Below are 72,089 nucleotides of genomic sequence, written 5' to 3' on the forward strand. Positions count from 1 at the left end.
ATGGGGGAGGGTGGTGGAAAGGGGAGAGGAGATCCAAGGAAGATACCTGACCTGGGGCATGGTAGAAAAGTAGCCAGGGGAGAAATTGCTTATTCTAAGTGGAATTCTCTCCTTAAATGGACATTTTGGAGTCCATGGCTCCACCTTCTAATCAGAGGGACTCATGGGGATGAGCTGGAATCCTAAGAATTGCCTTTGATTGATTTCCTATTTCGGCTTTCTTTTTGAGAGTTCAAAGAGGGAGAAAGGGGGAAAGGGGCACTGATATCCTTGTTCTCTTTCTGCTTGGCATCTTTAAGATTTTCTTGTGTCCCCAGACCATCAACTTATCTGGAACTTCCCAACAATCAAAACAGCTGAAGTTACTTTGGCTAGGATTTCCTTGGAGAAAGCTTGGGTCCGGTCACTTATGATGAAGTCCTTCATAAGCTACATTGAATTCAATCAAGGCTTTCATTAAAATGAATTTTGTAGGATCTCACATCATATGATCAAATATTTACTTTGTTTTCTTTGTTGACCCCTTGAACTTCAATTTCCTCATTTGCAAAATAAATTCTTTAATCTCATGACCTTACAATCTTCTCTTTTGATGAGTGTCAAAGGTAAGGAATAACAAAATTTCCCTCGGTAAGTATGACCAAGAAGAGGGAATCTCTTTTTTTTTCTTTTTTAAACTCTTTAAATCTTGGCTCTTTCTGTTTATTTTTTTTTCTTGGTTAATTTACTCAGTTAAGTTCCAGGACACTCTCTGGGTACCTTGTCTAGCCAAAGCCTGCTGGGAGATATTAAGTTAGCCCTTTGGAAAACATAGCAGATACCTTAAGCTGATTTTGCTGATCTCCCAGAGTGAGGGATCAAGGCTTCTCCCCTGCACATTCCTTTCCAATGTGGTACATGTCTTGTCTGGCCAGACTTCTAGACTATCTCTTCCTGAAACTTCACTCAGTTGTTCTCAATGTTCTCCTGAGAAGACAAGGACATTTATTATTCTTGGAAGAGGAGTAGACATGATTGACCATTTTCCTTTCTTCTTTTTATTTCTAAAATTATTGCCAGAATTCCTCCACTGATTGGCTTCTCAGGCCCAAAGATAGGTTCAGTCTCTAAGGCTGAACAGTAATAGCGTGGAGTTGGTTGGCAAGTCTACACATATATAGGGGAAAGGGAATTGAATTAAAAATGGAAATTAGTGAGTTCTAGTTCAGGCTATGGGCATGACAAGGGATTGGTGGGACAGGCACACATGTTAAGTGCCTCCACTGCCACATTTATGTTACTAGAACCTATCCAGCTTTACCATCCATTTTTCTTTTGTTTGTTGGTCTTCCAGCAACCCCCAAATTTTGTACTGCATGGATTTTCTTTTTCCTGTCTCTGGAATCTGGGCAAGATCACAAGTAATGAAGTTTCATTTTGCTATCCTCCCGACCCTGATTAAAACAAGTAATGCTTCATCTATTGTGGGGAATTCTACAGCATGCATGGCTCATGGATGTACTGCTGTGTGATGTATACAGCTGTATACAGCTGAATACACAGGTATTCTGTGTTTGCAGGGGTAGCTGGCCCCAAACACATGCTTTTTATTACTTTTCAGAAGGGTAACATAACTAATTCCTCACCATTCATTCCTGTGGCTGGGAAACCCCTCTCGTCAGGATAAGCCTGCTCATTGGGACGAATACAGCCAAGTGGGAATGAGCTGGAGGTCTGGGGGACTTAGAAATGTCCCATTTGAAGTTCGGCACTGCTCATTAAATTAGAATCAATAATGGGCCACTGGAACTTTGTTTTCTTTTGATAGAAGACAGCAGATAAGAGAGTGAGAGGTGAGACATTTTGTGAGGGGGAGCCAAAACCAGGAGTGGTTCTGGCTCCTGGTGTCCTTTTGGGCAGCTGGTTATACTGGGCATTTGGCCTTTGCTTAGATGATCAAATAATAGAGACTTAGAATTGTGTTCTTTTGAGGTATGTCTGCAGTCATTAATAAAGTGTGCCAGGGGACATGCCACTTGTGTTCGTTGGCATTCTGTTGATGCCTTTGCGATTGTGAATGGGACAGATGTTACACATTTAAAAGCTGAGTTCAACATACACATTGTCCTTTGTCTTGGGGGAGGACATGCTGCTGTTGGTGAAAGGACAGAAGCAATGAGGCTTTCTTTCTGAGGAGTGAGTGGGTTGATTTTAAAAATGTTTATTGATACCTTTCATTTTTACATTATCTTCCTTTCCAAATACATCTCTCCTCTATCTAGAGAGCATACCTTGGATTAAAATTTTTTTAAAAAAGAGGAAAAACAAACAGGATCACAAAACTGTAACATTCCCTCTGGGCTTTCCCTTTGAGCTTCCTCAGCTCATACTGGCCTTGGTAGGCTTTGTTCCCAGAGAGGTGGGTACTACTATTTAATTTTAGGGATAATGTTAAGGGTAGCTATCCTTGTAACACTATCTCATAAGCCCCTACTGGTTTACTTTCCCCTATCAGGTACTAGACTCAGTTTTTTTTAGCAATCTTTTACTCAAATGGCATAACAAGAACATTAGTTACAAAGCATTTTCCCTAGTACCAGGGCATACTCTCCCACAAATACACACAGAGTCCATAGGAGAAGAATGGACACAAATCTAAAGTGCAGCGGCAATGAGGCACATATTTAGGGAGCACCAATGGCAAATCACAAATCCAGAACTGTAGGATCTCAACATCCTTTATTTCCCTAGAGGCTTCTTAAGAAGTTTACTTTGGTGTGGGTCTTCAATGAGAGGTTGTGCTATTGTATAGACCTCTTTGCTGGTCACGTGGCTCAGCTATGCTTGCTCATCATTGGATATGATGTCTCAGTTAGATAGGCTAAGACAGGTCCTGCTACTGGGCTGGGTCAAGGAGGTCATTCAATGACTATTCTTATCTCCTTGGTTGGCTTGGTTGCTCTTAGACTCTGCTGGGCTAGTCTTTCTGCTGTTAAACTGTTGCTGCTAGGCTGGGCCAGTGTAAGTCACAGAGCACATGTAAAACCAATTTACCATCACAAATGTGTATTGGGGCAGGTGGTACATCAATTCATGCAATTAAACTTTATTGATTATTTAATAACACAAACATCAAACCCTCTAAGAACAAACTAGCACCCTGATTCCTAGAGGTCCTGGTAAGGGTATCTCATACTGGTGCTCATGAGAAGGTTCCCTCTCTAACTCAACTCTTTTCATGACAGCATTCTGGTGGGTCCCTGTCAATCAGCACTGCTTGGGAGCAAACAGAATGCTCACATTTCCAAGTGCTGGGAGGACAGGTGTCTGCACTGGTTGCAATCCAGAAATAAATTGATGCCTGGGATCTCCAATGGGATTTTTTTGGTTCTGGCTAAGGGTATTTACATATGACAACTAAGTTCTGATTTGGCAATAAGTTACCTAAGCTTATGATGAAAGGAAGCCATCTATCAAAGCTGACATCATTAGCAAGTATTTATCAGTCATTTATCAGATTTGGAAGACACACTCCACTGCCAAACTCTACCAATCAAGCGCTTATCTTATTATGGAAAAACAGGTTGTGTGACATTGACAGAGTAGCAAAATGAAGGCTCAAAACAAAATGATGCTGCTCATGCTAAGTTGCCATATTTATTTCCACTCCAGCCAGGCAGACCATTCAGCCTCTGAACCCTTCTGAGGATGCAGAGTCTTGGCTAGCTAGGTCCATTTGCTGGACTTCCGAGGCTTGCCCTTGAATGAACAGCTGAGGTCACTTCTTTCAGGCATTGCTCAGCTGAGTGTACTCTCTCAGTGCTTTCTCAACTAGGGCCATGATCCTTTCCTTTGAAGCCCTGAGAGACTGGCTCTGAGCTTATTTGTTATTTCCAGGCAGGAGATGGGAGAAATCTAGCCTCTTTGGTTCCAACAAACCTTCCTGGATCAAAAGTCCACTCCCTTAGTAAAACACTTTATCTTGCCTTAGGGTGATTAATCTCAATTCGGTTGGTTCTGTTTCCCTTACTTCTCTGGGGATTTTAGGGACAAAAGTGTGAATGCCCAGGAGACAATTATGTTCCTAGTCCCACTGGCCTCTTCATAAGCTATTGAGCTCCTCAAACATCATATCCCACCAGGGGGGGAATGTCTATTTTGCATCCCAAAGGCTTCCTTTTTACATTTCAGTGTCTGTCTTTTAGCCTATCTAGATATACAGATTTTGGTGAAGTCTCTCTGGGGCACCCCCACTTACATAAGCTACGTATCAGTCAAAGTCGATGGTATATGCAGTGTTCTACCCTCATAATCCCTTACCTCAACAAATGAAGGATGAGGTTTTCTTTGTGGCAGCCTGACTCTCTGATGTTCACTAGCTTAGGGAGTGAGGAGGCAACCAGTTCCCTTTCTGTGGAAGGGAGCAGAGGGGATAAAGGAGGGAAGACTGAGCTCGCTTACAAGATTTCCAGACAGGTAGATTTCTTCAACCAGCTCCTGCTACAGGGGCCGCTTCCTCCAGGACAGCTTCTATCAAAACCTATTCATCCTTCTGTTTGAGTCAAACCAGAAGGAAAAAAGTTGAATATTGGTCAAAGTAAAGCTAAAAGGAAGCATCTTTTGCCATAGTTTATGGCTTTATCCACATTTGTAGAGGGCAGAGAAGTGATACAGTGAATAGAGTTCTGGGAGCCTAGAGTAAGGAAGACTCATCTGTCTGAGTTAAATCTGTTCTCAGACACTTACTAGCTATGTGATCCAGGGCAAGCCCTATTTGCCTCAGTTTCCCCTTCTGTAAAATGACCTAGAGAAGGAAATGGCAAACTACTGCAGTATCTTTGCCAAGAAAACCCCCAGATGGGGTCACAAAGAGTCAGACACGACTGAAACAACTCAATTACATGTCTCTATCATTTAGCTCACTTCCAGGCATCTACTCCTTACAGAGTCCCATTCTATGCCCCCACTTTGACTCAATTCCACTGAAAACCTTATTTCTTATTCCTTAAAACGTTGAGAAACAGAGTGAAATTAAGGCCTACTCCTCTTACGGGCAAGACACAGCACCTCTGCTAAAGTCTACAATTGATTCCCGGTAGGTAGCAGTTATAAAAACAATCAGAGGGAGTATTGTGGGGAGCTGGACAGACATGGCACCCAAGCTGGGCAGGGATTAGCAGAGAACGATGCAATGCACTCATCAGAAGACATTGGTAACCTTGTACCATTAGAAGCATGAGTTGCCTCCTTCCCACAAATGCCCTGTATACCTGTGTTCCCTGTATGTATGCCTCTGTATATGATCCCTATGCATGTCTACTCTTTCTACTGATTTTTGTGTTTGTGGGAGAGTGTACTCCAGATTTATGAGGGAAATATTTTATTTATACTCTTCTAACTAGGCTATTTTATTAAATGCCTTTGCTTTGAATTATGTTCTATGGCAGACTAATACAAGTAAAATATACAATATTTTAAAATATTTGTAAACATTTAAATGATATTTTTATTTTAGTATTTAAATAAAAATAAACATTCTATTTTTATTTTAATAATATTCATATTTTAAAGATTTACTCTGGAAGTATAACCTCCAAAATTTATTTACTCTCTAGATAATACTGTTAAAAATTATCAAGAGAATTTATTTTTTTAAACATATGGCAAAATGATTGATTAGAAATATATTTATTCAAGGAAATGAAGATGGCAAAGAAAATATTTGAAATAATTTCCAACACATTATAGGTAATTAGTATCCACATCACCATAGATATCTTATGTTTGGCTTCATAATTTAAAAAAAATGAATATTCGACAAATTCTGACGATGTTAGTCGATGTACCTAGTTACTTTGATTTCCCTTAATGCAGCAAATGAAAAATACATGTGAATAATTTTAAAGTTTGCAATACTATCTCTAATTATTCCAAATGTATATTCATGTCCAAGAGCCGAGTCTTCTCTGAGATGTCTGAGATTCTCTTCGTGAAAAGTCCCAATAACACTGAACCAGAATTATTTATGTATATATGTATGGGAATATATATGTGTGTGAATTGAGATGGACCTATAGAAAAATTGAGGCTGAGGTAGCCTTCTAGGGCTTCATAGATGAAGGGGTCCTAAGTACTACAACAGATTTTAGAGTTGGAAGTGACTCTAGAGAACTTTTAGTCATTGTCTCATTTTACAAATGAGGAAACTGAGGCCTACAGCGATTAATTGGCTTGCCCCACATCATATAGTTAGTAAGAAATAGAGTGCTATTTGAACCAAGCTCTCCTGCTACCAGGGGTATCAGGCTTGGACCGATTAACAATTGTAGGGAAAGTTGACTATAAGGATATAATTAAATCCATGTGGCCCATGTAATATGGATTTCCAACCATAAAAATCTTTAATGTCTTTGCCTTAGAACCACATGTCTCATCAGCAACTCAGTATATCAATTATCATCTTGCCTTTACCATTGGTTGTGTGCGTGTGTGTATGTGTGAGTGTGTGTGTGTTCTAGAGTTTTGTTTTCTTGGTCTTGAAACAGAGAAGATAATTTTTGTCCATAACAAGGTCCTGTGCTTTGGTTAGACTACTTTATGCTGACCCAGAGTTTCTAGACAATCCACCGCTGTCATTGTGAGCATCAGTATTAAATTTGGATTGCATTCATTAAACAGGTGATCTATAGTGTGATGGGAAATAGGAAAAGCTAGATAGAGATAGTGGCAAGATTAAAATGCTGGGTGGAGATATTAGGAATTTTTGTTCATGCAAGTGGGAAATGATCAGATCCACCTCCCAAGGCTCTGAAAGTCACTTTTTAAGAGCACAGATTCATCTCTCTTATTTTACAGATGGGGAAACTGAGGACCAGGGAGTTGGAGTGATTTATCGAATTGCACAGATAACAAGTGTAAGAAGTGGGATTTGAGTCCAAGTCTTCTGACTGCAGTGTGTTCTTTCTCTGACCTAGACTTCTTCCTCTTTAAAGTCTACAAAGTGCTCTCTTCATGTAAAGATGAACCAGTGCATCTCTTACTTCAGAGATTAGCTACCCACTAGCTATTAGCTCAGCTCCACAAAGCTCTTAGAAAGATAAGGTATGGTCCAATGTTTATGTTGGCAGTGAGGATATTATGTGATGTTGTGTACAGGAAGGAGTGGCACCCCAGCTATAGGAAAGACCTTGTATGTGTTAAACCAAGGCCAGTGAGGCAACAAAGATTTGAGGATCTTCCCCCCTCCCTCATGGGGATAGGGCATTTGCTAATCATGCACAATGCACAAGGATGGACACATGGAGATGCTACCCCCATGACAATGACATTCTAGTTAGGGGAGATAGATACTATGCACACTAAAATTTAAACCTAAGCCATTCCTTTTACTCTAAAAATGGACCATTGCTTCTGTCAACTGAAGATTCGGTACAAAGAAAACCAGAGGAGTCAGGAGTAAAAAAACAAAACAAAACAACACGAAACAAAAAACAATCACCCAGAAATGTGTCTTTAATAGGGAAAGGACCAGGGATGCACACAGGAGGACACCATAAACACAGAAGCACAGAAAAGCCCATTGATATAGGATTGCAGAGCAGCATTTGAAGACAAAAGCCTTAAGAGGAGGAATGAGGGGCAATTTGAGGAAGAGGAGTTCTTGCAATGGATGGAACCAGGAAGCAGGACTTTGGTGCAAGTCAGCATTCCCAGGATCAGTTTAGGCTGGTTTAGGATGGTCAGAGTACTCCAGGCACAGGGTTCAATCAGAGGACAAACCCAGAGGCATCTGGGTAAGAGCAAGATTTTGGCTTATGGTTCTTTTTGGTCATTGGTCAGCTCAGGTCTTCCTCTAGAAATGGGAGCTCTATTATAGCAAAATCAAAGTCATTTTTCACATTTTAATATAAGATCTGAAGGTTTAATTGCATTCTCTGTGGGGGAGATCAGGATTTAGACGTCATATGAACTGCTTTAAACATGTTAATTTTTTTTTTTAAGATTAACCTATTTAGATTTGCAAAAGATACATTGTCTTACCTTGTTTGTGCTTTCTTTGATCCAATAGGAAAGGCAGAATGCTTGGTAGGGGAGGTATAGTGTGCTCAGATGCTGTGTGTGTGTGTGTGTGTGTGTGTGTGTGTGTGTGTGTGCTCACGCACGTGCGCGTCCGTGTGAGTTTTCTAAAAGATTCCAGTTTGGGAAGGAAAAAAATAGAAGGGTTTAAACCAAAAGAATTTTGATTTTAAATTTTATAGGTTCATAGAGTTTAGTGCTGGAAAGGACCTAGAGCCCCCATAGCTAGGAATTTTTATACCGATAGTACAAACCATACCTTGAGGCAAACAGTTCAAATGGCTCTCAAATCAACTTTCAAGTCGGGACAAACAACTCTTCGGGCAGAGACCTTAGCACACGGTGGCCAAGGTTGTGCAAGGAACAGTTTGGCTATAAGAGGAAAGACATGCCCACAACCTCATTCAGTGGATAGAGTGCTGGGCTTGGAATCAGGAGGACCTGAATTGAATCCCACCTTAGATACTTTCTAGCTACGTGACCCGGAGTAAGTCACTAATCCTCTCTCAGACTCAGTTTCCTCGTCTATAAAATGAGGGAGTTGAACCAGACGGCCTTTAAGATCCCTTCCACCTCTAAGTCCTTGACTCTATGATAATTTCCTATTATAATGAATTATTGTTGTTCGGTCATGTGCAACTCTTTGTGATGCCATTTGGAGTTTTCTTGGCAAAGATACTGGAATGGTTTGCTGTTTCTTTCTCCAGCTCATTTTATAGAACAGGCAAACAGAATTAAGTGATTTGCCCAGAGTCACACAGCTAGTAAGTGTCTGAGGCCATCTTTGAATTCAGGAAGATGAGTCTTCCTCACTCCAGGCCTGGCACTCTATCTACTGTGCCACCTGGCTGCTATCCTCTAGCCTTGCTCAATATGGGCCAACCTTTGCTGTTTCTCCGTAAACCACAGGCTTTCATGGCAGTCTGAATCTGGATTACTTGGGAAAAGACCCAGCCAAGCGAAAAGAGCTCTGGATTTAGAGCCATTAGACCTTTGTTTGAATCTGTTGATTATTGCATCGATCCCTGCAGGACACATATTGATTTAGAAAACCATGGAAAATATCATCTACATTGCATTTAATTTTTATTTATTTTTTAAAATATTTCCAATGACATTTTAATCTGGTTCATGTTAATTAGTCAATGAATGAATGAGTCAATTAACTAGCTAATTAATTGATTAATTAAATCTGGCCATACTGGGGAAATTTGCCTGTGAGTTCTATATTTCTGGAATAGATGACCTTTAAGATCCCTTTCACATGCAAACCTTACGAACTGTGAGATTACTTAATCAGCTCTCTCATTGTCTGTGGCTAATGCTTGTTGATTCTGTACAATATCCCCTCACTCTTTCCATTTAGACACCATCCTTCTCATCTGACCCTCATTACCGCTCCCCCCTCCTCAGCCCCAGAGTATTTCAGTAGCCTCTTTTCCACTTGCCTCAAGTCTATCTTTCCTCTACACATTGTGGAAAGATTCTGAGCCCCCAAAGGGGCTACCCCCTTCCACAGGGTAGCAATAGGGTGGTGAAAAGGGGACTTGAGTCATCGATGTAGTGCCTGTTAATGGACTTTTAATTTCCTTTAGAATATAGGATAAATAGAATAATAGCAGAGCGATATTCCTAAAGCCTGGGTCTGACCACATCACTCCTATGCTCAAAAAGCTCTGGTGGCTCCTTTTTGTCTCAAGGATTAGATATAAATCCCTCTGGTTGGCATTCAAAGCTCCTCATAATCTGGCTTCAGTCAGGCTTGTTACACATGTACCCTATATACACACTTTGCATTCAATCCAAATTGGTTCACTTGCTGCTTCTGACATGTGAATGTTCCTTTTCTCACCTCTGTATCTTTGTATAAGCTGTCTCCTGTACCTGGAATGGAGGGAAGGGAATAAGCATTTATTAAGCACTTGCTCTATGCTAGATGCTGTGCTAAGCACTTTTTACAAATATTATCTCATTTGATTCTTCTGAGGCTTATTACCCCCATTTTACAGATGAGGGAACTGAGGCAAACACAGTTAAGTGACTTGTTGAAGGTCACACAACTAATAAATATCTGAGTCCAAATTTGAACTTAGATCTTCCTGACCTAATGACCTTTGTCCACTGCTCCACCAGCCATGTATTAATCCCTCTTCACTTTTGTTCTCTTCAAAGATCAGCTCAAAAGCTACCAACTACCTACTACCCAGCTGCTAGAGACCCTCCTCCCAAATTACTTGGTATATATTTTGTATTTACTTATATATGTAGATGTTGTTTTCCCCAACACAATGTAAGCTCCTTGGGAGGAAGGGTTGTTTTATTTTTATCTGGATCACCAGTGCCTAGTTCATTGCTCAATCCATAGCATTCATCAATAAATGTTTGTTGACTGATTGATCAGTGAAGAAACTGAGTCCTGGAGATTTGAAGGGACGAATTTCACATGCCTAATAAAGGATAGGGTCAAAATTCAAAGTCCTCAAGTCCTCTGACTCCAAGTCCCATGTTCTTTTCCTAGTCTGTCCTTGTCCTACCTTTCTCTTCCCTTTCTTAGTCATCTAACATCGGAATTTTTGTGTTATGGGTCTGGGGACGAGGATTGTGTATGGGGGGCATGGAGTTAAGAATGTGGAGAAGAAAAGATGAAAAGATATGTAAGGGGAGGGAAGTACATAAGAAGGAATGGAGGTAAGAATGATGTGTTTCCACATCCGCTATGACAGGTAGGCATGCAGCTGTCCTGATAGTGTGGAGGCCACTGGAAGACCCATTTAGCCAGGGATCTACTTTGGGTTAATTTGTTAGTTTACTTTCTTCCCCTTCCCCTCTACTACATAAGCTTGTTTATTTTCTTGGCTGGGGCTCTCTGAGGTTTCCCAGTGACATGGTTCTTTTTTAGTACTTTGTTGCTTTTTGCATTTCCTTGGAAGGACTTTTTATTATAATTATGCTCCACATTTCTCCCTAGTGGAAGTCTTTATCCTAGAAATGTCTGAGCTTATCACATGGAACAATGAATCTTGGGAGCCTCACAAGGGTGATAAGCTTCAGCATCTAAGCTGGGGCTTCTTAAAATCTTGACAGATGGAAACTGGAGGGGCCTCATGATAGTAGTAGCCTCGAGTTCATAAGAAAGTCAGCCCTGGTGATATCCTGGATACCATCATAGGCCACCTGGGACAGTGAGTAATCAGATATGTTCATCCTGTGATACATGTAAAGACTCTGAGCCACCACATCCCTTTCCACAGGGCAGCAGTGGGACATGAAAGAGAGCGGGACATGATGGATTATTGATGTGGTTCTTGTTAATGGAATTCCAGTTTCCTTTAGATGGTAGGAAGTGGTTGAAGCCCTGTACGTTAATTTCTCCATGTCACTAGTTTTGTAAGTTAAAATCATTGCATTGCTTTGGTCCATGATAAAAGGTCAGCAGGCACTTTAATCTGCCTTCATGATGTTAGCTCTGGGGCATTTGCCCCAAAGTCCATTTGGTGATTTATGTTGCTTTCCGCATTCCCCATGTAAAGCTTTGTCTGAGAATGCAGAAACATGAAGAGCCTGAACGACTGAGGCAGTGAGGTATAGTGGAAGGGGTACTGAGCCCAGGGAGACGTGGGTTCAAATCCTATGTTGGCTATGTACTAACTATGGAGCCATGGTCAAGTCGCATAAAGTCACATCTCTTCTGAGACTTGGTTTCAGGGATGTGCTGAGCCAGCAAGGATGCATGAATTTTCAGTGTGAGCATTACACCTTGGAAATCAGCAAATGCTACAAACCAGGACTTGAGATATCGTTTTATTGATTGTCTAGACTTAAGAAAGTAAAGGAGAAAATGTTAATAACAGATTAAATTTAAAAGTGTGTCCTGCATATATTTCTCTTGTTTCCTTCCTTCCTTCCTTCCTTCCTTCCTTCCTTCCTTCCTTCCTTCCTTCCTTCCTTCCTTCCCTCCTTCCTTGCTTCCTTTTTTTCTTTCTTTCTTTCCTTCCTTCCTTCCTTCCTTCTTTCCTTTCTTCTTTCTTCCTTCCTTCCTTCCTTCCTTCCTTCCTTCCTTCCTTCCTTCGTCTCTCTCTCTCTCTCTCTCTCTCTCAGAGCTGGAGAAGATTGTTAAATATTTACCAGCTTTTCTTTTTGCCACTGACCTCCTTAATATGAGTGCCTGGTGGTGGCATCTCTGTTTCAAAGGGGATAGAACTTTTTGTCACTTTATTTGGTAAGTTCCAAATTGTTGCCCAGAATGGTCATATCATTTCACAGATCCAGCAATGTATTAGTATGCCTGCCTGTCCACAACTCCTCCAGCATTGGCTAGTCTCATCTTTTGTCATATTTGCAATTTGCTGGGGCTGAGATAAAACCACAGAGTTGCTTTGATTTGCTCATTTCTCTTATTATTTGTGATTTGGAGCATTTTTTCACATGGTTGTGAATAGTTTGCTGTGCTAACTTTTAAAAATGTTTTTTGGTGTCCCTTGACCATTTTTTTTTCTGTTGAGGAATGACTTTTACTCCTAAATATTTCTGTTATTTGTCTATATATTTTGGATATCAAATTCTTAGAGTTATTTGATACAAAGATTTTTACTCCCAGGTAACCACTTCTATCTTCCTGTTTGTCGCCCCTTGTAAGGTTAATGGGAATAAGATCTTCCTCACCCATCAATAGGCTTCATGTGGAGCCCACTAGTGGAAGCTTGCTTGCTTGTAAGAAGGCTTACACACCTTTTGCTAATTTTTAATTAGGCACTGAGCCTAAAGAATATATATTGTGAGAGGTGAGCTTTGACTTTTGGGGTTCGCTTATGAGAAAGATGTTGAGATTCCCTGGTTGAGACTCTGAGGGTCCGTATGTTCAGAGCTCCCTAACTCCTCAGAGGTAAAGGCTCTCTCAATTCAATGGTAGATGTAAAGCTTTGATTCAGGCAGTAGAGCCCTGTCTGTTGGTCTTTATTTCTCTTTGTAATTTTTTCTATGTAATTAAAGAAGATCATTGACCCCTTTTAAGTTGCTTGCCTTAGTAAAGCCGATCTAAGAAGCTGCACCAGCAGCCATCCTGGGTATGCCGATGTGGTTGTCCTTATACCCCTTTCCCCAGTTTTGCAGTTCAACTTAACTTCTTTTTCTTTTTTCCTTTTATTTACCTATTACTTCCCATTTCTTTTTCTTCTTGGTGTTTCAGTTAGTCCAAAATCCTCCCTCTTCTGCTCTCTTTTTGTTTGTTAGTTTTTAAAATTTTTCTGTACTTCAAAAAAATTGTTCTTTTATTTTATTACACAGTCTCTGTCTTAGTAATGAAGTGATTAAAAAAATACAAATACTTCCTAGCAGGCAGTGTATTTAACATATTCTTTCCCCCAATAAATACCCTGTATTTATTCCCAATAACCATCCTTCCCCATGCAAGCAGTGTATTGAAGTACTTTTTTATTTAGTAGCAAGAGGATGCAGTGAATTTTTACTATTCCTCTTTGGTAGTGTGGCTCAATGCCTGAGTTTTAATTCTGAACACCACTTTACAACAATAAGTTATTTTGAAATAAATGTGGCATATCATGACTTAAATATGCTTCACTCCCTTTTAGTTTGTCCTTTCCCCTTTAGCAAATTAAAAAATTTAATAACTTATTGCATAATTACATAATCTGGCAAAACAACTTCCTACATTGGCCATGTTTGAAAATATATTTCTCCTTCTAAATTTTAAGTTCATAATCTTTCTGTTGGAAGGTAAGTGTCAAGTTTTGTTTTCATTCTTCTGAACTCCTTTATTATCATATGAAAGTCTTTCAAAGTTATTTTTCTCTATGATGTTTCATTGTATAGGTAGTTCTCATTCTGCTTTCTTTACCCTGCACCAGTTCATAAAGATATTCCCAGTTTCTTCTGATATAGTCCTGGTAGTGCTATATCTAGGTTAATGCATAACATGGTAATTTTCTGGGTAGAGTTCCAAATTACTATCCAGAATGACTGGACCAATTCACAGCTCCACCAACAATGTACTAGTATAGCTTTAGTGCCATAGCCTCACCAACATTTGTCATTTTCCTCTTTTGTTAGCTTTTCCAATCTGATATGTATGAGATGAAGCCTCAAAGTTACTTTAATTTCCATTTCTCTCAGTGATTTAGAGCATTTTGTTCATATGATTGTTGATAGGTTTGATTTTTTTCCTTTGAAAACTTCCTATTCAGATCGTTAATAATATAAATTTGAATCAATACCTTCCTCAATTAGCTTCTGGGGGGACTGAGCTGGCTCCAGATGTATTTCAGTTCTTTTTCCTGCCTGTCCAGTGTCGCTATGCATACAGGCCTTCTGTCCCAGTCTCTACCATTCTTTAGTTATATATCTAGGCTGAATCAATCCCTGCCAATTATTCCAGTCTCACAGAGGGTGGAAAGGGTGTTTTGGGTTGAGTCTCTGCAGCTTTTGGCTTTCCTAACCAAGGGGCTGCTCCAGGCAAAAAGAAGCCCAGTCCTCCCCTCCTTTCAAGTCTGGGCAGAGTCAAGGTCACCTGGTTATTGCCACCTGGTGGGATCAAGACAGGGATGAGGTGTGCTAGCAGAATCTCTGTAGCAGGAGAGAAATGTGAGTTGCTCTTGCAGCATGGGCCTAGGGGTCAGTTTGTACACCGTACAGGAGCATGGAAGCTGGTGAGGGAGAGGTGCTGAGCTAGCATATTAAGAATTCGCATTCTTCAGTGTCAATTCATAAAGTGTACTTTGTTGACCTTCCTGCTTTATTATTTTGTGGCTTCACCTATAATTGCTGTATTTCTGGTGAAAAAGTCCATTTTTTTTTGAGTTAGTGGGAACTAAAAAAATATCTCCTCCCACCTCCTTTAAATCCTCTTTCTTTTTCCACATTTAGTTTTCTCTATCGCTTTCAGATTTTTCTTTCTAAAGGGAACATTTTGCCTTTGGTCGATGTTAACTCAGTTCTTCCATCTCTGATTCAAAATTGACTGTGTGGTCACCGATGTTTCATTTCAGATCCCGTATCTGACTGAATGTGGTTTTTGTAGGGAGCTTCTTGGTAATCTAACACAGCATTACCTAGTGATTATGTCTGGTTCTAGCGATGCTCCTAAATTCTGTTACTAATATGGAGACTCATAACCCTTGGGGAAAGCATTTCATCCGTGAAATGCCACACTTTGAAGGTTGCCCTACTAGCTTCTCAGAAGTATCCCCTTGTTCTCGAAAGTAGTTTAACCGAATTCTCCAAAGAAAATCAGTTTTACTTGGTTCAAATAATGCCAAAGAAGGCATTTGACTGCTCCTTCCATTTTCCAAGCGGCTGGGTGTTGGGCAGACATAATCTCTGTTAGCATATAATCAATAGTTCCAGGGACAGGGCTCTGTTATTTAGATTTAACTGCATCTGAGTTGTAAAATGATTCAGATTTGGAATGGATGTAGGAAGTCAGTCAGTTCAAGGAGAATAGCTCATATTTATTACGGATGACTTAAGCCTTAAAAAATGAAAATTGTATTTTGGACAGCTCTCTTCACATTTAAAAAGGAAATCTCTGAATACCCACTTATCTTAATGCATGTTCTCTGGGCTGATGGATACCTACCCATGGTTTGCAGAATTTATCAACATGTGGAAATAGTCTCGGAAACCTCAATCATTTAAGAAAGGTGTCAGTTGTAAACTTTCTTTTTGGAGGGGGGGAACTATGAGTGACTACCAGTAAAGAATACTCTTCAAACCCTGAGCTCTCTGGTGATCATATGCACTATAGATTCCAGAAGAATTCTCTAAGTGCCAATAATGGTGATGAAAACAGGCAAAATTTTTATTAAAGTTACCCAAACCCCATCTTGCTGCCTATATGACTGTGGGTACACATGTACCAGTAGGTACTCAGGGATAGGTACTAGTAGCAGGGGAGGGAGTTAGTGGAAAAATAAAGGGGGGGGGCAGGAAAGGCTTCCCATCGAAGTTGACTCTTGAACTGAGACTTGAAGGAAAGCAGGAATTCCAAGAGTTGGAGGTAAGAAGAGAGTATTCCAGGTATGGGGAAATGGGAAATAGAACATTCATTGTGTACTAGAAATGGCAAGTTATCCATTATAGTTGGACCACAGAGTACATGGAAGAGAATACTATGCATGAAGATGGAGAACATAGGAAGGAACTTTAAATGACAGAGCTTTATGAAGAACTTTAAATGACAAAGAGAATTTGTATTTGATCTTGGAGGGAATAGGGAACCATTACAGTTTATTGAGAGGTGTGTTTGTGTGTGTGTGTGTGTGTGTGTGTGTGTGTGTGTGTGTGTGTGTGTGTGTGTGTATGAGAGAGAGAGAGAGAGAGAGAGAGAGAGAGAGAGAGAGAGAGAGAGTGAGAGAGATATGGTTAGACTTATGTTTAAAAAGACCATTTTGGCAACTATGTGGAGGGTAGATTGGGGTGGAGAGAGACTAGAGGGCAGGCATCCTTTTAGAAAGCTATTGATCCAGGTGAGAGGTGATAAGGGATTGAACTAAGATGGCGGCCTTGTGAGTTTAGAGGGATTTATTTGAGAGATGTAGAGATAGGAATAAGATATGACAATGGATTGGATACATGTTACATGTGAGAGTGAGGATTTAAGCATTACACTGAGGTTGAGAACCTGGGAGACTGGAAGGATGGTGGTGCACTCAACAGTAATAGGAAGCTCAGAAGAAGGGTTGGCTTGTGGGAGAAGATGAGCTCTGTTTTGGTCATGATGAATTGGAAATATCCACAGGACATATAGATTCAACTGACTATAAAACAGCTCTATCTGGGAGTCCCAATAGCACCTCAAATTCGATATGTCTAAAACCGAACAATACCTATATCCCTAATCTTGTTCTTTCTAATTTCACTATTTCTGGGATTGTTAATGTTTAGTCTCCTACAGTATTTGAAACCGTGTTGCTCTCTTTGTCTCTTCCCTTCCCTTCACCTCTTATGCTCAGTCAGTTGCCAACTCCCACTCCCACAGTCTTTCTCCTTTAGTTTAGGCCTCCATTACTACTATCCCAGACTTTGCCACAGCCTTTTATAAAGACCTTTTATAAGGTCTTTCCACCTCTATTTTCTTCCTTCTCCAATCTATTCTTCATACTGTTGCCAAAATAATCATCCCTGTGCTAGGATTAAGTGCTGTCTCTCCTCTTCTCTGCAAAAAGATTGTCTGTGTCTCACTATTGACTATTGAGTAAAACTCAGGATCCTTTGCCTGGCATTAAAGGCCATTCCCAAGCTGATGCTATCTTACCTTTCCAACAATGTCTCATATTATTCTTGCCTATAACTCTGCTCTCCAGCCTAGCTGGATTACGGTGCTTTTCTCCTTTTGTGCTTTTATTTATATTGTCCTCCATGCCTAGAATGTCTTTTCTATCCCTTTTTATTTTCTGAAATTTCTACCTGTCCTTTAAAGGGTACCTCCTTTACACAGACTTCTATTGATCTCTCCAGTCACTAATAAACTTTCCCTTCATATAGCATTTCTCCTTGGATTTCTTGTCTTGTGGCCTGGCATTCTTTTCTTCTTCTTCTTTTTAATCCTTCCTGGTGTAGTTGTGGAAAAGTTGAACTATTCTTCTTCCATCGTCTCTATGAGTTCATATAACATTTTGGTTTGCATGTTGTTAATGTATGCATTTTTTTCTGTATTATAATTAATTGCATATGTGTAATTAAAAAATGTTAAGCTCCAATAGGGCAGGGCCATCTCATCTAATCTTTTTATCTTTCCACCCAGCACAGTGTTTTGTATACAAGAGGTACTTAATAGATGTTTGTTGACTAAATATGTTGAACTGAAGTTGGAGTGCCAATGAATTACCTCTGAAGGGATAATTGTTTCTATTGATGACTAAGGGTCACTAAAAATGCAAATTATTTTTAATAGACTGTTTTCCAAAAAAGAAGATCTCTGGTCTTAGTTGTTTATACCACCCTTATGGTATTTATCATATATTGTTTTCTCTTGTAGTGATTTGTGCAAAGTGATTTGTGTAGTATCTTTGATAGCAAACTCCGGGAGGGTAGAAAATATATCAAATTTTCTTTTAATCTCATACAGTGTCTTGTATCTAATTTTGTTTAGTTGTTTCAGTCATGTCTGACTCTTCATGACCCTATTTGGGGTTTTCTTGGCAGAGATACTGGAATGGTTTGCCATTTCCTTCTCCAGCTCATTTTATAAATGAGGAAACTGAGGCAAAAGGGGTTAAATGACTTACCCAGTAAGTTTCTGAGGCTAGATTTGAACTCCGGTCTTCCTGACTCCAAGCCCAGTGTTTTACCTGATTAGGTCAGGGAACGGGTGCTTGTGACCTCAAAATACTGACAGGCCAGGTCCTGCTTGAATGAATTCGACTGAGGCCTTCTCAGCTAAAGCAAAACAAAGTTTATTAAAGATTCTCCATATTGCATAGAGTCTTAAGAAATCTCACCATTTGTGACACTTGTTTTCACAAGAGGGCCAGATTCAGATACTGACCTAGATTGAATCTGAGCACCTTGGCACAGGCAAGATGAGACTTATATATAGAAAGGTTGTGGGAGGGATCTAAGGTGGTCCTGGGGTGATGGGATAAGGAGTTAAAGGAGTGTCTTGAGGAAGAGTCATGGAGGAGCTTGATGGGGCTTGAGTGAGGTCAGACCCCAAGAACCAAGAGAATGGGATTAAGGGTGGGAAGTAGCTGAAGGCTACCTGGAGATAACAGACAATGTAGGGCTAGGCTAGTTTAAGGGTATAGGGACTTTGATAGGATGGAGGGTGGGAAGTAGCTGGACAATAGAGAACTAGGCTAGGTTAAGAGTAACCTAGCCTAGAGGTTTGGGCCTAGCAATAATGAAAGCCTTATGGCCTTAGGCAAATGCCTCATCAAGTGGGAAGAATCAAGGACAGTTCAAAGGGGCTCCCAGAGCCTGAACCCCATCATACCCACTGCACCACCTAGCTGCCTTAATAGGCACATAATAAATGCTAGCTGAATGAACAAATAAAGAAAGGAAGCATATAATCCATTTTAGAAAAAATCCTAAAAACTTTTTAAAGCATTTATATAATTTGCCTTTAGTTTTCCAGAATGCTTCCTCAAAGCAATTCCTCTTTGCTGGGCCATTCTGGGTAAATAAGGGTTCAAGAGAAAAGTTTTAACCCATGTTCAAGGATTACCTTAGTATCTTATCCATTGAAAATAAAAATGCTCATTAACCAAGGCAAGAGATGCAGGGCATAGATCTTAAAGTTAAGGATGGATTAAAAAAAAAAACTATTTACTTTAAATATTGTTTTATAGAATCTAGGAATCTGGTCCAAAGGGGTGAATTACAGAGAATTCCTGGGCCATCCTCTAGTCAGGACACTTTGCCTCACAACAAAAACACTTTTTCAACTTTCTGTGGTTCGTGCATATCCAGTTCATTCTTTAGTGTACTGTCCCTCATTGTGTTGTCCACCTTAAGCAAGTGTTCAAGACATTGAAAAACCTCTTAGTGACCTAACCAGTTGTTCTAAATGTGAGACTGGACTCAATGTTTACAGTAAAAATACATCTACCATGAATAGTTAAGAAGGCATTCAGAGTTTGGATTTCTATAAGGGAACCATTGGTCACAGATTTGGAGCTGGAAGAGCCCTCAAAAACCGTCTAGTCCAACTCCTTCATTTAACCAATGAAGAGACAGAGGCTCAGAGGGAATGGGCTTGCTTCAGGTCCCACAGGTATTAATGGCAAAACCAAGACCTGCTGCTTTTCCCACTACAATCTAAAGACAAAAACGATGATGATTAGAAACAAAGGAAAGGTTGGTACAAGCTTCCTTCTTAGGGGAGGCTTCTTAGCCCAATCTATTGATAATAGAGGCCACAAGGACATATCTCAACGCTTTCACCTCACCCCACTCCCATGTCTATTTGATAAGCACATTATTTCTAATTTTTTATAATGAACTTTCTGGAAATCAAGGCCCTGGTGGCTTCAGTTTGTCTTTTCCAGCCTTCACCTTGGCTATGTGAGTTCCTCAGTGCTTTATACAATGCCCAGAATGAACTCGTACCCCCAAGGAAATTAATTTATCTAAGAAAAGTACTGCAAGCCAAATTTGAGCATCAATTAAAAACCAGTGTTAATGAAGGAGGTAGTGATTTTAATTCAGGAGTGATTAAGTTTGGGAATAGAGAAGACCTGAGTGGCACCGTGACTTGATGAGGCCATCAAATCAATGCTTTTTTTTTTTACTGAACTTTTTTTTTGAGCTTGTCTTGGGAGGGGAAGATATTTTCCAAGGATTGGTTTTCCATGCACTGTCTTATACACACTGATAAGAGTTTATTTTATGGTTTCACCTTTCTGAGATCTGGGCACAGACTTCCCTTGGGATAGGGCCTAGGGCTACTTGAGTGCAGCACTGTACTGACAAGTACTGTATTTACATATTTCTCAATTTTATTTCCAAAATCTAATATGTTTTACCTAGAATTTGCACTTATTGTCAATTTGCTCTAATAGAAAAACCGCAAGTCAAGAGAAACCAGGTTCTTGTTCTGGTTTTGCCACTAAGTAGGAATGGCACCCTGGGTGCTATGACAGTAAGGCAAGATAGGACTGGCAGGGACTCTGGTCATCATCTAGTTCAACCTTCTTATTTAAAAGGCAGTAGAAACCGAAGCTCAGAGAGATGAAGTGAACTTCCTAAAGTCACATAGATTGAGAAGAGAGATTCAAATCCAGGACCTCTGTTTCCAAATCTACTTCTTTATCCATCTTATTCCACCTAATCACTTTACCTCTCTGGGCCTCAGTTTCTCAGTTTCATGTAAAATGAAAGAGTCGGCCTAGATGATCTCAAAGGTCCCTTGCAGATTTATCCTACTATGAGATAATTTTGGCCATTCCTTCTAGGACACCATGGCTCCCTGAGTCACCACCAGCTGATTGCTAAGCATGGGAACCTAGGTTCAGGGCCTGGGAAGGATATCTAGTTAAACTAAATTCAAGAATAAAAAAAAAAAGATATTGACAATCAATACCATGAGATTTAGAACCTTACTGCATGCCCACCAATAGGCTACACATTAATGGAAGTTGGGAGTGTTAGTATAAGCATGTTAGCAATTACCACTGAGTCACTGATGGCATGGTTCTTGCACTTTCAAACCAGCTGGGATTGTTGTGTACCCATAACCTAAAAATGTTAACATCATACAATGGATTATCCAGGCAACTTATGGTATTTCCTTTGTTGGAATTCTTTTTTCCCCCTAGACTAAGGGTCTGTGCCCTTAGTTCCAAATTATTTCCTTTCCTTCACCTCCTCTCTTCTCATTGAGAAGGCAAGAAATCTGACACATATTATACATAAGAAGCCATGCAAAACATATTTCTGCACTAACCATGTTCCAAAAAAAGAAAAGCAAGAAAAATAAAGAAAAGAAAAAAAATATGCACTCCAAATCCAATGGTTCTCTCTCTGGAAGTGGATAGCATTTTACATCATGAATCTTTTGGAGTTGTGGTGGATTTCATCAGTTACTAAGTCTTTCACAGCTGATCGTTGTTACAATATTAGTGTTACTGTTGAGCTGGGTTTTCCTGGTTGTGCTCACTTCATTTTGCATCAGTTCATATAAATCTTCCCAGGTTTTTCTGACATGATCCCCTTCATAATTTATTACAGCACAATAATATTCCATCATGTTTATATGCCATAACTCATTCAGCCATTCTCCAATTGATGAGCATCTCCTCAGTTTTTGATTCTTTGCTACTGCTAAAAGAGCTGCTATAAATATTTTTGTATGTATGGGCTCTTTTCCTTTTTCTTTGATCTCTTTGGCATATAAACTTGGTAGGGGTATTACTGGAGCAAAAAATTATGCACAGTTTTATAGACTTTTGGGCAGAATTTCAAATTGTTTAAAACAATGTTTGGACTAGCTCACAGTTCCACCAGTAGGGCCAGCTGTTGTTGTGAGCCTCCCGGCTCACCCAGATGTTGATGGTTTCTTGGTAACTATGAATTGTATTTAGTCTGTTTACAATGTATGTTTGTAATTTGTTTGTATTTGCTCTGAAGTTCAGGGTGCTAGCTTTTTCCCCTGAACTAGGTGAATGATGTTTATATGTTGGATTGAAATAAGTTTGTTAACCCCTTAATGCTACCTTCCTTAGTAAAGCAGATCAAAAGAACTTGTGCTGGCAGCGTTCTTGTTGTTGGGCTTGTGTTAGTCTTTCACCCCCACAGCAGCTACTAGCCAAATTGTTGAAACAGTTCCCTTTAAGTTTTCTTATCCTACAATCGCTCAATATCAACTAAAGTGGTTTTGTTCAAAGTCCCTTTGTTTCACTTCTGTTTCACTCCTGGTTGCATCAGCAGATGCCTGGTCTTAGTGAGTGACGTAGACCCTCTCTGTGAAGACCATCTTTCTAGCACTGGAACTTTTCTGTGTGTTGTGAACTAGGACTTTCTAGCTACTCAGAATGTGGGTCAGGATGATTGGAAGCATTACTGCCTCTTGCAAAGCAAAGCATTATAGCATATAAATCTGCAATATCATTATTACTATTATTATCTTGGCCTACTAATTATATCAACATTAGTATGTCAACCACAGCCTGAGACCCTCTTTGAAAGTTCAGTAAAGTTCACCTGCTATGTGGTCACACCGCTTTCCCCTTCTTTATTCTTTTCAAGTCCTTTGTGTCCAAATGTAGCAAAATGTAGAAGCCAACTAAGGATGTATGGGTAGAGATTTTCTGCAGACAGATGGGAGTATTTTCTCTCATTAATGTTCTACTTCTTTAGAAAAAGGTCAGGGGGAAAAAATGGCAGAAAACACAAGGAGGAGTCCATCTTAGTGCCAAGAAAAATATTATAAATGAAGTGCTGGTTCATTAGTGTTGGTTATCTATAATTTTTGAATTATGCTGTCAGAAGAAGGAAGTAAATCTAAATCAAATTCATTGGAATCTTGCATTTGCAGCAAATGGATATTTTAAAACTCAGTTTTAAGAAGTTGAATTTAAGTAACATTTTTCCTAATCAAAGGAAAAAGGACTGAGATGAGCTTGTGAAATTCTGTCTATTAGAGATTCTTTTTTTCAGGAATCTACTAATCTATTAATCACAACAAAGACAAATAATAAATTTCCAAGAAAAAAGTTGGACTTAAAAATATTGTCATCTTTCATTTTAGTAAGCAAAAATTGTTTTGTGGGTCAAGTTAAATATGCCAGTGCTTAAAAATGTCGAGCAAATCATTGTTCGTGGATCCTTTAAGGAAATTATGAAATTCCAAAAATAATCCACTAATACATTGAAAGATGATGCCAAGGAAAGACACAAAGGGAAAATATATTGATAAATACTCTGAACACGAGGACATAACTATTCTAAAATCTGACCAAAACCAGAATTCAAGTGACTGTTCCAGATGTAAGATTTATAATTAGCAATGATTGTATATTTGGATCTTTATTTAGGTCATAACCACTAACCATGGTGTCCTTAAGGCTCTATCCTAGGTCCTTTTCTCTTTTTACTCCATACTATCCTACTTGATAATATCACCTCCTATGATCTTGGCTGCCATCTTCATCAAGATGATTTCCAGATCTACCTGTCTAACCCTAATCCTTCTCCTGTACTCAGTCCCGTATCAACTATTTATTTTATGTCCTATCAGTATCTCAAACTCAATATGTCTAAAAGAGAACTCATTATCTTTTCCTCTATACCCTCCCCTCTTCTCAACTTTCCCATTATTGTCTGGGGCATCATCATTCTCTCTGTCACCCAGGCTCACGACCTCAGTGTCTTCCTCTACATCTCACTGGCATTCATCCCACATACCCAATTTCTTGTCATATCTTGTCATTTTTACAGCATCTCTGAGATGTTTTCTCCCACCCACACAGCCACCGTCCTTGTCCGGGCTCTCATCACTTCTTACCAGGTCTGTTGAAATAATCTTCTAAATGATCTCCTTGTCTCAAGTGTCTGCTCTCTGATTTATCTTCCAAAGTCACCTTCCTCAAGCAGAAGTTTGATCATATCCATTCCCTACTCAATATCCTCCAGTGGTTTTCCTATTACCTCCAGGATCCAATGTAAAATCCTCCACTTGGCATTAAAAGCCCCATGTAACCTGACTACTTCCCATTTTCTCAGTCATGTTACACTTTATTCCCCCTTCACACAGTCTACCATTCAGTTATCCCAGCCCACTTGTTGCTCCTCACAAATGACACTCTATCTTCCAACTCAGTGCATTTGCATTGGCATTTTCCCATGCCTAGGATGCTCCCCCCTAACACAGACCCTCCTTTTCCCCCTCCTTTTCTCTATCTCAGGGATTCTTAACATTTTTGTGTGTGTCATGGACCCTTTTGGAAGTCTGAGGAAGCCTATATATCCCTTTCCTGATCAATATTTTTAAATATGTGAAATAAAATGTATAAGATTATAAAGAAAACCAACTACTTGAAACTTGTAATTTTTTCCCTGTACTTGTTCAGAGACCCCCTGAAGTGAGTCCTTAGACTATAGGTTAAGAATCTTTGCTCATAGATTATATTCTATCTACCCTGTATATGTATTGTATGTATACAGTTGTTTGCATATTTGATCCAGTGACACTGGCCTTCTGACTGTTCCACAAACAAGACACTCCATCTCTCCATTCTAGGCATTTTCTGGTTGTCACCCATGTTTAGAACGCTTTCCTTCCTCCTTTCCACCTCCTGGCTTCCCTGGCTTCTTTTAAGTCCCAAATAAAATTCCATCTTCTACCAGAAGCCTTTCTCAACCCCTCTTAATTCTAGTGTTTTGCCTCTGTTAATTAGTGGATAGAGTGCCAGGCCTGGAGTCAGGATGACTCACCTTGTTGGGTTCAAATGTGGCTTCAGACACTTAGTAGCTATGTGACCCTAGGTGAGTCCCTTAACTCTGTTTGCCTCAGTTTCCTCATCTGTTAAATGAGCTGAAGGAGGAAATGGCAAACCACTCCACTATCTTTGCCAGGAAACCACCAATGGGGTCATGGAGAGTCAGACATGAGTGAACATATACAGGACAGAAATTGTTGTTCAGCTGTGTCTGACTCTTTGTGACTCCATTTGATGTTTTCTTAACAAAGATACTGGAGTAGTTTGCCATTTCCTTTTCCAGCTCATTTTACAGATGAGGAACTGAGGCAAACAGCATTAAACGACTTGTCCAGGGTCACACAGCTAGTAAGTGTCTGAGGCTAGACTGCGCCACTTAGCTGCCCTATCCTGTATATACCTTGCTGGTTTGCATATTTTTATTTGTTATCTCACCCATTATATTATGAGCTTCTGGAGGGCAGGGACTTTCTTTTGCCTATCTGTATGACCACAGCTTAGCCCAGTGCCTGGCACACAGTGAGCACTTAATAAATGTTAATTGATTGATTGGCTATTGTCCATCTCATTAGAGCGTTTATATTCTTAGCATTTAGCACAATGCCTGACACATAATAATACTCAATAAATACCTGTTGACTGAACAACTGACATCTACCTATATTCTCCTTCATTAAAATACTAACATGGGAGATGAATTTCATTACAGAACATGATATAAAAATGGCCTTTAAAAATACTAAGTACATCTGCTGGTGTGTTAAGAAATAAAAACAAAATTATCCTTTAAAAAAGCCCTGAATCTTCAGACAAAAGATCTCGGTTTGAATCCTGGCTTGATTATTGACTACCTATGTGATCTTAGGGCATTTGCCTCATTTTTTTGGACTAGATGCTGTCCAAGGTTTGGGTGCAGTTTGGCACAGTAGAAGGGGTACTAAGGGTATTTAGTCAGGAGAACAAAGCTTGAATCCTGGCTCTGCCACTTATTCCCTGTCGGACTTTGGACTTTCTTTACTTTTCTGGTCCCAAATCCCTTTATATTTAAAAGAGGAAGTTTATGTACATGATATCTAAATTTTGATCCAGTTCTAAAGCTAATAAAATTAGGATCCTGAGTACTTTCCTGCTTTAAATCTTACAAATCCTAGAGTTAACTAGATAACATAATTTTTTTAATGATCTTCTTATTATGTAAGCAAGTCACACGAGATAATAAAATCCCCAAAGTAAACACTTGAAATGCCCATGTGAGAGGAAATGCTCTGTAAAAAGATGCTACAGAGATGAAAAACTAGTTGGTTTTCAAGTGAGGGTCAGTCCTAGCCCTAATTAAATAAATGCCTGTAATAATTCTCTTTAGATGACTGTCATTTCCTTGGAGAAGGAAGCTTCTTCTCAGGGTTTTTTAAAATGCCGAAGAACTAGAACAGTTTATGACCCTCTAAGGAGGAATCTACACCTGCTTTCTTCTTGTTTTAAGGGGGGCCATTTAAGAAAAGAACTATTGAAACAATATAATTTAAATAGTGGAAAGAGCATTAGCTCTGGAATCAGAGGACCAGGGTTTGAATCCTAGATGTGAAAACTACTATTTCTGTGACCTTGGGGACATTATTTAACCTCTCTGGATCTCAGTTTCCTCATTTGTAAAATGAGGTGGTTGGATTAGATCAGTGGTCTGTGGGACCTGAAATTTGTTTTTGTATGGCCCATGAACTAAGAATGGTTTTTAAATATTTTTTTAATTTTTAAATACTTTGTTTCAAAAGAAATACTTTATTTAATAGATAAATACTGAAATATTTTATTTAAAAATGCAAAATCTTTTTTTAGCTCTCAAGTCTTACAAAAACCAGTTGCAGGATAGATTTGACCCTCAAGTCGTAATTTGTCAACCTCTGGTCCAGAAGACCTTTCAGTTTCCTTCCAGATTTAGAACTTGCTTTCTATAAAAATAGGAAATCTGGTGAAGTAAAAAAAAAAAAACAACAAAACACTAGCAATGTAGATTGCTGAAATAAATCACTACATAGTACAATATAATGCTTTATTTCCTCAGTATTGATATAAAAATGCTCTTAGCCAATTCCACTTTATGTTTTCATTCAAAGGTTGGAAACATGGAAGCATGAGGTCAACGAGACCTTCCTTATCTATGAAAGCACATTGTTCTAAAGGTTATATGGGTGGCCATAGTTACATATTTAACAGAAAACAAAAAGTAAGAATGAGTTTTCATGTCTTACAATCCAGTCCTAGCCATGGAGATGACATTTTTCATTATCTTAGTCATCCTAACTTCTTGAGATATTTAGAGTCCAGGCACTCATTTCTTTCCATACAAGTTTAAATTCCTGGCACTCTGAAGGTCAGGGAAGAAAATTTGGCTCAGTAGCTAAGATTCTTTCCTGGTCAATTAGAGGAAAGACTTCAATTCATAGTCAGGAGTCTTCTTTCAAAGGCTCCATCACCAATCTCTCCACCAGCATTGCAATGCCCACCATAGCATAGCCACTGTCAATTGTGGATATACTCACCCCTTCCCAAAAAAGCAAGGACCAAGACCTGAATTAGAAGCTGGGATTTTTAGAAGAGTGGATAAATTACCTTAAATAAAGAATTAAAGGTGAGGCATGATCAGCCCATGGTGGTCACTTTCCCTCCTTTTCCCCATCTCTCAGCAATGTCTAAAGGGGGTAGTTCTAAGTGCATTGAGAGTCAGGAAGACAAGGAGCATTGTCCAGTAACCAGAAGCTTATTCAGAAGCATTTTCTGTGGACAATAGATGGACCAGATTCATCATATTCCTGCTTGCTGATCCACATCTGCTGGAAGGTAGACAGGCTGGCCAGAATGGAACCGCCGATCCAGACTGAGTACTTACGCTCCGGAGGAGCTATGACTTTGATTTTCATGGTGCTGGGTGCCAGGGCCAAGATTTCCTTCTGCATCCGGTCAGCAATGCCTGAGTACATAGTGCTGCCCCCAGAGAGCACAGTGTTGGCATAGAGGTCCTTGCGGATGTCCACATCACATTTCATGATGGAGTTGAAAGTTGTCTCATGGATCCCACTGGACTCAATGCCCAGAAAGCACGGCTGGAAGATGGCCTCAGGGCACCGGAACCGTTCATTCCCAATGGTGATTACTTGCCCATCGGGGAGTTCATAGCTCCGTTCCAGGGAGGATGACATGGAAGCACTGACCATCTCCTGCTCAAAATCCAAGGCCACATAGCACAATTTCTCCTTGATGTCACGCACTATTTCCCGCTCTGCTGTAGTAGTGAAGTTGTAGCCACGCTCAGTAAGAATCTTCATGAGATAGTCGGTCAGTTCCCGACCTGCTAAATCCAGGCGCAGGATGGCATGGGGCAGGGCATACCCTTCATAAATGGGCACAGTGTGTGTGACTCCATCTCCAGAGTCCATGACAATGCCCGTTGTCCGTCCAGAAGCATAGAGGGACAGAACAGCCTGGATAGCCACATACATGGCAGGTGTGTTGAAGGCCTCAAACATGATCTGAGTCATCTTCTCCCTGTTGATCTTGGGATTGAGGGGTGCCTCGGTGAGTAGGATAGGGTGCTCATCAGGGGCCACACGCAGCTCATTATAGAAAGTATGATGCCAGATCTTCTCCATGTCATCCCAATTGGTGACCACCCCATGTTCAATGGGATACTTCAGAGTGAGAACGCCTCTCTTGCTCTGGGCCTCATCTCCAACATAGCTGTCCTTCTGGCCCATCCCTACCATGACACCCTGGTGTTTTGGTCGTCCAACAATAGAGGGGAACACAGCCCGAGGGGCATCATCACCTCCAAAGCCTGCCTTGCACATCCCTGACCCATTATCTACTACCAGTGCAGACAGGTCATCATCAGTCATGGTGCTGGCTGGATCTTGTAGAGGGTGTGGTTTGAGTTCAAATGCAGAAGATATACTGGTAGGAATCAGCTTATGGGAGTAGAAAAGAGGATAAAATTAGCTTTAACCTCTCTAGAAGTACTGCAGGAGAGAAACACTTAGGTTGTGACAAGAGGCTTTTAAAAGAAGCACATTGACTCCACCCATGCCTCGTCTCATTATATCACACCCCTAACCCTCCTAGTGTTCCCAGTTAGGGTCTCCTTCTAGGTGTTAATAATGATTTTGTAGACCTTCTATCATAAGGAGGAAAATTGGCTACCAAATCCACCAGTGACTATAATTAGAAAACCCACGTAAGGATGTCTGGCTGCTATGGTAGTGTCCCTGGATAAACATGGTGATGCAATATGGAATATAAAAAGATGAAAGGCTAAGATGTGGGCAGTACTACAAGAATAACGACTCCATCCTCTCATCTACCCTTGGGGAAAGAATTCTTCATGTGAGCTAGGACTTCTGACGGTGTATAATGTTGATATTTGCATTTTTGCACTGATCTGCATATTCCATGTATATCTCTTGATACCACATTCTACATATTCCATGTAACTCTCGATACCATATTCTTAGCCGTGGTGTATAGCCCTGTGAGGAGAATTAATGTAATGGATAAAACAATTTCATAGCTGAGGGAGTACTGACAACTTCAATCAGAATCCTTTTGCGCCTTGTGCGGAGTGTAGAGATATTGAATAGAAACAGAAGAGAAGCTAGGTGGTGCCATAGTGAACAGATTGTGGGGCCTGGAATCAGGAAGACTCATCTTCCTGAGTTCGAATCTGGCCCCAGACACTTAAGAGTTGTGTGATCTTGGGTAAGTCACTTAGCCCTGTTTGCCTCAGTTTCCTTATCTGTAAAATGATCCAGAGAAGGAAATGGCAAACTACCCCAGTATCTTTGCCAAGAAAACCCCGAACAGGGTCACAAAGAGTCAGACATGACTGAAACAACTGAACAATAGAAACAAAATTTTGAAACCATTAAAGATGAAGTTAGTGAGGATTATTAAAAAGTCAACAACAAGCATTTATTGATCACTAACTGCGTGCCAGGCATCATATTAAATGATAGGAATATAAAAATGAGCAAAAAGAAATACAGAAATAGTTTGTACTCAAAGAATTTACACTTTAGTGGGGGAAGATAACACACATAAAGATCATCTATCTTTAGAGAAATCAATCAGAAAAAGATGATGAATGAGAAGACTTGAGAGCACCAAGGAAGTGACTCAGACCCTTCCTTCTGGATTTATGTTCTAAATCAATAAACATTCACTGAAATCTTCTATGTTCAGGGTACTGTGTCAGGCTCTTTCCCCCAAGAGTTTTCAGATTTGCTGAGCCTCTGCTGGATGCATTGTTGCTGGATGCTTGTGGGTGCCTGGTACTAATTAGGAGTTCAAATATTATCTATTCATTGGCATCTAAGATGACATGGTTGTTTTATTAAAATAATACTAGATATAATAATTTGAAAACCCACATATAAAAAAAAACCCAAACAAACCTGGTCCTTAAAGTATTCTTACCCTTTAGATTAAGAAAGTAAAGCTAAATAAATGGCTTTTTATTCATGAGAATCCAAATAATAGTACTAGCCTTGGTGCTCATTCTGTTTCTCATTTCTGGACTTTCCATCCTGTGCTAGCTTCATAAGAAGCATTAATTTCTATTTTATTTGTATTATAAGAAGACCAAGACAGTTTATAACACATGATACATTTAGTAGGACAATAACAATGAATTAGGAAGTTCATTACTGTTTTCCCCTCACAGACTGTCAAAACAGGAAGTAATCTCTCCCGTCAGTGCTTCTATAAAACAAAATCATTATCAGTACCCATATTTCTCATGCATGACTCTCCAGTTTCATTAGAGTTGTATCCAATACATTCGGTGCACAGAATTGCATTCTCTAGCTCTGAATCTGCAGAGCTGGTCCTGGCCCTTTGCCCAGGGGCCTCCTTATATTGGGTTGTAACACCAGACTGTGCTCATCCAGTCCGTGATTTCCTCTTCAGGCTGAATACAGAATTATCTTCCTCTGCATGTAGCCTGTTGTTCTTTTCTTTAATGAACCTTTAAAACCTCTCCCCAGAAGACTACATTTGGCTAGAATTTGTGCTTCTCCAAGAGACACTTTTCTTGCTCTCCTACCAGAACTGACTTTTCCCTTAATCTTTTTCTGTAACTGCCAAAGCTGTCCATCTTGGAACAAACACCACTAAACAATTTTTCTTCCCACCAAAGCTGGCTGGCTCTGGTTTTTTAGCTTCCTTATTAAGCAGTACAATAGACTTTTGGGTTAAAATAGCATTCTGTGGTTAAAAATGACACTCCTGCAATGATTCTTTGCCCACCTCCCCACTTTAATATTTCTCACATGCTTATGCTGCAAGAATAAAAAGAAATATCAAATGGCATTTAGCACAAAACTTTATTTGCAAAAGCTCTTGATGAATCAAAGCCATATCAATGAAAACAAGAGACTGAGCCCAGCACAGCAGGAAGCATAACTATGCCAGATGCTGGATTGATGGAGCCCTGTCTTTGGAGTATTCCATGAAAAAAAGTGCTGTCTCAAAAAGAAGCCACGGATGCCACACACTCAGAGTGAGGCTGATTTGTCATTTTGTTCAAAGTCATTTAACCCTCTGCTGTGCATTTGGTTTCCTCAGAGAGGGTCTTGTCCATTGGTTATTATAGAAAGTGTTTCTAATTAGCCCCTGCAATTTAGGGGGGAATGTTAATTAAGCTGCCATTTAGAGACCTAATCCCCCCCCAACCCCAAGCTGGTTAAATGCAAAAGACACCAAAGCTATGGAAGCAATACCATTAAAAGGGAACACAAGGAAAGAAAACTAGCTTTACAACTGCAGCACTCTTGGAAGATATTCTCAAACACCATTACATCCTTCGTGGTTATGCTGCATCTTGGAAGATATTCTCAAACACCATTACATCCTTCATGGTTGTGCTGCATCTGTGAATCAATATTTAGAGCCAGTCACTGAAAAGTCCTCAGAATGGAAGAGACCCCTCTATAGTTGACTGCATAATGGTGGAATTCATGTTTTGTTTTTCATTTTGATCTCTGTAGTAGAAAAAAGCAACCCACCCTGCTGTTTACAATTTAGAATCCAAGTCAACAAAAGACTTACATATGGTTTAGATGTGACTGCCCATTTACACTAACATGGATACTTTCTAAAATGGAGCCACTCAAATCAAGAAAGGGAAAATATAATGCTCTTTGTGATGATAGTTTTCCCCTTGGAAGCTTTTCTCAGCTTCATTCAATTAATGTACAAAGAATCAGTACTTGGGGTCCTTGGGATGGGAGCTACAAGAAGCAGTTAGATGGTGTTGCCAGCCTTGAGATGACAGAGAACTCCAGTTATGTTCTTGGAAACCTACGGAGCAGGAAAACTAAAGGGCAAAAGGGGATGGAGACTAGGTTGGGCAAAGCCTGGAAGGGGCATCCAAGATAGGATTCCTGGATTGTGGATCTGGGGAACAGGAAGCCGTGTGAGTCTTTGGTTGAATGTTTGGTTTTGTATTGAGGTAGAGGATCTCCATGGTCAAGAAGCTTTAACTTGAATGACAACCAAAGACTCAAGCTGGACCTCCTACCACATCTCTTGCTTCTGTCCCACCTTTTCCACTCATATAACCACCACCCTGGTCCAAACCCCCTTCACATTTTGCTTAAGGGGATCTGGATCATATTTACTTCTTGTCTAGGTATAGGGGAAAGGAAGGGGAAGGGGGGAAATAAGCATTTATAGAGGACCTACTATGTGCTGGGCACTGTGCCAAGCACCTTTTACAAACAATATAATATTGGATCTTCACAATCACGCAGCATGGTAGGTACTATTATTATCCCCAGTTTACAGTTGAGAAAACTGAGGAAAACAGACAAGCGCTTCAGTGACTTGCCCAGGTTTACATAGTAAGTATCAGAGGCAGATTTGAACTCAAACTTCCTGATTCTGAGCCCATTGTGCCACCAGCTAGGTGGAGTCATGAAGACCTGAGTTCAAATCCTGGCTCAGACACTTACTAGCTGTGTGAACCTGGGCAAGTCACTTAGCCTCTGTCTGCCTCAGTTTCCTTAACTGTAAAATGGGCATAATAACGGTACCTAACTGTGCATCATTACTGTGAAGATCAAATGTGATAATATTTGTAAAATGCTTAGCACAGTGTCTGGCGCATAGTAGGCACTTAATAAATGCTCTTTTCCCTTTCCCCTTCCCTTGTTTTAAGGGTGAATTTTTAAGTAATTGAGCTATTTAATGGTGAGTTACAGCTAAACTGTTTCTTTTTATTCCACCAACTTGATTTCCCAACTGGTCTCTGTTTCAATTCTCTTCCCCATCCAATCCCTCCTCTATTCATCTGCCAAAGAGATTTTCCTGCTTCCTTATTCAATAAGCCTCAGTGACTCCTAATTACCTCTAGCAAATAAAAACTTCTTTCTCTGTTTGGCATTCAAAGACCTTCCTACAACTTGGCCCCAACCTGTCCCTCCACTTTTTCAATATATCATTCTCCTTTCATTCAAGGGTCCAGACAAATTGACCCTCTGGCAATTTCTCACATTCATATAAAAATATGGCTAAAATACTCAAACACGAATAGGAAATTAAGGTATGATACCCTCTTTTAAGCAAAACCGTGTAAGGAAAAAGTGATGGATTTATACTGAAAACTCTTTGATGAGTTGAAATCAAAGCCAATTCACTTTTTTTGCAATGTGTATTGTGAATATATAAATATAGAGAAACGTAGTCCTTGATGAAAAATTGTTATGCTCACTATTTTGACCTATCATTTGATTGTTGTATCAGTCATCTTTCAACAAAAGGTATCTAAAATAAATTCACCTGCTTGCTACATGATCGAATTAACTGAATTAGTGATTGTTAAAATATTTTTTACAAATAGGCTATCTCCTAGGACATGCACAGGATATGTACTATTTCAAAAATAGTGATACTTATTCAATCAAGAATAACACTTTTTTGTGCCATTAATAAAAACTTAAATATTGTTTCTTTCCTTTTTATATTTTGCAATTTTAATATTTTATGTTTTATTTTGCACATATATACATATATTAACAGAATAGTTATGTATATAATTGATAAATGTGTATGCTGATGGAAACCAGATCTCAAGCCTGGAACATTTGTATAAGACGCTGCTCACTGGTGGAAAGAATGATGACTGAGTGCCGTGTGTCTGCATGAGGTGAGGTATTGACATGAGAACTTTGGAGAGGAGAGACATTCTTCTTCCTGATGGCTTCTAGAGAGGAGATATGTTTCCAAACTCTTGAGAGAGAGAGAGCGAGAGAGAGAGAGAGAGAGAGACAGAGAGACAGAGAGACACAGAGAGACAGAGAGACAGAGAGAGACAGAGAGAGAGAGAGAGAGAGTGAGAGAGAGCGAGAGAGGAGAGACAGAGAGAGACACAGAGAGACAGAGAGGAGAGAGAGAGAGAGACAGAGACAGAGAGAGACAGAGAGAGAGAGAGAGAGGAGAGAGAGAGAGTGAGAGAGAGAGAGAGGAGTGAGAGAGAGAGGAGTGAGAGAGAGAGAAGAGAGAGAGAGGAGAGAGAGAGAAGAGAGAGGAGAGAGAGAGAAGAGAGAGAATTTTCATCTTTAAATATCTAGATATATAATTAGCAAATGAGATAATATTTATAAAGTACTTTAAAAACCTTGAAGCATTATATAAATACCATCATTACTATTATTATTAGCAGTAATAGTAGTAGTTGCTGTAGTTGTGTATCCAATGGCACGCTGTTGGGAAGGGGGTAAGCTTATCCACTATTGGTATTTTCTGTGGCATGGTAGGTATTTCTGTGGTGATAGAGAGACTAGGGGTAGGTTTGGTTGCCAGGGGGGAGGATTTGAAAGAAGTTTTCTGACTATGACGATAAAAGATGAGGAGAACGAGAAAAACAAGATGGGTATACACATGGATTTCCTAACTGTGATGGTGACAGTTTGGCAGCTCTAGGACAAACCCCACGTAACAGCCATGCCACTGTGCAAGGCCCAAGCTGGATACTGATCTCACAGACCAAAAGGAGAATATAGGTGGATGACAGACCACAAGGAGGGCTATTGGCTTTGCAGCGGGAGTGGCAGAGAGAGAGGACTTGTGTAACTCATTTCATAAGGCTTTACAGTTCTGACATAAACAGACTGGGGAATATTCTTCAAGATATCCTTATAAAAACCAAGTCCTTTAAATCAGAAATGGATAAATAAGTTGTATTTTATACAAAAGAAATTGAAGGGAAATCTAGAAAACCAGAGATATTCTTCTGATGTGAAAACAAGTTATTAATTTCTTGGGGCCAGTTAAATTTCAGAACAAACCCCCCAAAATGATGAAAAAATAATTGTACTGAGAAGAAAGGCATTTTCAGTAATGAAATGTCTCCACTATCATCTAAAATGAAATTACTCTGCTAAAGATGCTTCAGTGGGGAAGACTGTGTTATGTGGTGATTGATAAAGAAATGAGAACTGTATCAAGAAGTCATGCATATTCTTTGGGTGGCTAGAATGTTTGCTATAGACTCAATAAAATATCAGGCATCATACCAAAGGAGGTCATGCCTACACTCTCACCCATAAGGTGTTATGACTGTTGACTGTTATGCTGAGATGCGAATAGTAATGGGATGGGAGCTTCTCAGGTGGAGATCCAGGATTGGGAACATCAGGCTAAGGGTCAGAGTCTCAGATTATTAACTTGGGAGTTAAAGTTCTAGTGGTTGCTGGAAGGCTGAAGAAGGCCAAGTGTTTGAAAGTCAAGAAATCAAATAAAAAGTAATCAGAATTTTAGTATCAAAGCAAATGAAGTCAGATAGGCGAAGATGCGTTAAGTAGAACATTAGAGTGAACCCAAACCTGAAGAAGGCTGGATTTCCCTTGTCCTGATGACCGTATGATTTATTAACTGGGTGAGGACAGCCTTGGGCTCAGAAGTGCATGCAGAGAAGTGAATGTAGTCAAGTGGAAAAGACTGAGCTTTCTGGTATGTACTACTCTTGATTAGAGTCAAAGCCGAATGAAGAAACTTTAGTCAAACTTGTTTGTACCTTTGAGAAGCAGCAGGAGCAGTGGAAGGAGTCTTAGTGTTGGTGCTCATTGATTTTAGAAAAAACATGAAAAGACTTACATGAAATAACAAAAAGCTAAATGAACAGAACCAAGAGAATGTTCTGTAAGACTATGGAAATAGACCCACTAAGAGAAAAGTACCTATATGTTCTAAAATATTTGTAACAACTCTGTTTGTGGAGGCAAAGAACTGGAAATTGAGGGGATGTCCATCAGTTGGGGAATGGCTGAATGAGTTGTGGTTTACGATTGTGATGGAATACTCCTGTGTTATAAGAAATGATGACGCTATTCATTCTTCTTCTTGTTTTTTTTTTTTTTTGCCCTGGATATGTGATTTCATCAATATACTGAAGTAGAAATTCCTGCTACCCCTGCAAACTGTCACTTCCTCTATAACGTATAATCATCAAAAGTTGCCTGGAGCCCTGAATGATTAAAGGAGTTGCCCACAACCGTGAGGCTTGTATATGTCAGAGACAGTCCTTAGACCCAAGAATATTTAACTGTATCCGTAACGTTGTCTTAGCTTTATTGTTGTTGTTGTTTCATCATCATCATCATCATCGTCATCAGCAGACAGAGAGCTGACCTGGATGACCCCTAGGACTCAAATCCTATGTGCTTCATACACAGGCTGTGTGATTCTGGGGCCAATCACTTAATCTTCCAGGGCTCTGGGCAACTCTCCACAACTGTATTAGAGAGGGCTATTCTCTACACTGGCAAGGATGAATTTCCTCCTTGAGGGTTCCATGTACTAATGGAATCACAACTCCATTCCCCATCCTATCACTGATGCAAAATCAAGACCTACCAAACAGTTGCAGTGTTTGGCCTTCTATAAATTTCTGTAGAATCTGGAATGGTTCCAAACTAGCCAGAGCATCCAGCGTCTTGAAAAGTTTTATCAGCATCTCCTATGAGTCATATTTACCTTTAATTGGCAAGAGAGAGACACACCAGTAATTGAGTGGGTGGATCACATCGAAGTCATGCTACATAGCTGCCCTGCTCTGGCTGGGACATGTTGGGAATGAATGATAAAGGAGAGCAGAGTTAATGCAGCTTTGGAGAGTTCCAGGGAATAGCTCCGGTCCCCAGTGGAATATTGTTCGGAAAACTTGTTAACTCCAAGAACCTTTATAGAAAATCTTCCAGTGATGTTGCTGAGAGTGTACCATAGAAATAAGAGAGGCAGGAGAGTGGACTCAGTTTGACTCAATTCAGTTCAACAAACATTTATTAAGCATCGCTTTATTCCAGGCTCTGTGCTAAGTGCGAGGGATGCAAAAAGAGGCAAAAGACCACCTCTCCCCCCCCCGCCCTCATAGAGCCCTGGTGGGGTAGAAGATACCCTCAGAGGTCTGCATGTTTGTCTTCTTGCTGACAGAGAGGGCAACCAGGCACTTGGCTGTCACATAGGAATGGAAGGAACATTTGGTACAGAGGAGGACACAAGGCCCTTCTTTGTTGGGGGTTGGTGGGAGACATAAGGGAGGGAATTACCTGGGAAAAAAGCAGAAAAGCAGAGCAGGATGAAAGAACATGGCACATAGCAGGTATTTGGTAAATATTTGTTGAATACATGGATATGTGAAAATGAAAACAAGTAGACCTTTTATAACTGGTTAAAAGGATAGGGAATATACTGTAGTTTCATTTGTATCAAGAAATCCCCAATGAGGAAGTTGCTTCTACCAATGTAGGTTGGTACATTCTCTGCAACTCAGTCTTAGGCAGTTGCCTAGAGCACTGAGAGGTTAAGTGAGTTACTAAGGGTCCCATAGCCTGGCTCTGAGGCTAGCCTTCTGTGTTATGCTGCCTTCGGTTATACTAAACAAGAAACGGGTACCAGGGAAAACTAGAAGGGTTGAAGAAGTGCTCCATGGGGAATAAACACTCCCCTCCCCTCTTCAAACCCCCTTCCCCCCCAAAAAAATCCCAACTACAAAACCTTATTTCCTAGGTAAGAAATATGTTGGTACTTGTGGTTGACATTGAAGATATTTTTGTCTTTAATGAGGAGAAAGGCATCAAAAGAGACAGGACAGATGGGAGGTTAATTAGAAACACTATGAAAAATGCAAAAAAAATCCAGAATATTAATGCGAGGACAAAGTTAGCCTATGTAGGCAAAAGGGAATAGAGAAAGTTATGAAGAAGTTTTAAAAGATTTGATATGATGCCAGTGTGGTCCCAGCCTACATTTCCCTTTCCAGATTTATTTCACACTCTATAAATTTCAACCCAACTGAAATACTTTGCTGATCCCCAAATACCAAATTCCAGCTCCTGACCCCATGCTTTTGAACAGGCCTCTTTGCCTTTACTACAATCCTAACTCACCACACATTTTAGAATCCTTAGCTTTCTCCACCATTCATCTGAGATGTCCCCTCCTATTTTTGGTTTTGTTTTTGTATCCCCAGTTCTTAGCATGGTCCCTTGCAAAGGGTAGATGCTTAACACATTAAGTGAATGAATGAATGTGAAACAATAATTCATGGAAGCATATACAAAACTAGAACATAGTTCATATATGTACAATTTCTAATAATATTTTTGTTTTTTAAAATCAGTTGATAAATGTTAAGCTCATGCAGGGTGTTTTCACTTGAACATCCTGACTCCAGTTTGATGTGTCCAAAGATGAATTCCTTAATTTCCTGCCAAACTAGCTCCTCTGTCAACTTCCATTGCTCAGCCTGAAGATTATTGTGCCAATGGTATACAGAGAGATGTTGGGGAGGATTCAGGCAGGCCACAGAGGAGGCTCTGATTACAGCTAGTTCCTTGGCTGGAGTTGCTGTTTCTTGAAGAAACTCACTTGTGAAGATAAATGGATGCCTGCAGAAAATGCCTCAGCCTGACTGGAGAATAGGATAAAGACTAGCTACCAAAGGGCTCCCTATGTGTGTCTGAGTTGATTTCTTGAGGTGTGGAGCTACCACAGTAAGTACATGACACTGTCTCATAAAGGTGATTTCAGAGTCTAGGACCCCAGAGAATAGCTTTGTCACTAGCTGTGCTGCAAGGCCCAATCTGGTCCAGATATCTACCGTCTTTGTAACTTCCAGAGTGAGCTTACTGGAAGGTGCTCCAATAGCATTAGTCACTTAAGTAAGTTGAGAGGCTGCAGGATGAAACAGCTAGTCCAGTTAGCCCACAGCCTTTGCAAGTTACTTAAGAGCTCTGTCTTCACCAGTTATTAATTACTTGGAGACAGACACAATTATCCCAGGAGCCTATTACATTGTAAATGTTTTCTGTATTGATTAATCAACAACACATAGAGAGAGTTTCCTTTTAGATTGGCAAATGACCTCCTTTATTGCCTTTAAGTTTCCTTTTTCCTCCTTTCATTAAAAAATAAAACAAAATGGTGGAATCCTGTCAGGATGAACTGCAGGAGACCCGGAACTGCTAGGTTATCTTGTCTGATATCTCAATTTATACACCTGGAATTATTGGTGGAAGGGCTTATTTTCTGCCCAGAAACAGAAACATTTCCATTTGTTTATTATTTTGAAAATTATTTTTGTTCCTTTATTAATGATGATTAATTAAAAATTGATTTAAGACAAAAATTCTATCCCCACTCAAGAAATGAAGATCATGTTTTTCCTTCCTCTTGCATTTCTTTCGACATCTGCATGAGATGAAAGTACTAACATTTAAAATAAAATAAGAAGCAATCCTTCCCCTAAGCTTCTTAGGGTAACTAAGTAAGAAAAGCAGTACAGATTTGTGTGACCTGGAGGGGACTGAGAAGGGCCTAAGCCCCGTGGTGATCCTAACATTTTCTGCCTCTCAAGTTGCTAAGATGGAAGTCCTGGAAGGATTGGGAATGGAGAAGTAGGGAGAAACTCTGAGCATTTTGTGAAGTAAAGTGTAAAGTTACACTTAAATCTTTGTAGGACATAGTTTGGAAATTGTCCCAAGTTTTTGACTGATGGATGTAATTTGAAATGTGGTCCAGAGAGGTCCAGAGACTTGTACCTGGGGTACTTTGTTTTTTTGGGTGGGAATTCTCCTCAGAAGAACAAAATGTCATCTGGGCACTTTACAAGAAATCCACTTCGTTGCAGAAAATTTTCCTACTTGACTTCATTCCCCCAAGTATTGGTTCGGTGGGGGATTTTTGGCAAGATAAATAGGGGAAAGTTTGTTCAACCATTTCTGTTATTTCTTGAGTGCGTTAAAATACTTTCCACACTTCATTGCCACTGACTTTTTGTTCTAACAGCTAAAGAATGGTCAGAAATTCATAACTGAGAAGATGCAGATTGACAAAGAAAAATTAGTACGATAAAGAATGGAGGCCACATTTGCAACCTGGTTTAGGAATGAGGAAACATTAGTTGATGGTAGTGTAGCATTTTAAGGTTTACAAAGGACTTTGCGTGAAATTCAGTTCTATGCAACAAGCATTTATTCTGTCTTACCATGATCAAAGTACTGTGCTAAATGCTAAGATACAAGGAGCAAGAACCCCACGAAAAGTCACTGCCCTTAGACAGCTTCCACTCTCCTGAGGGGATAGAACATTTAGACGGGTAAAGAATTACAGTATTCTTTGAGGAGAGCAGCGACTCCTAGAGAGTAAGGAAAAACTTAAAAGAACCAAGGATTCTAAGAGGTGGATGTGAGGAGGAAGCGCATTCCAGGTCTGGGGGTCGCAAAAGGACAGAGGTGGAAAATCTAATGCTGAGGTAGAGATAGAAAACAGTCCAGTTTGGTTGAAACAGAGAAAGAAGGAAAGAAAGAAGGAAGAAAAGAAAGAAGGAAGGAAGAAGGAAGGAAGGAAGGGAGGGAGGGAGGGAGAGGGAAGGTTAAGAAGAAAGGAAAAAAGAGAGGGAGGGAGAGAGGGAGGAAGGAAGGAAGGAAGGAAGGAAGGAAGGAAGGGAGAGAGGGAGGAGGGAAGGTTAAGAAGAAAGGAAAAAATAAGAGAGAAAGGAAGGAAGGAAGAAAGAAAGGAAGGAAGGGAGGGAGGGAGAAAGGAAGGAAGGGAGGGAGGAGGGAAGGTTAAGAAGAAAGGAAAAAAATGAGAGAGGAAGGAAGGAAGGAAACAACAAAGGAAGAGAGAGAGGGAGGGAGGGAGGAACGGATGAACAGAGGAAGGCAGAGAGGGAAGTCCAGGCTTCTCCGGGCAGCTTAACACAGAACACAGAAACCAACACCCCCAGGCCCATTTCTCAGAGCTAGCTAGGGTCAAAGAGAGGGAGCTTGGGAGCTAAGTCCCTCCCTCTCGCTGGTTCAAGTCATGGCATCCATGCTGGGTGCAGCAGAGAAGAGTCTGAAAAGAGTGTAACTGAAAAAATGGCAGAAATGAGAGAATACCTGAAAAGAGAACAATAGGAAGAGAGTGGTAAAAAAAAAAAAAAAAGAGGGACCAGCTCAAGTGGCCAGTTTTAAAGATACAGGAAGCTAATCAAAGGAGGCTATTTCCAACCATGTGGTAGGGGATGCAGAGGGCTCCATGCCCAGAGAAGCTCAGAATGCATAGGCATTTATTAAGTGCCTACTATGTACCAGTCATGGTGCTAAGTGCTTTACCAATATATTTCATTCGAACCTCCTGGGAGATAGGTGTTATTAAGATCATCCCCATTTTGGAGCTGAGGAAACTGAAGCAGATAAAGTTTAAGTGACTTGCCTAGGGTTACACGGCTAGTAGATGTCTGAGGCAGAATGTGAACTCAGGTGTTCCTGACTCCAGGCCTAGTGCTCTAACCATACTGCCATCTAGCTGCTCCTTCCCATGGATAAGAAGATATATGAAATACGTCTTCGAAAGGTAGATTGGAGCCGGACTACAAAAGGCATCTGAGTCATTAGCATCATAGATTTAGAACTGAAAAAGACTTTAGAGGTCATTTAGTCCAAACCCCTCATTTCCTGATGAGGAAATTTAAGTGACTTGCCTAAGGTCGCACAAATAGTAAGTGTGAGAGATGGGATTAGAAACTGGGTCTTCTAATTCCAGATCTAACCTTCTTTCCACTGTACCATGCTACTAACCTCATGTTCTTCAGGCATTTTTCAGAGGGTTATATTTTATATCCTGGGCAGCTAGATGGTGCAGTGGATAGAAGGCCAGGCCTGAGTTCAAATCTGGCCTCAGACACTTACTAGCTGTGTGACCCTGGGCAAGTCATTTAACTCTGTTTGCCTCAGTTTCCTCATTTGTAAAATGAGTTGGAGAAAGAAATGGCAAACTACTCCAGCATCTTTGCTAAGAAAACCCCAAATGGGGTCACAGAGTCAGACATGACTAAACAACAAGAAATATTTGATAACCACTATTATCTTCCCAGACCGTCCACTCTTGTTCTTTGTGGATACTGTCCCCATCACATGGCTACTGCTATTACTGGTCTGTTTCTCAGAGAATTGTAGTCTATTGTTCTAAGGGCAGAGCCAAAGGCTGCAAAGAACTAGCCATGTGTTGGTTATCCACCAATGATCTGTAGTCCCTGGTATATACTTGGTACTCAGTCAGTGTTTGTTAAATTAAATGGAATTGAATCCATATTTCTTGAGTACTGCAAGAGGCACTTAGGGTACCAAAGAAATAAAACACAAGAGGAAATAGAATACCAGTACTGGAGAAGACATATAAGACACAGAGCCGGAAGACCAGGAGTATGAGTAAATGCAGCTGCTATGAGAAGAAGGCAGCAGGATTCTGGGAGGGAGGGGAGGTGGTCTGATAGGGTGTGAAGAGTAATGCGATTTTCTATCACAGATTCCACCCAGATTGCAGACTCCAAAGTAATGACTATTTTCAGTCTTTCTCTCTCCCCCTTCTTGGTAACTTGAAGTGTTTTCCTTTAGTTGCACATATGCTTATCAAAAGTTTATTTGTTTTTCTTTGTTTTAAAAATTTGCCAGAAGCATGTGTGATAAATGGCGTTCACCACAGGTATTGCTAATTTAGGTATACTTATTGGGAAGAAGACATTGAAGTGTCCCAGGATATCAGAGAGCGATAGATTTAAAACTTCAGTGTTCTAAAAATGTTGTTCTTCCTGGCTGGGGGCTCAGAGGTGAAAAAAAGGGAGAGAGAATTATAAATTCATTTGTTATAATTTTCTAGAAAAGGGAGAAAATGTTTATACTGGAAAAACCACCTAGGAAATGAGTCAGTAGTAGATTGGGGTGGAGAACAGTGACTGAACCACCCTGCTTACCACTTTGCATTACTACTGCTACATATTGAATCTGTGGGGTTTGGGGTTTATTTCTGTATATGACTCTGATTTTATCACTGTAGGGAACTTACGCTAAGGAAACTCCCTACATCAATGCAGATTGGCACCTGTTCTGCAACTTAGGACCTTAGAGAGTTGCCAGGATGGGAGTCATTGTATAATACACACAGCATATTTCATGGGCAAAAATCAAACCCAGGTCTCCTTGTCTCTAAAGCTGGCTTTCTAGCTACTATGCCATGTTACCTCTTAATCTATCCATGCTCCATACCAGGGGTGGAGAACTTGTGGCCTTGAGGCCACTTGTGGCCCTCTAGGTCCTCAAGTTCAGCCCTTTGATTCAAAGTCCATGTAAAAGTGTAAATGATGAATGACAGAAGTAGGATGTTATAGTTGAAAGAATCTGGGATTTGGTTTTTGGGTTCTACTATGTCATTATTTAGAAATCAGTCAGTCAGTAAGTATTTATTAAGTGCCTACTGTATGCCAGGCAAAGCACTAGAGTTCAGTTGATTTATGTGATTACTTCTCTGAACTGGCTATATTACCTTGGACAGGTAACTGTGGGTCTCTAGGTTTCAGTTTCCCCCTGCATAAAATTGTGCTGGGCTAGATAATCTCTAAAATTCTAAGATTCTATAAAATGCTATGTCTCTCAGGGGCATTTATACTTAAACAGGGATCAAAGTTTTTCCCATAAGAATCGAATGAGTTCAGTTCATCAACATTTATTAAATACATATAGAATACAAGGCACTATGCTAGTTGATAGGGGTTCTCAAATGAAATATGACACAGTTCCTGCTTTTAAGGAACTATGAATGAATGAATGAACAAGCATTTATTAGTACTTACTATGTGTCAAGCATTGTTATAAGCACTGAGAATATGAATACAAAAAGAAAAAAGTCCCTGTCCTCAAGGAACTTACATCCAAACAAGAGAAGACAAAACATGTTGTACTGATCAGTTAGTAGGTCATTACAAACACATCTTGCTTACTATACCTAGCCTACTCCGGACTAGGTCATGCTTCACATGGTCAGACTAGTCATGCTTCACATTCCATCTAAGTGTCTATTCCGATCATCTTCTTGACATTCCCCTCTGTCTATCTCCACCTTTCCCCTCCTCCTCAGCCCTTCTTTTATCTCTTGCTCTTGAAATAGTTATTAAATTAGTACTACCAATGCTTCTGGAAAGTGTGTATCAAGGGACATGCTCTTGTGGCTCCCTTCCCCATCCCTGTGATTTCCAAGACCAGAATACCTTTCCATGGCTATCACTTCTTTCTGTGTATTGTCTCCTAATGTAATGCAACCTCATTGAAATCTAGGATTGCTTATCTGAATTCCCAGTACTTAGCATAGTTTTTGGCATGCAGTAAGAGCATAATAAATGGCTTTTTATTCATTCATTTAGCACAGCTAGGTGGTGCAGTAGAGAGAATGCCAGGCCTCGAGACAGGAAAACTCATCTTGAATTCAAATCCAGCCTCAGATACTTACTAGTTATGTGATCTGGGGCAAGTCAGTTAACCCTTTTTGCCTCAGTTTCCTTATCTATAAAATGAGCTGGAGAAAGAAATGTCAAACCACTCCAGTATCTTTGTCAAGAAAACCCCAAATGGGGTCATGAAGAGTTGGACATGACTGAAAACTGAACTGAAAATTCATTCAAATTCATTGGCCACCAGTTGCTCTGCTTTGTTTCAACTCTGCCACCACCACCACCACCCATCTTCCTCTGCCCTCAAGCTAAGCTCTTCACCAGGAAATCCAGCATCATGGAGGTTGTTTCAGTTTGGGTACTCACACCTCATCAGCACCCTCAGCTGCTTCTGGTCCTCTAGTTGGAAGGTTGAAGGGCACAGTAAAAAACTCATCCCATAGCCTTCCTTTATAAAGGGTTCAAAAGCCCAGTCATCTCTTCATTTACCACTAGCTACTCTGTGGTTTTGACTCTATCATCATCATCATCATCATTATCATCCCCTTTGGTTTCCCCCACCCCACTTCCTTTTGTGTACCATCTTCCCCATTAGTTTAAAAGTTCCTTGAGGGCAAAGACAGTCTCTTTTTAAAAAATTTGCATCCCTATCACTTAGCATAGTGCCTAGCACATAGTAGGTGTTTAATAAATGTCTACCGTATTATATGAAATACAAGTAGGGAAACGTTAGCCAGGGAATAGAGTTTTGGCTTGGATTGCCCAGCATAGTAAGTTAATATATACGGCAGTTAATCGGTATACCCTTTCCAGAAACAACAGTACTGTTGATTTAGTAGTTCTGTTCTCAGAGGAAGAATAGAAAAGGGTTGGGGAAGGAAGAGAGACATCAGCATCAGGGAGATAGTAAGTTGGGCTAGGTGGATGATTGTATGAGATATGAAGGAGAAACATGGTCTGGGATCTGGGGCCATCTAAACATTAATTAAATTAATTAATTAAACTAGTTTGTGTTGAATCCCCACTCAAGACTGCTGGGCCTTAGAACAGGAGTTCCAAAAGTTAAATGGATTAAATTCCCCAAGGGCTAGGGACATGGATTCCAGAGCTTGAGGGTATGGAGGCCCACATCTGATGAAAGAGGTCCAGCTGAGGAAAAGTGGGGCAGTGACATCAGGCAGATGACAAGAGGGCCTTGGTGCATGGCCAAATGGGATACAATCTAATAGGAGGGGATAAGTCATGTATACAAATAAGTACGAGGTAGAATGTGGTATGGGCAGAGGAGATCTCCAATCAGACATAATCATATGAGATCTGATGAGGGACAGGTCATTTCTAGCTAAGGGTGATCAGGAAACGTTGCATGGAAGAGGTGGCATCTGAGTTGGGTCTTGAAGGAAGGGAAGGGTTGAGCTTTATGAGTAGGAACTCAGACTGTAGCTATTGGGGTGGGAGACATAGTTAGGGCTCCCTGTAACTCCTGAAACCACTCCATTAGTGTCACAGTCACTAATGAAATCAGCAAGTCCTTATTATGCACTGACTCTAGACCAACCATTGTCTTAAGCACTGGGGATATGAAGACAGAGTTGTTAAATAGTCTTTGGCTTCAAGGAACTTCATATTCTATTGGGGGAAATAACACATTTATTATTATTATTCAATACACAATACATAAAACATAAATACGAAGGAATTTCCTGGGAGCTAGGAGGGTGTTAGCAGCCAGGGATGGGAGAGGCATTAGGAAGGGGCCCCTCAAAGGAAGGAAGGAACTGGACCTGGGCTTTGAGGGAACCGAGGAATTCTCAGAGGCAGTGGCAAAGAGGGGAAGCAAGCCATGGCTTGTGCAATGGTTCAGATAATTCATAGGATCTGTCATTGGAAGGAATCTTTGGAGATCAATCTAACCCTCCCACTTTACAGATGGGGAAACAGAGAGGTGAAGTGATATGTCAAAGCAAACACTAGTAGTGAGTAACAGTAATCAGGATTTCAACGAATGGTCTCCAACTTTCAATATAGTTTTCTTTCCACCCACCTGCGCATGTCACCTCTCTCTGCTCTTATTGACTGAGAGAATGGTCTATTATTGTTTATAATTTGTTCAAGGTTTTTTCTTTTCCTGTTTTTGAATACGAATTTTAGAAAAAAATATTCCTTTGGAAAGAGCACAAGAGTTACTTGGCATTTGAACATAGAGAGGTAGATAGAACAAGGATCTGGGCCAAGAAAAAGTGCCCATTGTCTACCAAAGGGTCTAGAAGGCCAGGGAGGTCCACCATGGGGTGCAGACTTGAATAAGAGAAAGAAAGGAGTAAATTTTGGGAAGTCCTGAGCAGGGAAGCAATAGGGAAGGAGATTGTGGCAGACTCAAGGAAGACAGAGAGACAGAAAGAACTTCAATGGGTTGGAGTTGTTTACATCTCTAGGAAGGTGAAAGAGATGATTCATGAGTTGGTAAAGGAAGTATGATGTCCTGAAGAACAAATTTTGCAGACCAGATGGGTAACACCATTGATAAGGGAGGAGCTTTCTTGTCCAGGGAACCAGGGGCCAAGCACAGGACTTCTATAATTCTTTAGTAAGCAAGTTGGGTGTTCATGGAGGATTAACACCTCTGGTATAAAGGCTTGCTTTTCAGGGTTGCTCATCTACCTTTGCTACCCACCTATCACCAAACTCTTACTTATGGCTCCAAGAAGCTGTAGCATGCGCAGCAACCACACCCTGGTAAACTGTCTCAGCAAGTGGGCTAAACCAGGTTGAAGGAAACTGATAGGCCTCAAACCCACTGGTAAGTAAAGGGAATGTCTACCCCAAGCATGTCAAGACTTCCCCTGGCAGAATGGGCAGATGAGAACAATATGTTCCAATACACTGTGGGGCACTTAAGGCTTGGTCAGACATTGAAGATGCCAAAGTCATCCACTGCATTCTGGACCATCTCCAGTTGTCTAGACTTTTGTCCTGCCACTGGACTTAAATGACTTTGGAAGAGATAGGGGGCTGATGACTCTGTGCAACTCTGCCTCACTTCAATCCAGTTCACGTGCATGTTAGACATCACCCATGATCCAGTATTTTACCCCAACATTGGGATGTTATTGGTCCTCTTTGAAAAGGAAGGACAAACAGCAGTAAGTGAGATTGAAGGCCTGGAGAGGTGTCCTCGAAAGGAGTGGGGTAGAGTGCAGAGAGAGAAGTAATTTTGCTTTAATTGGTTGTTTTAACTCCACATGTATTTCCTTAAGCTTAGTAATAAGCCCTTAAAAGCAAAAACAAAACAAAAGCTCCATAGTCAGAAGGGGAAAAAAAAGGCCCAAGCTGAGCAATACAGCACACTGGTTAAAAAAAGAGATACTGGTAAAGAGAAACCAGGAGAGGGAACCAGTGAGCTATGACACTGAGCTTGTGGCTGGAAGGTTAGTAAGAGACCTAGTTTTGGGACTTGGCAAAGAGTCCTGGTGTGATGGGCAGTGTGTCTGTGGCACTGAACGTAGGCCCCAGTCAACTGGCTTCTATTAGATTTTGTCATGTGACTTTCTGATAATTATATTTTATTTGTATCTTGGTGAGTACCATGAAAATTTGCTGAAGGAGAATCTTGAGCCAGATAGAACGGATACTGACAATGCACGAACAAGAGCGGCAGAGATATCAGCCCAATGTGGAGAAACGAGAGAAAGGAGGGAAGCAACTTGACGTGCAGTCCATGAGGCGAAGAAGGACCACTTTGGTCCTTTCAGAAAATGGTTTCTGTTGAGGGTCTGACACTTGCCCACCCAATATAGGAAGGACAGTGAGTCGGTCTGTGGGTTTAATTCATGCACATGTAAGTGATACTCTCATGTAGTATCCAGAAGCAAAGCTGGTAATAGATGTTTTGGGAGAAGTCTGTATTATGGTTAATGTTGAATCTTGGTAGAATGAAGAAAAGTTTGCAATGTAATTGATACTAATGTGTGTCACCATTGTTTTTGTTATTTGGTTGTTTTAGTTGTGTCTCATTCCTCATGACCCCATTTGGGGTTTTCTTGGCAAAGACACAGGAGTAGTTTGCCATTTCCTTCTCCGGCTCATTTTACATGTGAGGAAACTGAGGCAAACAGGATGAAGTGACTTGCTTAGGGTCACACAGCTAGTAAGTGTCTGAGGCCAGATTTGAACTCAGGAAGCTGTGTCTTCCTCATTCCAAGCCCAGTGCTCTGTACATTGAACCACCCAGCTTCACTAAAGACCAGCAATTTCAGTCCATGAATCCTACCTCTTGAATTCCCATTAATGGGCAAGCATTCTCTGTTAGCTATTAGCCAGGCCACTGGGGATAACGGTAAGGTTAGCTAGATAATGTTGATAGTGGTCAGAGCCTGACCTTGAGCTATGCCGTATTTATTAAAATATACTCAACATTTCCATGTAAATACATTTATAACCACATTATTTAATAATTGTCAAACAGCAGATAAATAATACTGTTGTTTAGCCCTGTCTGATTCTTCACGACCCCATTTGAGGTTTTCTTGGCAGAGATGCTGGAGTGGTTTGCCATTTCCTTCTCCAACTCATTTGACATATGAGGAAACTGAGGTAAACAGTGTTAAGTGACTTGCCCAGAGTCACACAGCTAATAAGTATCTGAGGCCAGATTTGAACTCAGAAAGATGAGTTTTCCTGACCCCAGGCTTGGCACTCTATCCCCTGTACCATCTAGCTGCCCTGAATAATAGTAGCTGACATTTTTATGGAGGTTTCAAGTTTGTAAACACCTTGTATATAGTATCTCACTTGGTCTTCCTTACAAGTCCATGGGACAGGCAGAATGGGTATCAATAAACTCATTTTACAGGTGAGGAAAGTAATGATTTGCCTGTGCAGCCAGTAAATGTCAGAGGCAGGCTTTGAACCCATATCTTCCTGCTTCCAAGTCCAGTGCTCTAGATGCTACACCACACCATCTCACATAAAGAGAGAAGTGCAAGAGTGACTTAACATTAATTTCTAAAGAGTTGGGGACATCCAGCAAAGCCCCTTCATGCAGCTCACTCTTTTGCTTCAGCTGGGAGTGACAGGCCTCTGAGAATGTTCAATAATTTTAAATGTCTAAATTATCTCTTTCTAAACTTGAAAGGAAGCTCGTGTTGTGAGAGAGCACAAAGAAAGCTAAAGTTCTAACCGAAGGATATTTTTAGTTGTCGCACTAGAAACAGGACATAGTTTGTCTTTTTATGAGTCACGTTAAGCTGCTTCTTAAATTGTGTATCATGTTGTTTGTCAACCACAGGGGAGGGGAGAGTGATGGTCATGTGCGTCAAACATGAGATTTCATAATCTTGGGCCCAGTACAGGAAAGCCCTTCTTCAATACTAGTCAGGGGTCACAGTTGGTGTTTATTGTATTGGATTTACGGTATGACTATGGCTTTCTGGTGAAATGAGCACGAGACTGAGAGTCAAGAGAACTGGGCTTTCTAGCCTTGTGTTATTTACTTGATGCCTATCTGTGTGACCTTGGATGAATCACTGAGTTACTTCCCCACTCTAGGCCTCAGTTTCCTCACCTGTAAAATGAAGTCTTGGACTAGATGGAGTCTATCTCTACATAGTGATCTCCTTTCCTGTGCACTCTTCTGGCTTGTACGTAAGGGAACTGGTCTGTGTTTAAGTCACCAAAGAGCAAATGCTCTTTATGAATCCGTGGCTGCCTCTGGCCTTTGATGAGTGGATTGTAAAGAGGACAATATGGGTACACAGACATCTCCCCCTTTGGATGATAGTCCTACCCTCAGACTCTCATCCTTGAGTTCATCCTCAATGCATGTTTGTGTCAAGAGATCCAGGGATTCAGAGATTTTAGAACCTGGCCAGCGTTAGAAATGAGGTGAGGGCTGTTCTCTTGAAACGGAATAGAGGGAGACATGTTTGCTTTATTAGAGGAAGAGTTGAGGGGGATGGAGAGAATGTTATCTCAGTATCTTCTGTTTCTTGTGCCTTAATGGTTTAGGATCTAAAGCAAAACTTTGTCTGGTGAGTATAACATTTTAGTTATTTACAAAAGCAGTCCTAATCAATCAGTAAACATTTATTCAACACCTCCTGTGTGCCAGGCACAATGCTAGGTGCTAGAGATACATAGACAAAAAAATGAAACAATCTCTCCTCTCAGAAAGCATATATTCTATTGGGGAAGATGGCACATACTTTTCTAACTAGATCTATAGAATAAAAATAATGACACTTGAAACCTCTTTTAAAGAACACTGTAAGAATTAGGGTGTTCTGGGCCCAATCTGTAAGAGGAATTGGCTGCTTGAAGATCAGGGATGGGGGTGGAGGTGGAGGGGCTGACCCCGCTTGCATGAAAACCGGGCAAGATCAATCATGCTGAGGACTGACCAGTGTGAGTAAAAATAGACTTCTCTGGAGTTAGCCTGGAGCTCTGGGTTCACATAGCATCAGTCCAATCCCCAACTCACCCCTGGGAAATCACCCATAGAAGACATGGCTTTCAGCTATTAGGAAAGGGAAGAAAAGGATGAGAAAGAAAGTAGCAACTATACATACATGTACACACACAGATACATACACATACATACACATGTAATTTGTGTGTGTATATATAAATATATATATATATACACACATATGTGCCTCTATCTATCTATCTATACTGCAGATTTGCAGAGGAGGAAAAAATCTTCTTCCTGCCTTCTCCTCTTCCTCCTTGAAATAAAAAAATTATTTTGTTCGTTCTTTCATGAAACATTTATTAAGCACCTACTATATGTAAAGAACTATCATCTAACTTTCCAGATTACTGCCATAGCTACCAATTGTTCTCCTTGCTTCTAGCCTGTCCCCTCCTTAATGCATCCTTCACACAGCTCCTGAATTAATAATCCTAAAACACAAATCTGACTATATTATTCCCCTGCTCAAAAATCTTCAGGGACTGTGGTTGTTCATTTGTGCCTGACTCTACATGATCCCATGGTGTTTTCCAGGCAAAGATACTGGAGTGATTTGTCATTTTCTTCCTCATTGTGTGCTCTCATTTTATAGATGAGGAACTGAGGCAAACAGGGTTAAGTGACTTGCCCAGGGTCACACAGCTAGTAAGTGTCTGAGGCTGGATTTGAATTCAGATCTTTCCCAGTGCTCTATCCACTGCACCACCTAGCTTCAGGGGCTACCTGCTGCCATATTACAAAATCATCAACCTGGTATTTTAGTCCTTCCACAATCTGGCTCCCATCTACCTTTTTAGTCTCATTTCATGTTACTTTCCTTTCAAATATATTCCACTGAACTGCCCTATTAGTTGTTCCCTGTAGATGAAGTTCCTTTTTCTACCTCCATACTTTTATCCTCCATGCCTGGAATTTACTTCCTCTTCACCCCCATCTCTTAGAATCTGTTGTTTCCTTTAAGGCATAGCTCATGTGTCATCTCCTGGCAGAGTCCTCTCCTGATCTTGCTAATTGTTAGCATCCTCAACCTTTTGAAATAACTTTGTGTTTACTTATCTTTGTATTTGTTATATCCTCTCCAATAGAATATAACCTCCTTGTGGCAGGGATGGTTTCATTTTTGTCTATATCTCCTCAGTCATTTAATAAAGGTTGAGTTGGACTAAGCAAATAGCATAATAAAATCAAGAACATTCCACTAGTTTATTATTTGCTCATGACCCACAGTTGTCTTAATATTGTTCTGTGATGGTTGGGGAGAAATCATATGCAGAGAATTCCATAGTCTTTAAAAATTTTTTTTAATTCGTGAAATAAAAAAAGTATTTCTATAACATAGCAGTCTATTATGTACAACTTGCTATTCCTTTTAAATACATAATAAATTTATCATATAAATTTCTTTTTTCTTCTGTTCTTACCTTCTGCCTTAGAGATGGCTACCATTAGACACAAATGTGTTTGTGTGTGTGCGTGTGCATGTGTGTGTATGAATGTATGTAAAATCATTCTATACATACTTCTATTTATCAATTCTTTCTTTGGATGCAGATAGTGTCTTCCTTCATAGGTCCTTTGTTGTTAAATTGGGTATTTGTAATAGTCAAAATGAATTATTTGCTCAAAGTTGTTCTTAAAACAATACTGCTGTTACTGTATACAGTGTTCTCTTGGTTCTGCTCATTTCACTCTTCATTATTTCATGCAAGTCTATCTGGGTTTTTCTAAGATTAACAATCTCATCATTTCCTATAACAAACTAATATTCCATCATGACCATATGCTACAACTTGTTTAGTCCTTCCCCAACTGATGTCCATCCCAGCAATTTCGAGTTCTTGCCACTACAAAGAGAGCACTATAAATATTTTAGAACATATAGGTTCTTTTCTACTACTAGGTTTATTTCTGTACTGTTTTCATTGGATCATATGACCAGACATTTAGAGTTGGAAGGAAACTTTGGAGCCTTCTCTCTCATTTTTTCAGGAAAAAATTTCCTGGTCACCTTTATCAGAAATCTGAACTTCTAACCTTTGAAATTAGAAGGAATTAGATTTGAAGGACATTTGGAGCATTATTAAGCCCGAAATAGTGGTAGCAATAATAATTAAATTGTTGGCTGGTACTAAGCTTGGTGTTTTCTATTTTTCTATGTGTGTGTGTGGGGTGGGGAGGAAAAGGGGACAGGACAAATTTTTCTGGGGTATCTCAATATGCTGTCCACAAATGGCATTCCTTTTGTTCTCTCCAGGTCTCCATTTTCCTCTGTCTAATGTATTATTTATGTATTTATCCACTAGATGGCAGAAATGTACCTTGAGTGCTTTAGCTCACCATCCATGGCTCTGCCCCACAGGCATCATATTAAATAGCGAAATAGCTAAAAATGGATTTTTTTTTTAAACCCCTGCTCACAAATTCACATTGTAAGTTCTACTGTGTTATTTATGTGCCTGCCTGGTTTAGTGTGTCTACTTTTGTTAAAGAGAACACACCAGCTTTTCCTCCTGGAGGAAAAATAATCATTTTGTATTTCACCTGTCTTTTATTATTGATTCAGATGATTGTAACCAGTTCAAAAACTTGTGTTCATGGCGCTAGTCTCATTTCCATTTGGAGAAGTGGGTAAATGAAGACCTGAAATATCAAAATTAATATTCTCCCTTTTTGGAACTTTTTTTGGGGGAGGGGGTGTTTCATTTCTTGGAAAATAAAGGTGGGGGGAGGGCTTGGCAATTTAAGAAAGCAAATGGAAATTCATATCTTATTCCAAATGAACAGGCTTTTGTTTTCAAACACTAGTTGAGTAACCATAAAGATTGACCTTCTGATTTTGATTCCCTCTGAATCTAAGAATGTTAGTCGGGGCTGGAAGAAGTTGTGCAAGGGATATCCTTGCCCTGGGTGTCTTACTCATATATAAAAAGATTTAATGAAACTTAGGCCCTAAATTAGTGGGGGAGGAGCACAGTTTCACAAGATATCAGCTCTAGTATTCTTTTCTATGGTATAGTGAGACATCTAGCAACGTCCCTCAGCAGGCATAGTGAGGAATAGGATTTGGTTCCTTTAAAAAGTAATCAGAAAAACTCCAAACCACCAGACGCTTAAATTCTCAGAAAAGGACATGAGAATACAATCAAAGCCTTATTCAGGCAGTAAGTATGTTTGATAGGGAGCTAGGATCAGGGTATATTCTCTCTGGCCCCTTAATTCAGGTGTAAAGGAGAAAATGATAACAAGAATACATTTTTTTTTTAGTAAATTATCTTCTATAAGGAGGGCCTTTCTTGCATCAGAATAGATTAGATAAAGGAGGCAGGAAAATGAAACTTTCTCAAGGTCATTGGTATAAGTCTTTGGTACAAACAACATTAGAACTTGAACCTATGGTCTCTCAGTTCTCTTTCTGTGTCTTAACCAAGGGAATCCCAACCTTCTTTTTTGAGAGGGGAAAGTAGGGCAATTGGGGTTAAGTGACTTACCCAAGGTCACACAGCTAGTAAGTCTGTCAAGTGTCTGAGGTCAGATTGGAACTCAGGTCCTCCTGACTCCAGGGCTGATGTTCTACTCACTGAGCCATCTAACCACCCCCCTTTCTTTTTAAACTCATTTTGGATTTATGAGAAATCTTATTATGGGGACATGGGAAATGCTGATGATGAAATTGTCTTGGAGAGGTTGAAGGGATCCTTTGCCCCATCAGAATTTCCTGGAAATCTGAGATGTTAGGCGCATAATACATATGTGGAGCTGGAACGGAACTCAGAAGCCATCTAGTCAAGTCCCCTTATTTTATGGGTGAGGAGAATGAGACCCAGAATGAGTAAGTGACTTGATCAAAGTCATACATGTAGTGAGCATCAGACATGTATTCTTCAGACCAGACTTGAACAGAAGTCCTTTGTCCACAGAACATGCTGCTTTCTCCACTGGTCCGTGAGTCAGGCAAGCTCTACCAGCTCCATCAATTGATTGGAGGGAGAGGGGGAAGAGGAAGGGAAGAGAAGGGAAGAAGCATTTATATAGTGCCCGCCATGTGCCAGGCACTGTGCTAAGCACTTTACAGTTATTGTAGCATTGGATCCTCACAACAGCCCTGGGAGGAAGGTGCTATCATTATTCCCACTTTATACCTGAGCAAGCTGAGCCAAACACAAGTTAAGTGGTTCACTGACTCCAGTCTCTGTTCTCTATCCACTGCCCTACCTAGCTGCCTCCTGATGGGGGAACCCTGGTTTGTCCATTAGATTGTGATACTTTTTAAAAAGACTTGTTGCTTTTGAGAGAGTGAGAGAGACAGAGACAGAGAGAGAGAGACAGAGAGAGAGATAGAGAGAGACAGATGGAGAGACAGAGAGAGACAGAGAGAGAGACAGAGAGAGAGACAGAAAAGGAGAGACAGAGAGAGAGATAGAGAGAGACAGAGAGAGAGATAGAGAGAGAGAGACAGAGACAGAGAGACAGAGACAGAGAGACAGAGACAGAGACAGAGACAGAGAGAGACAGAGAGATAGAGAGAGACAGATGGAGAGACAGAGACAGAGAGAAAGAGAGACAGAAAAGGAGAGACAGAGAGATAAAGACAGGGAGAGAGAGAGAGAGAGAGAGAGAGAGAGAGAGAGAGAACATGGGATAGAAATAAGATGCAAATCAGTTCACCCAGAAAGTTCTTTGGAGCTCCTCCAGGCTCCAGGCTTTGGGATCTTTCCACATCTTGTGTGAAGTCCTACCCTGGCCTGGAAGAGAATGCTGGAGTCGTATGAAATGGAGAGCGATGAACTGATGATAAAGTTGCAGTGGAGGTCCTTGGTCCCTTGGTCTAGAGAGAGTCTTTGACGGGGAGGGAGAGGGGGCAAGGAAAAGAACAATGCTGGAGTGTACATAGAATATGACTTGTCTTTGAAGTGTTAGGTCAACCTCTATGAGGAGGGGCTTCCTCTTGGAAGATGAGACCTTCCCACAACCCTCTTCTCACTCCCCCTTCCCCCACCTTCTGGTCACCTTCAGGGCTGCCACCCAGAAAGCTGTTAAACGGTTCCAGAAAGCCCTCCTGAGGTGAGCTGGGGGCGAGGTGAAGGGAAGTCCATCTCTAGCTTTTAGCCTTGGGGAAAAATGAGCCTAGCTAGACTGAGCAGACCGAGGCTCTGCTTTCTTTGCATGTCTGTGAGGTTGGCCGGCATCATCTCATTAACCCCAGCTCTGCATTGTGGCTTAGAAAGTGTTATTTCTGGAAGGGATGAAGAAGCAAACCAATTTGAGCTGCTCAATTTCCCTTTTACCAGTAGTGTTCTTAGAATTGTCCTTTGTCACTTACAAAACATTTGCTAACTGTTCATAATTTCTGTCCTCTCCTTCTCAGGGCAAGGAAGACAAAGGCAGACAAACAAGGGGGCTGGTGATGCTCTTCTCTGAGGTTGTCTTTGGCTAGCAAAGTAAACCCTCCTTGAGCCCCCATTGATGGGTCCTTCTGTTGCCTGAGCCTTTTCAGGAAGACAGCATCTATGTGGGGAGGCCTGTAGAACCTCCTTCAGAGAGCTTTAAAAGCAGGGCAGCTGTCTAGTAGTAGTCACTGAATGACAAAAGATAATAGTAGTAATAAGACCAGGAAACAAAAAGGATTTGGGTCAATCAGTCAACAGGTATTTTAATAGGAAAAGAAAAAAAAACCAACCTAATCGCCACAATTACAAAAGCACATTGAGGAGAAAAAGTAGATTAGAAACTAGTTTGGGGTGTTGGAGAATAGATGTGGTTAATACAGGAAAACTCTTTGAAAAGGGGATCTTACAAAAGGAGAAAGGGTTGCCCTTCTAGAAGCAGGTGACAGGAATGGGCTGGAGTTTGGAGGTAGAAGAATAAGGAAGGAGACTTAGGGAACAAAAAAGGACCTTTGGAATGTCTTGACCTATAATTCTAATTGGTGTAGTATATCAACATCATCTTACTTTTTTTTAAAAAAGTCCTCATTTGGACTTAGTGGGAAGCTCAATGAAAGTTTTAAACATTTTTTTAAAAATTAATTTTATACAATGAACAAAAATTTATTTTCTTTCACTTCTACCTCTTTTCTCCCCTTCCACATGTCCCCGTATCTTGGAAAAAGGTAAAGAAAACTCTTTTATTACCTATGCATGGTCAAACAAAACAAATTCTGGCACTGGCCTTGACCAAAATATGTATGTTCCATCTGCCCTGAGTCTGTCACCTCTCTTTTAGGAAGTAGGTGGCAGGCTTTATGATTCATCTTCTAGAACTAATTGGTCATTGTGTTCACCATAGTTACTAAGTCTTTCAAAGTTGTTTATCTTTACGATGTTATTGTATACATTGTTTTCTTGTTTCTACTCATTTCACTCTGCATCAGTTCATAAAGATGTTTCCAGGTTTCCCTGAAACTGTCCCTTTTAGTATTCTATCTATTTAGTATTCTATCTATTTAGTATTCTATCACATTCATGTGCCGTGATTTATCCCCCAACTGACGGACACCCCCTTAGTTTCCAGTTCTTTGCCACCACAAAAGAGCTGCTATAAACATTTTTGTATGTAGGGATCCTTTTCCTCTTTGATCTCTTTGGGCTATAGGAGTACCAATGGTATTAATGAAAGTTACCTTCTTGGGCAACCAAGGCTGGGGATTGATGACAGTTTTCCAGAAATGACTTAAACCATGTAGGCTCTAATCCTGGTGGATATTTTTCCCCATAGAAAATAACACACACAAACACAAACTGAAGCCCAGAGTTGAAATGAATTGCCTAAGATTACCCAGGCAATAAGTGAGAGTCAGAATTCAAATCCACCTCTTCCCTTTCCACTGTCCCCACTGACTTATAGGAGAGTAGGAGAAGACTCTCTCTCTCTCTCTCTCCCTCCCTGTCTGTCTCTCTGTCTCTCTCTCTCTCCATATCTGTCTCTCTGTCTCTGTCTCCCCCTCCTTCCTTCTCTCTGTCTCTCCTTCCCCCTCTGACTCTCTTCTCTCTCTCCCTCTCCCTGTCTCTTTGTCTCTGTCCCTGTTTCTTTCTCTGTCTCTGGCAAAGGTTACGATCGCTGAATTGAACAAATGCCATTTCAGTGCAGCCCCGCCTCCCTCTAATAAGCTGAACCCTCCTGTCAAGCCTGCATAATTAAAACCCCATTTGTATCCAACATTCATTCAACAAAATGGCCTTAAAATATGTGTTACCCCAGACTGAATCCACGTCAATGAGGGGAAATCTCAGTGGGCCTGATGAAGTTAGCTGTCTGAGGACAATTACAGATTTATATTCAGAACAGATGAGTATAGAAATGGCATATAATGAGTGAGATGGATTTGATTGTGTGGTCTGCAAAGCATTATAACAATCTTCTCTCTGCTAACCCCCACCCTCCCAACCCCCCTCTCCAGCTTAAGTAAATAAGCAAAAAGGTAAATTGTAGACCTTATAGGAGATTGCAAAATAGCCTGTGGTCATTTACATAAAGGAGAACGCATGCAACAGCCAATTAGATGATTACCAATTTTGTAGTCTTTAAAAAATAGTCTGCTCTGCTGCTTTAGCAAGCTATTTCCATAATGTGCCTTCCTGCGCCATCAAATTCGGATGCCATCTGTTGCTGGTTTTTATGTGTGAGGTCAATTTTGAATCACTTTATGCAATTATGCAAATGCAGTTCCAGGAGAGTACAGGCAGGCAGGCTGCTGTCAGTCACTTTTGAGAGCCTTCCAGCAGTAAAATCTCACACTAGATTAGTCAAAATATATTTGCCTTTTCAGTTGTATCATGCAACTAGAGATTTAATGATCTTTTAAAGGGCATCTGTTAGGAGCTGAGCTTGGGTCGGTGACTTCTGACGACAGATCTGCGTCTGCATGTATGTCCGCATGATGTGTCCCACCCCACCCTGGACTTGTTTGAGAGTCATCAGGCATTCCAGGTATCCCTCCCTCTACAACCTTGCCCTGTCTAGACAACCCTGTCCTTGCTTTTGAGCCTCACTCCTTCTCAAGGGCTCAAGGGACATCACATCCAGTGCCTCTTTTATCTGAAAGCTCGGTAAGGGTTATTGTTTGCTCATTTTTCAGTTGTCTTACTCTTTGTGACCCCATTTTGGGGTTTTCTTGGCAAAGATACTGGAGTGGTTTGCCATTTCTTTCTCCAGCTCATTTTTTTACAGATTGAGGAAACTGAGACAAATGGGGTTAAGTGACTTGCCTAAGGTTACTCAGCTAGTAAGTGTCTGAGACCAGATTTGAACCCATGAAGATGAGTCTTCCTGATTCCAAGGGCAGTACTCTATCCATTGTACCACCCAGCCTCGCAGATAAGGGTGTGGCCCCACAACCAACCTGACTCCCATATAGGACTAAGCCTTCCATTACATTATATTTGTCCCCAAAGATCATGTCCTTCAAAAAAAGGCAAAGTCACTCCAGGGTGTGAGAACAGGTACCATGAAGACCTCCTGGTGACAATCCCTGGTACCCCTGCCCTTGTTGCCAAAAAGAACAGAATCCATGTTTTGTCTGTCCTCTTGTATCCTTCTGTTCTCCTGTCTTCAATGAACGACTATGGACCCCACCTTTTCAGGAACTTGAGGGCAGTTTGAACCGAAGCAGAAAGCAAACCATCTCTGTCCTGGGGCCAGACCTTACCTTTAGTGCGGTCTGTTTCTAAGAGCTTCTCTCTGGCTGGTGCTGTCATACTTCCTGGAATTTAGACCCTTGCTGTCTAGACCTCTTTGTCTTAATTTATTTCCCGGAATTCAACTTCTTTCTGCCTGGATATATGGTGTTTTCAGTCTCTGTCTGGCTAACTAGCTTCGTAGCCTACTCTGCTTTTATGGCTATCCCTTTCTCTGCCCCCACTTCCACCCCCCACCTTGGCATTGCCTTCTGTTGGCTTACCTAGTCCTGGCTCCTGGCCTTTTTTGCTGTCCACAAATACAATGCGTATAGAAGCACCTTGTTACACACCCATAATATGTAATAAGAAATAGAAAGTGAGTGATGTATTTGAGTAGGGCAGTTAGGTGGTACCATGGAGAGTGGACAGTGTTGGACATGGAGTCAGGCCTTGAGTTCAAATTCCATCTAATATCCTCAAATACTAGCTATGTGACTCTGAGCAAGTCGCTTAACCTCTCAGCCACAGTTTTCTTATTTGTAGAATGGATATGATAGCAGCACACACCTGATAGGACAACCTCATAACAAAATGCTTTGCTAACCTTAAAGCAATATATACATGTTAATTATTATTAATGCTCGCTTTATGTACACATGCTCTATTATGTAAAATCTACTTTACATTTGAATCCATGAATACCACCCATATAAACATTAATTCTGTTTTGTCTCTGAATCCCTATCTTTATAGAGAGAGAAAGTTTGCCAAAAAGTAGGGAAAAATCAGAATTCATTCCCAATGCATAATTGAAACATGAAATATTAATTATGATGTGTATTTGAGACAGAGAAAGAACATACAACTATAGTTCAGGAGAAAAATGGAGAGGGATCAATAATTCACCAGGAAAATATTCCACCTTCTACATCCAATTTGTTGAGAAGTGTGTTTTTTTAAGGTCTTTAGCTAGAACTGCACAGGTCATCAAATTCCCCATTTTTCAGAGCAGCCTATTCCAGAGAAGCTTTACCCATGCCTCAGTGATACCATATGATTTATTCACCCTCTATTCTTTCATCACATTTTGTGGCTTTCATAAATCTTGTGGTCAAATATTTGTAAAACTATATGGCGCTCTTTCCAGTGGCTAACTCTCCCTAATAGATGTCTGCTCCTTTCTGCTATCTCTTTAACAAAAGAGGCACTTTTAGTTTAGTCAGACATTTCTGTTTACTGTTTTGGCCTTATACTATCCCCTCATTTGATCTTGTTAAGGAAATCATGGAAAATAAGGCAGATTGGAAGCTTCTGCAAAAGCAGATTTCTAAGTGATTCCCTATCAACTTGATACATTTCAAGAGGCAAACATTTGATCAGATGAATTCTATAATTAATGGTGGAAATCAATTATATAAAGGAAGAAATAGGCATACAGAATATAGAAGCACCATTAATTAAAATACATTCACAACTTTCGGAGACAGAGTATGATAAACTCAAGAAAGGGCAGTTATATCAGTTTATTCCAGAGAAATATATCTATGGGGGATGCCCTTAATTAATATAATTTGCATAGTACATGTGTGTTTGCAAATCTAAGGTATGGAAAATTCAGATTTGCCCAACTGATGAATTAAACATTCATTATAAGCATTACAAAAGGATTCTTCACTTTACAGAAGGGTTTACCAAAGGGATTTCTTTGAAAGAGAAATCTCTTAGTGCACTGATAAAATGTTTTGATTTTCAAAAAGTCCATTTCCAAATGACTTTTCAGAAACATGCCTGCCTTGCAAAGAACATCATAAGCATACGTGCACACGTATCCATACATTCTCATTCACAGATGCTGCCTCCTAATAGGAAAGGACTCATTGGGTCTTATGGAGCAGAGCCCAAAGGACAAACCAGCAGCCTGTTCCAAGCTGTGCACACATAAAGGCTGTGCTTTGGTGAGCAGCTGGGGCTGCTATTGGAGGAGCCTGCTATTGTGTGCCTCAGCCTCCCTGCTGCTAACACTCAACATCTGCCAGGAGCCTTTTGGCCCCCCCAGTTCTCCAGCTCCGCACAGACCAGAAGCACGGCAGCACCCATTGTTTCCCTGTACACCAAGACAAAATGGAATCCTCTGAAGCTGCCTTTCAATACATCTTTAACTCATTCCCTGTGACCCTTCTGCAAGTGTGCCCCACTTCAATGCAGAGCATCTAATGCTTACCAATTCTCTGCAGGGTCTGCAAATGGCACTTCAGGCCTGGGGAACTCTTGTTGGGGCTTCATCCCTAATTAGATACTAGGATTCAGGCCCATGAAACTGATGTGATTGGTAACAATACCTACTGAAAAAAAACTAATTTGCTTAGCCCTGAGAATTCCTAAGAAAGAGAGTATGGCATAATGCATAGAGGATGACCTTGGAGTCAGGAAGGTCTGGTTTAGGTCCTGACTCAGACATATACTGTCCGGGTAACCCTGACCAAGTTCATTTGCCTCTCAATACCCAGGTCGTATTGTAAAGAAAAATTGGAGTTTCCACAATGGGAATTCTCTATTAAATCACATGTCTAGATCTTTCTCCACCCCACCTTATCCCTCTCCCCAAAAATCCAAAACCAAAACCAAAAAGAAGTCTTAAAGTATTTATTAAAACATGGAGTACAATGGATCACAAACATTTTAATCTCATAACCCCCAATGACCTACATAATCTCTCTCTCTCTCTCTCTCTCTCTCTCTCTCTCACACACACACACACACACACACACACACACACACATTGTTTCCTCTACATTTTTATCAACCTCAGGCACAAATAACTTTTCTCTATCCAAGGTTGTGGCAGAGCCCTAACTAGCTCTAACTAGCTCCAGGTGGCTGAAACTATACTTTAGTTTATTACCTGTGGGTGAGGAAAGTGAAGGGGCAGAGAGGCATTTCCTCCCTAAGGTAGTTATTATCTCTACACTTCACTACATGGACCTCTGACGTCATGTGGAATGTTGTGTTTAGTTCTGGAGTCCTCAGTTCATGTTAAAAAGGACATTAATAAGCTGAAGAGCACCCAAGGGAGGGCAATCAGGTTTTGAGTCTATGTCACGTGAAAACTGGTTGAAGGAACTAGACATGGTTAGTTTGGAGAAGAGAAGACTCAAAGGGACATGATAACTATGTTGCAAATATTTCATGAGTCATATGGAAGAGGAATTGGACTTGATCTATTTGGCCCCAAATGGTAAAACCAGGAATAATGGGTGGAGGTGTAGGGAGGTAAATTTAAGCAAGATGGTGAGCTATCCAAGAGTGGAATGGAAAGCCCCACAAGATGGTGGATTCCCTATCCTCCTTGGAGGTCTTCTAGCAGAGGTAGGACAATCATGTGTTGGGTATGTCAGAGTGGAGATTGCTTTAATGTATGGATTGGACTAACTGGACATGGGGGTCTTTTCTGACTTTCAGATTCTGTGATCCTGTGACCAGGGTCTTGTGGCCACAGTGCCACAAGTACCCTAACCCCTATGGGAAAATGAACCCTCTGGGACTCTTTGGGAGATGGACTACACATCCTTCTCCCAGTGCAATTGAAATATACCCCCTCTGCAGTATTCCCACCCCTCCTCTGCACAGCTGAATTTGCCCCATGTATAAATAAAGAGGACTCCTAGTTAGAACTCTGGGTTGTGAGGCAGGGGAGACAATAATAGGGAAAACTAGAAAGATGACAAACTTTGGGTCAAGGAAAAGCAAACTGTGACTGAAAAGAGAAGGAAATTCCCAATAGCAGCAGCAGCCAAGCATATATTGTGCTAATGAACCCCACATACCTCAGGGGTTCATCTTCCCACCTTTCTCTATACCCCAAAGATCTCTGATTTGAAAAAAAACCCATTAGTCTTCTTTCCTCTATCCAAAAACCACTAGAATCTGATCCTTTCCATATCTTCTGCTTGCTGATCAATAACCCAGATACATAAATATATAAGTGTGTAAATCAGGGACAATGCCTGCATAATTGATAATAAACATTTGCATGCTGCTGCACACACACGCTGCCTTCCCTGTGCCAGTAGAAAAACCAGTTCCATGTGCTGAAAGGTCTCCTTCCATCTCAAATATCTATGCTACTATTGTTTTTGCATAATTCAGTATTCAAATCATGCGGTCGCCTGCATTGAATATCAGCCTGATCTGCACTGATCTGTGAGTCTTTTGTAAGGCAGAATTACATATCTCTCTGTTTTTCCTTTAGATTCTGATTTATTTGATGTTGGCTTGGAGAATGTGGCAACGTTACGTTGGAGGAATTTGTCACACTCGTGGCCCTCATCAGCTGGGGCTTGAAGAGAGCAATTGTTCCCCATTTTGGGCTGGGGCAGCTCCCTCTTTTCCAGGGCTTTTAAGGAACCCATTGGAACTGGTAGGGTGGGCCACTGCTAGTAATTAAATCCCTGTCTGTATTAAATCCCAGGGAGAACACAGCAAAGGTAGCAGCCAGAAGGGTTTATAGGACCATTTCATGATCACAAAGGGCATGTTGAAAGGGGCTCGGCTGCGTTCTCTGTTTTCCTCTGGCCTTAACTCCGCACACATCCGCCAGCAAAGGACCCTCCAACCTCAGCATAATTTTCTGTCTCCGGCTTACAGCAGTGCTTTATTGTTCACTGATGGGGGCTGTCTACAATTAGCCAGTGACTTTGAAAATGTATAAAAGACTTCTGTTCTCACTGAAACTGGGGATACTAGTCACAGATAGGTCCAAATTTCAAACAATCAGCTCTGAACGCAAATAATTTTTTTGGTGGGGGGAGGAGAAAAGGGAATCTTAGGGCAACATGGTTCAGTAAGCAAGAAAGAGAAGACTGAAATCCCAGAGAAGTGACAACTTCCATCAATCAACCAGCATTTATTGAGCATTCCCTATAGGAGAAGCTCTGTGCTAGGCACCAGGAATGCAAAGACAAGAAGGCCAGCAGTCTCTGCCCTCAAGGAGGTTACACTATAATAGAGGAGACAACACGTACGTATAGGTGGATGCAAAACACGTACAAAACAGATAAAAGATAAAGAGGAGGAAGGAGAGACATGAGTAGCTGGAAGGGGGGCCAGGAATGATCTCATTGCAAAAAGTGGTGCTCCATCTGAGTCTTGAAGGAAACCACAGGCAGAGAGGAGAGGGAAAGGGGTGAGAGGGACAAATAGTACAAGGAGAAGAGACGGCGTGTCATGTGTGGGGAACAGGAAGAAGGCCAGTTTGGGTGGAGGAAAGGATGAAATGTCCCATTCCACTTTTGAAAAGCTCTAGAGCAGGGGTGGGGAACCTGGGGCCAGGAAGTTTTTTTTTTCTTAGAACCGGTCCAAATTTGTCTCTTTTTTTGCAACTCTTATCCAAAGCTTGTTTCAGAGACAGATTCAAGAGCAACTCTCTGAACGGTGGTGATAAGTGGTAGTGATAACGATGGTGATAATGGAGAAGGGAACTCAAAATGGATCTTGATGCACTTTTCAGAAAAGGAACTTACATTAAAAAGGATTACTTTTTTTAAAATTGAATTTGCTCTTTTCTGTCCTCTACAACTGCTGATAGCAGGCTCAGATTTCTAGCAACCCCTTTTAGACCTGTCAAGTGGACAAATTATAGCTTGCCCATTTTTAAAGATACATGGCAGCACCTAACATATTATTGATTCATCTGAGCCTCACCACAAACTTGTGAGGCAAGTGCTATTATCATCTCTGTTTTTCAGTTAAGGAAACTGAGGCAAACAGAGGTTATCTAGGACCCTATATAGATTGCTGCTATGATACTCGATGGGTAAATTTAAAAGAAGGGAAATGAGAAAAGAAAAAGAGTTATGGCCTAAAGAGAAATAGAATATTGACTCCAACGCTTCCTGGCTGTGTGGTTGAAGATAAGCTGCATGATTTCAAATCTTCAAGTTCCCCCTTGTATAATAGGAACACAATTCGAACCATTTACTTTGCTGGGTTATTGTAACAAAAGCATGGATATGACTAAAACTGAACAACTAAACAACAACCAAAAAACCCTGATTCTAGGCCTAATGCTCTATCCGCTGCTCCATTGGTTCAAAAAATTATAAATGGTCAAGTGTGTCCTATAGTGTAGATATTAAAATTAAAGAGAACCAGAAAGGACCTGGAAAAAGTATCTAGTAACTGAAAGTTCAAAACAGAGGTCAGTATCCTATGTCACATCAACAAAGATAGCCTGCGAACTAGCCTCAGTTGCCCCAGAGGATAGTTTTGAGAGCCTGTCAGTCATGAAAATCATTTGGCAATGGGGGATCACACACCATCTCCAATGTCTCTTCCATGGCCTTACAGAATATGATCAACACACATGTCTTTTTCACTCCTCCGCTGCCCCCTTGCCCGCATGTCAGAAGTCAATAGTGACCTTGGCATACTGTGTTTGAAAAGTTGCCAACTTCTGGCCTAAACCATACAAAGAATGGTGGTTGTCTATTCTATTTTTAAAGATTTGTGGAGGTGGTAATTGCATAATTTTCTCTCAATCTCTCCCAGTGTTTGAATACATTCACCATTAAGAACTCCCTTTTATCTACATGAATCTTCCACAATTTAAGCATATTTTCTTTTGTTTGACTCTCTTTGGACAGAACAGAGGGAATAACTAGCCAGTGACCTCTTCAGAACAAGCTTTTCTAAAATAAGTATTTCTCTAAATTCTCTTCTACTCCAGCAGGGCTGGCCTCTCTGCTCTCCTCTGTGAATACATTGCTTATTCCTACTTTTCTACTTTCACTCCTACTGTCCTTATCCCCACTCTTGTCCTCCTAAAATGCCTGTCCAATTCTCCTTGGCCAACCCAAAGGCTACCCTTTGCAAGGAGCAGTTTAAGAATTCTCTCCTATAAGAAGCCTTTTCTGAGCTCTCTCCCTCAATGATACCCTTCTTTCTTTACCTTGAATTCACTCAGTTATACTTTACCAGGTAATGGTTCTCTCCTTCTCTTCTGTGCCTCTCCAAATAGATGGACCCAGCCTTCAGTGGCTTATCTTTCTGTTGACACTTTTAAGTGTTAGGTATGTGTTTCTTTGGAACAGTAACATTTGAAAAGATCGGATGCAGGTTTGATAACAGAAAAGACTGTTCTAGTTAATGTTGAAGGGAAAAAAATCTTGATATGGAAAAATATAAAGGGTAGTGATCTCATATGTCACATTTATACTGGAGTTATTCTAACCCACAGTCTTGACTAGCAGGTTCCATCCCCAGAGGAATGCAGCTACTCCCCTTAGTGGCTAGAGGTTGTTTCTCTGGTATTATCACTCATAAGTCCCACTCTGATGTATTTCTCTTGATATTACTACCAGTTAATATTTCCACAGCAATAGACTTCTGTATCTTTGACCTCCCACCAATGATTTCTATCTCAATAGTTGATAGTGAGGAGAGATCAACTGACCGATTAATATCATTGGCCAGCTGGGTGGTGCAGTGGATAGAGCACAAAGCCTGGAGTCAGGAAGACCCTTCTTCCTGAGTTCAAATTTGGCCTTAGACCTTTACTAGCTGCGTGATCTGGGCAAGTCACTTCACCCTGTTTGCCCCAATTTCCTCATTTGTAAAATGAGCTGAAGAAGAAAATGGCAAACCACTCCAGTATCTCTGCCAAGAAAACCCCAAATGGGGTCATGAAGAGTTAGACACGGCTGAACAACAACAAAGCTTTTTAAAGGGATATCATTAAGATCTAGCAAGAACCAAAGGAAAAAACTTCTGAAACCAGGAACCCACTCCCCGCAACTGTCGAGGTCAGATTTTGGGAGAGTAGTTTGGGTGTCAAAGAATTCCCACTACCACTTCAGTCCTTGGGGAGAGACAGAACAGCAACGGCAACAACAGAGATGAACACAAAAACACACAAGGAAAGACATTAGGAACAACAAAGCCCCAAAGCTAGGCAATTACTCTGTGGTCTCACTTGGCCATCTCTTTCTCAGACAATCATCTCTGCAACGACAATACGAGACATGATAACAAAATCAGTCCAAGGGTGCTGACTCTTACTAATTGTATCTCGCCTTCTGGCAGTCACATGATGGAAGGGAGGTTGTTGTCTTCCTTAAAGACAGGGATGTGCTGGTAAATGTTTAGCAATAAGCTTTCAAGAGGAAAAAAACACATGCGTACATACATACATATATATGTGCAGGGATGTGTTGGTAAATATTTAACAAGCTTTCTAGAAGAAAAAAACATATATACATATATACATATACATATGTATATATATAAATATATAGGAACAAAACACACTTTTAAGTTTAATATGCATTACACTACTAACATTTTCCATCATTTTCATTTTTGTAGGAGGAGCTAAGAATAGTTTTTACATTTTAAAATAATAATGTAAAAAACATTCTTATCTTCAGGGCATGATTTGCCCAACTCCCAACCTCCAAAATCAACAAAACAATAAATCAAGCCCTAATTTGTGAGGCTTGGCTGATTTCAGAAATGTGAATGCTCACAATGAATATTTAACAATTGACTCCCACCAGTCAATAAAAACTTTCCCTTAAAAATGTACTTTCTTAGCAGTCTTTGTAAAGACTGTTGACTTCCTGGGGTACATGGGGTATTCAGGAGGACTAGAACCTCTGGTGTGAGGGCTTACTGAGCCCTTTTCAGGGCTGCTTTCCACTTTGGTGTTCACCTGTGACCCAACTCTCACCTGTGGCTCCAAGAAGCTGTAGCACACACAGTAGCCACACCCTGGTAAACCATCTCAACAGACGGGCTAAGCTAGGTTGAGAGTAGCTGACTGGCCTCAAACCCACTGGTGAGTTGGGGGGATGTCTACCCCAAGCCTTCCCCCAGTGCAATGGGCAAATGGGAACAATTTATTCCAATGGCCATGAAGGCAGCTGAAGCAGGTACTGTGGAGCACTTAGAGCTTGGTCAAATGTTGAAGACACCAAGGTCATCCACTACATCTTGAGCCATCGCCAGTCATCTTGACTTGTGTCATGCCACTGCACTTTGATGACTCTGGAAGAGAGAGTGAGGCTGATGACTTTGTGCAACTCTGCCTTACTTATATCCAATTCACATGCAAGTTTCTTAACATCCATGATGTCATTGGTCCTCTTTGGTAAAAGGAAGGATAGTAATAAACTGATTTCCTGCTAAAACAATGGATTTCATTGAAAAGGATAAAACATGAATTCTTTAGCTCTGTACATAAGCTCATAGGATCATGGCTTTGAAACCAGGAGAAATCTTCAAGGTCATCTTGCACAATTCCGTTATTGTACAGATCAGGCAACTAAGTCTCAGAGACAGGAAGAGATCAAGGTCACACAGTAGTGAGTAACAGAGGTGAGATTAAACATATTCTCAGATTTGAAATCAAGTGCTCTTTGGCCTCACAACCCTGTGGATACTCTCTTGTTCTGAACCCTGAGACCAAGTTAGAAGACCAAATTCCAAAAAACAAATTAGAAAATGAAAGTCCTCAAAGGCAGAGTTTAGGCTTACTATTTTCTTATGAATTTATCCTGTTTCAGTATGATTGGGACTGATATTCTCCCTGGAATTCAGAAACTTGCTTCCAGTTGATAATAATTTATTGGTGTAGACCAGGGATGGGGAACCTGACACCTTGAGGCCGCATGTAACCCTCTAGGTCCTCATGTGCAGCCCTTTGACCAAATCCAAACTTCTGTAGCAACAATTAGGCTACCAGCTGCTGCTGAGGTGTAAGACCCACCAAGACCAGCAACAAAAGCTGCCAGCACAGGTTCTTTTGATCTGTTTTACTAAGGAAAATAACTTTAAGGGGTTAACAATCTCACTTTAATTAAACATACAAATATCATTCACTTAGTTCAGGAAGAAAAGCCAGCAACCTGAACTTCAGAGCAAACACAAATTACCAACATACATTATAAACAGACCAAATAGAAACCAACATCTGGGTTAGCAAAGCCAGGGGCCATTACAATGGCTTGCCCAGAGTCATGTGCCACTCTTCCAGTGAGTGAAAGCCCCAAAGGAAAAACACCAGCCTCTGGGTTTATATATCTTGTTTGGGGTCAAAGGGCACCACAATGTGCAACTCAAATCCAAGTGACCTAAAAGCATCACAAACATGAGACTCAAACCCATGTAAACTAGGCTTTCTCTTGAGGCAGCAAGTCATCAAAGACTCCTGATCCAATCAAAGAAACAAAGGCTAGACTCTTCAAGGGCACTTGATTAAATAAGTGCTAAAAGAGAAAACAGTAAAAGAAAGTCCCACCTTAATTACTGATACGACTTCACAGAAAAAAATCTAAGGGGATTTGTGAAGTTTAGATTTAGTCAAAGGGCCACATTTGAGGACCTAGAGGGTCACATGTGGCCTTGCGGCTGTGCAGTTTCCCACCCCTGGTACAGACACAGTGTGAAACATTATGTCATATCTCAGATAGTACTGACCATCCTTTGGAAAGACTGGTCTTGCAGGTGACATTTTCAAAGATGGGAAAGAGAAAGCAAAGGATCCAACTTGATTGAATTTGAGTGTGTTGTCCAATGGTAATTGTACTTTATACATATTCTCAGTCAATTTGTCAGTATGTGCAGTGACAAGAGAGCTAGATTTGGAGTCAGAGAATCTGGGTTCAAGTCTGTTTACTGACTGCCATTTACTACTTGTCCCTGCTTTCCAGCTGCCATCTGATTGTCTCCACCCCCGCCATTTACTACTTGAATGATTTTGGACAAGTGGATTGACATCTCTGGGCTTCAATTTTTTCAGCTGCAAAATGAAAGGGTTGGGCTTGATCAATTACTAAACATCGCCTGTGTGCTAGGCATAATGAGTGAAAAAATGAGTTCCTGTCCTTAATGAGTTTACATTATTGGGAAAACCAATATTTATGTATATCCATGTATGTATATACACAAATACACTATATAGTTTATACACGATTTATATACCAGGTACATTTTGAAGTGGAAGTGGAGGGATCAGGAAAGCAGATGGTAAGGCAGTGGGGATCCAGAAGGGCCTCATGTAGAAGGTAGCATTTGAATTGATCTCAGAAGGAAACTGGGGACTCTAAGAGATTGGGGGTAAGGAGGGAGTTCCCTCCAGTTGTAGGGGATACCTTGTGTTAAGGCATGGGATTGGGAGATGTCCTGTGTAAGAAATAGGAAGAAGTCTTGTTTGGATGGACCATAGAATAAGTGAAAGGAAATCATGTATTTTAATGTTGGAGAATAGGTAGGTTGGAGCAAGGTTGTAAAAGCCTTTGTGGAGAAAAATGAAAAAAAATTAAACCAAAATTCTAACAATGTTAGACAACCAAAGCATAGCCATTTTGTACTCTAGCTTAGGGGTCCTTCTGTTATAGGCCTAAGTTTTGCTTTTCTATAAATAATGGCAGTTGAAGGAGGGGAGATTAAGCTTTATCTGCTTGGCTGTTAATTTTGCATATTAGTGTGATTGTGTAAGCCTAAGAGCATATATACTCAGAGCATTCTAAATTCAGAGAGATACTCCCTGCCCCTCTCTTTAGGCATTAATAAAGATCTTTTTCTTTCATTCACGGGTGGGGACTACTCCCCAGGTTTAGATGATTACTCAGCACCTTTAAGTATGAAAGAAAGGAGTATTTGATCCTAGAAGAAATAGGGAGCCATCGGAGTTTATTGAGCAGGGAAGTGAAAACGGTCACATCTGTGTTTTAGAAAAATCACTTTAGCAACTGTGTGAAAAGGATGGCTTAAAAAAAGTGAGACTTCAGGTAGACAGCACAAATAGGAAACTACTGAAATAGTTCAGGAGAGAGGTAGCAAGGGCCTGAATTAAGCTGGTATTCTCATGAGAAGAAAGAAGTAAATAGATGCAACAAATATTACAATCTGGGGTGCGGGAGAGTGAGGGATGAGGTATGACACTAAGGTTGAGAATCTGGGTAAATGGAAAGATGCTGTTTCCTTGAGAGAAATGGAGAAATTGTAAAGAGTTGAGGGGGTGGGGGTTAGTAAGTGATAAATTCTGGGTTGGATATGTTGAGTTTAAGATGACACCAGTACATCTGGTTTGAAATGTCCACTAGGCACTTCATGGCATGAGACTGAAGCTCAGGAGAAAACTAGACTTGATGTATAGATCTGGGAGTCATCTGCATAGAGGTAAGAACTGAATCCCCATGGACCCTTAGGAGATCACCAAGAAAAAAGGTATCGAGACAGAGGAGAAGGACCAAGTCTTGGGGTACACTCATAATTTAGGATGTGAAATACCGATGATGGTC

The 72,089-nt window shown here is 40.6% G+C and overlaps 1 protein-coding gene across 2 annotated transcripts; it reads right to left on the reverse strand.

Annotated features, from left to right (window-relative positions):
• Positions 1 to 27,712: 27,712 nt before the first annotated feature.
• Positions 27,713 to 28,843, reverse strand: LOC118851944 (beta-actin-like protein 2). 2 transcript variants are annotated; one of them, XM_036761555.1, is made up of 2 exons: positions 28,715 to 28,843; positions 27,713 to 28,588 (listed from the first exon to the last, which is right to left on the reverse strand). In XM_036761555.1, exons 1-2 carry the CDS (start codon positions 28,841 to 28,843, stop codon positions 27,713 to 27,715), a joined length of 1,005 nt encoding a protein of 334 aa, XP_036617450.1. The 2 variants fall into 2 exon arrangements, with proteins under 2 accessions (XP_036617450.1, XP_036617442.1); XM_036761547.1 differs by having other exon boundaries at positions 27,713 to 28,843.
• Positions 28,844 to 72,089: the final 43,246 nt, after the last annotated feature.

Source organism: Trichosurus vulpecula, chromosome 1 (genome assembly GCF_011100635.1).
Source record: "Trichosurus vulpecula isolate mTriVul1 chromosome 1, mTriVul1.pri, whole genome shotgun sequence".
NCBI lineage: Eukaryota > Metazoa > Chordata > Mammalia > Diprotodontia > Phalangeridae > Trichosurus > Trichosurus vulpecula.

Bases quoted from the DNA above. Each gene is read 5' to 3' on its own strand.
- LOC118851944 (XM_036761547.1), bottom strand. From the start codon at position 28,843: ATGACTGATGATGACCTGTCTGCACTGGTAGTAGATAATGGGTCAGGG.